The sequence below is a fragment of the Toxorhynchites rutilus genome, chromosome 2 (assembly GCF_029784135.1).
Source record: "Toxorhynchites rutilus septentrionalis strain SRP chromosome 2, ASM2978413v1, whole genome shotgun sequence".
Taxonomy (NCBI): domain Eukaryota; kingdom Metazoa; phylum Arthropoda; class Insecta; order Diptera; family Culicidae; genus Toxorhynchites; species Toxorhynchites rutilus.
Window position 1 is genome coordinate 165621738 of NC_073745.1, and position 60948 is coordinate 165682685.

Genomic DNA, 60948 nt, shown 5'->3' on the forward strand with positions numbered 1-60948 from the left:
GGTTGTTGCTGTTGGGCCAATGGAGAAGCGCCCTTCAAAATTTCCGCAAAAGTGCGCTTCGAGCGTTCCTTTAAAGAGCGCTTCTGTTTCTCCCAGCGACTCTTGTAAGTTTCACAAGCCGAGAGCACGTGCGGATTTCCTCCGCAATATGGACACTTTTGCTCAATCGCACTGCAGGATTTGTCCACATGTTGCTCTCCGCAAGTGGCACAGCGCTCCTTGTTGGCGCAGTAAGCTGCTGTGTGACCAACTGACTTGCATTTCAGGCAAGTCATGGGCTTTGGCACGAAGAGTCGCAGCGGTAGCCTCAATTTGTCCACCATAACGTAGTCAGGGAGGGCGGAACCAGCAAAAGTGACTCTAAACGAGTCGGACGGCGTAAATTTCGATTCTTTCCCTTCCTGGGAGACTTTGCCGAGTTGTCGGCATTCTAAGATTTTAACCTTAATCAAAGGCAGCTTTTTAAATCTGCCATCTCCTTCCATAATTGATTTGCACGTCAGACCCGTTTCGGTTATCACCCCCGAGATTTCTACGTCATGGGAAGGCACGTAGACACGATATTCCAGGGTAAACCTCTGGTCGACGACAATACCGTTTGCGTCTTTCCGATCAGCCACGACAACACGCAGTTTGGTCGGTCTAACCTTCGTAATTTCTGTCACGGAGGAGTATCTTGCCAGATCTTTCATGATCTGAATAACATTAAGTGCTTTTCCGTTTGGCTTAGGCCTGAAGAAAACAACCCACGGACCAGTTCCAGGTGCATCTTCAGGATAGACCTTGACACGTGGAGAGAAGACAACAGGAGGAGAAGGAGATGACGAGGATTGAAGGGGATCGGGGACAACAGGATGGGGAGGCGAAATCTGAGCTGGGGTAGGAGCGAGGGGGGTTGGAGAGGAGATATTTGCAGGTTTTTTAGAGGGGGGCTTGCTAGAGTTAGCAGACTCGTCCCCGGACGAAACATCCTCTGATGTAGGAACGCGTTTAAGTGTCTTCGCTGTTCCTTTATTTGTTTTTTCAACCAGAGGGGAGTCATCATCAGAGATCTCCATATCTGGAGATCCTCCCCCTCCTTCTGCCATTCTGTAATTGGTACTTATAATCTAATATTTTGTTTTAATAATAATAATAATTAAAAAAAAAAAATAATAAAAAAAAAATCTTATATCTTATTTATTTCTATTCACCACAATGCACCCAGTGCTGATGAACTGGCAACCGCTGCTTGCTTCTCAATCGGAGCGCTTGAGCGCTCGGCACTATCACACACCACTAAGAAGTGATGCTCTCCTTCACACTGCTGTAAGTGAACAGCGAATCGCGCTGGTATTGTGTGCGTGCAACTGAGCACCGATGTCCGACTTCGATTGCGATGGCGACAAATCGGCGAAAACTGAAAGCCGGCTGGCCTTGCCAGGCTTTGATGATTCTGCTTTTCTCACTAATTCCGAGTTCACACTGCGTTTTACGATATCTCGAACAGTTCGAAAACGCGCGAAAAAAGCACACCCGGGCGATAAAAAAAATAACAGCCAACGGTAACCGAAAACAATGCTTTAACGGAGACGCTCACAGCACATGACCGGTTACTCGAAGCTTATGCCGAAGAATGACATGCTAGGTTGCTTCCAACAGGTTGAGTCAACCTTGTCAACTGGCTGCCCCGTGTGCGGACTCCCATTTGATTTCACATGTTTTCAACTTTCGTCAAGTTGAAGTTGGTTTTCAGTTGATCCGTGTGCGGACGGCCTAACATTCTCTCAGACGGCTTCTCTGTTCAAGTTGTATTTTTGGCAATATCAATTCCAATGCGTTTCTCGAACGTAAGTTCCACTACAACGTGTTCTGTGAGCTGTACGAGCAATAGTTTCCCGGAATCTGTTTATTTCAGTGGATAGGCGGTTTCCGGTCTGTGATGGGTAGAATCAATTCGCACAACATTTTGAATTGGAGTTTTCCCGTTAGTTTCCCTTATGAGTAAGATTCAACTTACCAACTCATTAATTCGGGCTAACGACTGGCAATAATGTGGTTTTGTGGAAGGAAGCCGGACTTGTCAAACATGCACATATTTAATACGGGAGTGATGATCTACATTCCCATGGAACGACGGAAAAAGTGGATCCAAAATCAGAAGAAGGTATCTTCGTCGGGTATGGGGTCGTGATCGAAAGGTTGTCGAAATTACAACTCAATAATCGGAAGAGTATTTCTGAGTCATGGTATTATTTTCCTGAACGAAGGCAGTAATGAGAAGTAACCACCATTTTCAGAACCTGAAGCATTACAGTTTCAAATGACAACAGCAAACTTCAATCCGTAATTAGTACAAGGTGCAGATAAGCAGCACCAGCGAGTGCCTTCTGTAGTAAAGAGCAGCAAGATGCAGCAGAAGCAGCGCTTCCTACGCAAACAGAAAACCAACAATATGCTCGAGTATAGGAGGATAAATTAAAGGAAGATCATAAGTCATATCAATGAATATTCAATGAAAAATGAATGATGAATGTTAATTTATAAAATTTATTGGTTACAAAATAATTATAAGTTATACTTTACTTTCTGTAAAGACTAATCAATTGATATCGTGTTTTTTTTCAAGGAAATTGTTGAATTTTTCAATTGAAATTTATGCAATTTGCATTTGTAACATGCATTCATTTTTCATAAAAATACACCCAATATGATTATTATATTCCTGAATTACCAAGACAAACATTGTCGAAATATTGAACTCCCGGCCCCGTTAGGCTGACGCCATATGAGCCCTAATAAAAATATATATTTTGGATAAGAAAAAATACCAAGAGGTTTAAAAAATAGAGATGAAACGGATAATCTGTAACTATCCGGCCAATATTCGCTATCCGGCCGGATGCCGGATATTAGAAAAAAAAACTATGATTTTTCATTACCACAAGATGATTTTTGACGTAGGACTACGTCTAACCGGAAGATATAGGGTGTGAAATGGAAATCTAGGCACTGAACAAGTAGGAAAAAATGCAAGATTTGGAACGCTTATAACTCGAGCATTTCTCAATATATCGCAAAGGTTTTTGCATCAATTGATAGGAAATATATCTACGCATCTATCATAACGAATAACATTTCATTTTTCTTGAGATAAATAATTGAATAATTGTGAAATATCAAGCATTGTCCAAATGCACTATGTGCCCATTTTTGATTGGTCCATTTTGTGCTCCTCAAATCGTACCGACCAAAACGGGCAACCAGAACAGCAGCGAAATAGAGAGAAGCACGATTGGAAAGGAAAAAGAAAAAAATGAACGAAACATTGGTCGCAGTCTCACACATGCGTAATTCTCGAACCAGCCAGTCAGCTGAAAAATCCCCGCTCCGCTGCCGTAACGATCATTCTTATTCAAACCGTACACCACATCAGTTCGCATCACAACACATCAACAAACCAACCCAAGCAGCCATGTCTGGGCATGGCAAAGGAAGAAAAGTGAAGGGAAAGGCAAAATCCCGCTCGAACCGTGTTTAGTTTCGGCCGCCGAAGTGATCGAGTTAGCTGGCAAAGCTGCTCGCGACGATAAGAAAAACTGCATTCGGATCAGAACACATTCGGTGGACATCAAGACAACAGGCAATTGCAGCGAGTGGCGAGTGGCAAACGCAATCGCAAAACGGCAGCTGGTAGCAGAAGAAAAAAGTTTGTTCTTTATACAATCTGCTTTGGTGGCAAATCCAGAACAAGGCGGCATCGAGGGCGTTCGAAATGGTTTTTTTCAAAACCACGAGTACAAAGTTTTCTAAATTGGAACCATTCCATAAAACAAGGCGCTTATCAGGGTCATTAAACCTTTCAAAAAAAAGACGGGTGGGTAATGTCAAGGACATAACCGGAGTGACGTAGGACTATACAAAGGGGACAGCTTTTGCTAAATATATATTTCGAATATATTTTTTTTTATTTTCTTCTCCTACGTGAATTCCTACCTATCTACCTGAAAATGGATTAGTTTACTGTTTACTCTTCATGAACATGTTGGGGGTTCTGAAAAGAACCTTTGGTGTTGTGTTTTTGCGTTTTTTTTACAAACTTGATTCTTGTTTTTTTATGAAGGCTTTGTACTTATTAAATGTTCAACGCCGGGCATCTTTCGGCGTATGCACATATCGTACAATCAAAATGATGGCTGTGATAGGGAATGCATAGGTGGTTATCAGTTCATTCACTATCATATATTTCACTATTGAGCACATTACCGTACCTTAAACTGTGGTTTCGGAGACGAATGAATTGTAAGATTTGTAGTCTCCGCAAACAAAGTAAATAAAAATGAAAAAGAACTGAGGTTTTGGAGACGAACTCTACGATCTGTCGAGAAATAAACGAGCTAGAAGCGTTCTGAAAAACCAACAGTAAATACAGGGACGGATGACCTTCGGATTAAAGTCCTTTAAAATAAGAACAGAGCAGCAGGAAATACATAGCTCATCATGTTGCTCCTTAGTTATTTTTCTATACAATGCAGATGTAACGTCAGTCAATTTTCAACATCAGTTATCAACCAAAGAAAGCAGTCCTTGCTACCGCGAAAATTCGTTAATGCCATCCTGCATACAATGTGTTGTAATTTGAAGCCACTTTTAATTCGGAAACCAAGCATGGGTTTGTGAAAACTGAATGATCAATTTAAAAGACCCCAACCACCAATAAGTTCAAGAACAAGCATCAACAAAATAAATCAGTTTGTATTATATGTCATATTATGTCACTTTAGAATGCATTGGTATTGTGAATAACTTTTAATAACTCTTCTTTGAATGGTTTAATGGCCCTGAAAAGCGCGGTGTTTTACGGTGGCTGGTTTTGCCACCAAAGCAGTCTGTATAAACTTTTTCCTTCATCTACCTGCTGCCGTTTTGCGATTGCGTTTGCCACTCGCTGAAATTAGTTGTTGCCTCCGAACCGAATGTGCTCTGTTCTGTAGGCGGGTTTTCTTATTGTCGTGAGCAGCTTTGCAAGCCAACTCGAGCACTCCGGCGGCCGAAATTCTATAACCGCTATTAGGTATACTGGTGCTCCGGCACCAATCCGTTGATGCGATGTGATGTGAAATGATGCCATACAACCACACTGATTTACGGTTTGAAAGAGAATGATATATTTTTCAGTGGATCCGCGCGTTTTTTACTTTAGCGGTACACGCTCACAGGATAGAGCCAAATCGGCAGACTCAGCCAAAGGGGCGAGTCCAACGAGACGAACGAATGAGCGTTAAAAGGCAGCGATGGCAAAAAAATACATTAGGATTTGTTCGCTCGTTGGATTCACATGCAGGCTAAAAAGGGTCCTTTTCAGGATCACAAAATAATCTTCAATCTGAAGAGTTTATTGTTTTGTTATCACTCGATATCCCCATCTTGTTCGGCTAAACCTTTCTGTTTAGCGATTGCGTTTGCCACTCGCCACAGCTTTCACAGTTGGAAAATTTCTTCCCATCCAGCTTGTGACATATTTTACAGTAAATTACATTCAATGGCACGTCGCATTACCACCACTCAGTGTCGCCTTGGAGGTAATTTTAACCTGTAATTGAACATTTGCGATGACAGTGGTATAGTGTCGACTTTCAATGTGAGATCATAATTTGGACCCCGAACTCTATGTTTACAAAAATGTCCAACTAAATATGTCGCATTACAGGTCCGACCAATTAGCTAAATGTCGAGATAAGTGTAAATTACTGTACTTTCAATCTAGAAGCAATTTAAGAATTGGTGAAAATCAATAAGCTCAAAACAACTGTCAAATTCACATACTCATCATATCCTGGCAAACAAATTATGAAAAAATCAATTTGTGTTTTATTATTATTTTGGATATTGTTTTAGAAAGCATTGAACTATATTTCCTAAACTCTTTTTTGGAAGGTTTAATGGCCCTGAAAAGCGCGTTGTTTTATGGAATGGTTCCAATTTAGAAAACTTAGTACTCGTGGTTTTGAAAAAAGCCATTTCGAACGCCCTCGATGCCGCCTTGTTCTGGATTTGCCACCAAACTTTTTTCTTCTGCTACCTGCTGCTGTTTTGCGAATGCGTTTGCCACTCGCTACAACTACCTGTTGCTGTCTTGATGTCCACCGAACCGAATGTGTTCTGTTCTGATTGCGGGTTTTCTTATCGTCGCGAGCAGCTTTACCAGCCAACTCGATCACTTCGGCGGCCGAAACTATATAACGCCGGCTAGGTAGACTGGTGCACTGGTACTAACGCGCTCGGCCTAGCTACCCTTGCGGAGCAATTGGCGAATACACCTACGGGGACTTGACACACTTGCACGGTTCGAGTGGGACTTTGCCTTTCCCTTAACTTGTCCTCCTTTGTCACGTCCACACGTCTACGTTGCTGCTTGTGTTGCTTTGTCGATGTGATGCGATGCGATGTTAAACGATGCCGTACAACCACACGGGTTTAACGGTTTGAAAGAAAATAACATATTTTTTTGGGGTCCGCGTGTTTTATACTCTAGCGGTACACACTCACAGGATAGAGACAAATCGGCAGACTCAGCCAGAGGGGCGAGTCCAACGAGACGAACGAATGAGCGTTAAAAGGGAGCGATGGCAATAAAATACGTTCATTACGATTTGTTCGCTCGTTGGATTCACATGCAGGTTAAAAAGGGTCCTTTTCAGGATCACAAAATTATCTTCAATCTAAAGAGTTTATTATTTTGTTATCACTCGATATCCCCATCTTGTTCGGCTAAACCTTCCTGTTTAGCGATTTGTTGCCACTCGCCACAGCTTTCACAGTTGGAAAATTTCTTCCCATCCAGTATTGTGACATGTTGTACAGTAAATTACATTCAATGCAACGTGCCGAAGGACCACTCAGTGTCGCATTGGAGGCGATTTTAACCTGTAATTGAACATTTGCGATGACAGTGGTACAGTGTCGACTTTCAATGTGGGGTCATAATTTGGATCTCTATGTTTACAAAAATGTCCAGCTAAATATGTCGCATTACATGTCCGTCCAATTAGCTAAATGTCGAACTAATTGTAAATTACTGTACTTTCAATCTGGAAACAATTAAAGAATTGGTGAAAATTGAATAATCAGGAAAGTCCCCAACTATCAATAAGCTCAGAACAACTGCCAAATTCACATACTCATCATATCCTGGCAAACAAATTATGGAAAAATCAATTTGTGCTTTATTATTATTTTGGATATTATTTTAGAAAGCATTGAACTGTATTTCCTGAACTCTTTTGACGTAGGACTACGTCTAACCGGAAGATATTGGGTGTGAAATGGAAATCTAGGCACTGAACAAGTAGGAAAAACTAGCATTCTCGAGAATTACGCATGTGTGAGACTGCGACCAATGTTTCGTTAATTTTTTTTTCTTTTTCCTTCCCAATCGTGCTTCATTCTATTTCGCTGCTGCTCTGGTTGCCCGTTTTGGTCGGTACGATTTGAGGAGCACAAAATGGACCAATCAAAAATGGGCACATAGGGCATTTTGACAATGCTTGATATTTCACAATTATTCAATTATTTATCTCATGAAAAATGAAATGTTATTCGTTATGATAGATGCGTAGATATATTTCCTATCAATTGATGCAAAAACCTTTGCGATCTATTGAGAAATGCTCGAGTTATAAGCGTTCCAAATCTTGCATTTTTTCCTACTCGTTCAGTGCCTAGATTTCCATTTCACCCCCTATATCTTCCGGTTAGACGTAGTCCTACGTCAAAAGAGTTTAGGAAATACAGTTCAATGCTTTCTAAAACAATATCCAAAATAATAATAAAACACAAATAGATTTTTTCATAATTTGTTTGCCAGGATATGATGAGTATGTGAATTTGACAGTTGTTTTGAGCTTATTGATTTTCACCAATTCTTAAATTGCTTCTAGATTAAAGGTACAGTAATTTACACTTATCTCGACATTTAGCTAATTGGACGGACCTGTAATGCGACATATTTAGTTGGACATTTTTGTAAACATAGAGTTCGGGGTCCAAATTATGATCTCACATTGAAAGTCGACACTATACCACTGTCATCGCAAATGTTCAATTACAGGTTAAAATTACCTCCAAGGCGACACTGAGTGGTGGTAATGCGACGTGCCATTGAATGTAATTTACTGTACAATATGTCACAAGCTGGATGGGAAGAAATTTTCCAACCGTGAAAGCTGTGGCGAGTGGCAAACGCAATCGCTAAACAGAAAGGTTTAGCCGAACAAGATGGGGATATCGAGTGATAACAAAACAATAAACTCTTCAGATTGAAGATTATTTTGTGATCCTGAAAAGGACCCTTTTTAGCCTGCATGTGAATCCAACGAGCGAACAAATCCTAATGTATTTTTTTGCCATCGCTGCCTTTTAACGCTCATTCGTTCGTCTCGTTGGACTCGCCCCTTTGGCTGAGTCTGCCGATTTGTCTCTATCCTGTGAGCGTGTACCGCTAAAGTACAAAACGCGCGGATCCACTGAAAAATATATCATTCTCTTTCAAACCGTAAATCAGTGTGGTTGTATGGCATCATTTCACATCACATCGCATCAACGGATTGGTGCCGGAGCACCAGTATACCTAATAACGGTTGGAAGTGTACAAAATCAGAATAGGAAACGACCCTATAAATCAATGGCCTACGTAGGCATCTGCTGACGACTAAGAAATAATGTTCCCACGATGGAGACCTACATCAGCGATTATCGGCCTCCGCGGCGTAATAAAACGCACTACAATGTATGGAACAAAGCGAGTTCCAAGAAATCGTCCGTAATCTGAACACACAATGTTCGGCAGTGACAAAGTGGAGAATTCAATCACCATGCACGATGTCGCGTCCTATTCCGTGGACGGCGCATTTATCGTGGCGATAATAATCGCCATCATCATTTACCACTGGCAGAGGAACGCCAAGCGACTACAACAACTGGAAGGGGCGCAGCGGAGAAGCCGCCTGGACCATGCGAGCGCTGTTTGAGCAGACGGCGCAGGACACACATGCGGAGGAGCACATTTTGTGCTTACCAAGCACCAAGTATCAAATGCACACGAAGGCAAGAACATTCGAACCACATCAAACTCTGTAAAAGTAAGAAATAAAATAACCAGTCTAAATCTAACCGCCGAAGTGTCCGTACATTTATCCGAAATCCATGTTGGGCCTAGGCCCAACATTAGTGATTAGCATTATTCAAAAAACATTTGGTGACCCCGACGTGATCGCGCTCCGAGCGAATCCTCGCCCCTGCGCGAGACGTATTATGAGGCCGAAAAGTACGAAAAAATAATTCTCGCCCGTGTGCGAGATGTGTTGTAAGGCCAAAAAGAATCAAAAAGTGAATTATCTCCCGTGCGCGAGATGTTTTGAGACGGAAAATCATGAAAAGTGAATCCTCGCCCCTGCGTGAGACGTATTATGAAGTCGAAAAGTACGAAAAGACAATTCTCGCCCGTGTGCGAGATGTGATTGAATGAACTTCCCCGCGAGTGAAAATACACCGAAGCCATGAATTGCCATCACGCAAACGATCTTCTGTATTCCCGGTGTTATGCGTACATACGGGATACAGAAGAAGAATTAAAAAAAAAAATAGTCGACGATCCCGTGAGGAAGGCACTGCTATAAAGTGCATTATTTCGCACAAATTTAACATGGCAGCAGGTGCCGCAATATTAAATAAGATGGACACAAGGTTCCTTGCCGAGCTGAGGCGGTCAGTGGAAGCGGTGACAGATTACTTAGACTGGAACGTCATCTAAGTAATCTTCAGATAAGTATATGAAGAAACAAACCAGTAATCTAGTGAACACAATTCAAGACGAGACACAATGACAGAAGAAGATCCTACTGAGGGTTGGCGAAGACAGCTGACGGCATTGGAGCAAAGCATTGCTCCATTGGCCAATGCAGCTAAGAACAAAAGCGATGACGACGATATAGATGCATTGCTCGTGCAGCAAGAAATCCTAACAGGACTGTATGAGCAAGCATGCACTATAATTCTACGAATTGAGGGCCATACGGGACCCTCCAAACGAAGGGAAGCGTTGCTTCCAGTGTACCTACAAGCGAGGACAAGCTTCGCAAAAAGAATAAAATCATTGCAACAACCTGCGAATGACGAAGTTGGGCCCGGATGCTCTCGTTATCCTCTTGAGCAGACGTTTTTAGGAAATAATGCACGCACAGATCATCTCCCGAGGTTGGAATTGCCGAAATTCCACGGGACAGCCACCGAATGGCTATCATTCAAGGCTCGTTTCGAAAAACGAGTTGCAGCATTGAGCGACGATGCTGACAAGTATGCTTTCCTAATCAGATGTTTGGAGTACGAACCAGCTCGCAATACATGCGAGGCGCTGGAAAATTCGGGCCTGCCGTTTAATGAAGCATGGGCAAAGCTCGAGGAACGCTTTTATAAGAAGAGAGTAGCCTTTGAAGGTTATTTCTTTAATCTCCTCAAAATACGAAAGATAATGAAACCGAGCCAAAGGGCTATTCTTGGACTCATTGACGCTGTTGACACTCTGCTATCTGCAACGAAGCAAATAGCAAACGAACCGATTCGAGAATTGGATTCCACGGCCAGCGGGCTGTTGGTTTGCCTCGTCAAGGAGCGCCTGGACGAGTACACTCTGACTAAGGTCGAAGAAAAACTGGACCTGCAAAGAATTTACAAGTGGAACGAATTTAAGTCTGAATTGGAGAAGTTGGCGAATCAACTCTCCTGCAAAGCCGCAGCCGAAGCGGCACATCAGAGCCATAGACCAAACCAAAAGGTCGTGGCCACAACGGCTATTAAAGCTATTACTACCCAAGAAAAGAAGGGACCACAGCGGTGCTTCTTTTGTGCGTCAGAAGGACACACTGTATTCGATTGTCCTAAGCTGTCATCCCTCAGCCCACAAGAGAGATGGGAAGCTGTCAAAACCGGTGGACATTGCTTCAACTGTTTAGCAAAAGGCCACCAAACGAAAGCATGTAAATCCACAAAAACTTGCCAGACGTGCAAGTCAAGACATCACTCTCTGCTGCATCAAGAGCGTCAGAGAGCCATTCAGAGCACGACCCTGCCCATTAAAGTTGAAGAAGCAACGGCAGGGACTATTCAACCCAAATGACTAAACAAACACCATACCTACGTTTTCCTAGCTACCGCAATTGTCTGGGTAGGAGGGAGCAACGGGCGATGGCTGCAGATGAGATGCATTCTCGATTCTGGCAGCCAAGTCGAAACAATTACCGAAGAAGCTGCAAAGCGATTGCAGTTACCAGAAAGAAGAAGCGACGTGCAGCTGATTGGGATCGGCGGAACAATAACGACCAGTAAGAAAATTATAACAAGGATAGCTTCTATACATGCGAACGTGTTCATCGACATTGAGATGGTGATCGTGCCAAAAATAGTGGGCGATCAACCAAATACGACGATCAGCGAAAGGGAAATCGACATCCCAGAGGAGTTGCCTCTGGCCGATCCCGAGTTCTTTAGAACACAACCAGTAGACATTCTCTTAGGTGCAAGAGTGTTTTATACGATGTTGGGACCGAACCAACTAACGGTGGGCAGAGGACCCACATTTCAAGAATCCGGCCTAGGCTGGCTAGCGGTAGAGATTTTATCAGCACCCTGTGCAGCCACGGCAACGTCATACCCCATAACGGAGAAACATGAATCACCAGACTTGATAACGAACGAAGAATTAAAAGAATTATTCAAACTGTTTTGGAAAATCGAGGAACCGAATTGGGAACCTAAACAAGATGCACAACCTGACGCAGAAGCGCATTTCTGCAAAACGATAAAGACGGCTAATGACGGCAGATACGTTACGAGAATACCCCTACGGGGGGAGGTGTCTTGCTTGGGTGACTCTTACCAGCAAGCACGCAAACGATTTTTATCATTGGAACGGAGACTTGAGAAGAGCTCCGACACGTACAACGAATATAGATGTTTTATGCACGAGTACGAAGAGCTGGGGCACATGGTTCCAGTCACAGCTGAAGAATTCTGCAAAATAAAATATTTCATACCACACTCGTGTGTGGTAAAACCAGATTCGACTTCAACGAAACAACGAGTAGTTTTCGACGCTAGCGCAAAGACATTGAGCGGAATTTCTTCAAACGACATTCAGGTTGTAGGACCGACAATTCAGAGAGAGCTATTCGACTTGCTCATTGATTTCAAAACTCATGACAAAGTACTGATGGCAGACATCGCGAAGATGTACAGACAAATTTTGATTGCGCAACCTGACACGTGGTTGCAATGTATATTATGGCGTAAAACACTCAAATGAACCACTGCGCGCATACATATTGTTAACCGTTACGTACGGTGAAGCTTCATCATCATTTTTAGCGTGCAGAGCTTTGTACGAAGCTGCAGAAGATTATCGAACAATCAACTCGAAGATCACCGAAGCCATACAACAGTCATTCTATGTTGATAATTTAATGATTGGAGCAGCATCCACTGAAGAATTAATCGAATTGAAACATGGCGTGGAAGACGCTTTGCTACGCCACTGTTTCCCATTACGAAAATGGGCCTCAAATGACACCAAAGTACTAGAAGGTATCCCAGAGCGGGATCTGGAACCTCTGATCCATGTTGGAGATCAGGATATTATCAAGACGTTAGGTGTAGGCTGGAACCCCATGAGAGACGTGTTCCAGTTTATAGCCCCTAGTAACGAAGGCGAAGAATCGAAAACGCTTACGAAGAGACAGATGGTCTCAAAGATACTGAGATTATACGATCCGATTGGATTGATCCAGCCGGTGATCATCACGGCAAAAATAATTATGCAACAGTTGTGGACGCTCAATTTAAATTGGGATGATGACGTCCCCGAACAACCCTTATCCGCCTGGAGAAAGTTCGAAGCTTCGATAGCCGATCTAAGTAAGATAGAAATTCCACGAATGACAATGCCAAGCCGAACAATCGTCTTGGATATACATGGATTTTGTGACGCATCAGTGAAAGCGTATGGATGTGTCATTTATGTACACTCGATTGATATGAAGGGTGAGGAACGCACCAATTTATTGTGCTCTAAATCGAGAGTAGCACCAATCAAGAAAGTTACGTTACCCCTCTTAGAACTCTTAGCGGCAGTATTGCTGGCAGAGCTTGTTGCCAGAGTAAAAGACACTCTGAAAAAGCGAATTACATCGGAACACTATTACAGTGACTCACAAGTGGTTTTAAGTTGGATAAAGTCGACGAATCCCCGCTAGGGGATATTCATTCAAAACAGAGTTGATAGAATACATACATTCACGAATCCAGAAAACTGGAAATATGTCTCCACGAAGGAGAATCCTGCTGATATGGTCTCTAGAGGAGTCCCAGTCAGGATGCTAATAGAAACGAAGCTAGACTTCTGGTTATATGGACCAGACCACATTCAAGCCAGGGAAAAATACCCGCAATCAGGTTACAAATACGATTCAGCCGCGGATCAAGAAAAGGTGAAAAAACCAAAGGCCCTGCTCATAGCCACCATAGGAAAAGAGTGTAACGATTACATCTCTGAATATCCGTACCACAATTCTTACGAGAGAACGATAAGGCATTTTGTATGGATAAATCGAGCAATACGTAACATGAGAAAAACGGACGACATCTCTTACGAGAAGAAAACAGGTCCACTCACTACTGAGGAAGTGGAAGAAGGGCTGTTGCTAACAGTCAAAATTATGCAAGCCACCATCTACCCAAATGAGGTGGCACTAATAATGAAATCTGGAGAGGTACCGTCGAAAGGACCTTTTCAGCACTTGAATGCTTACGTAAAAGACGGCGTAATATACGTAAAGGGCAGACTTCAGAACGCTGAGACGTCTGCATTTCAGAACGATCCAATCTTGCTCCCGAAATCACATCCATTCACAAGAGTCATTATACGAAATATTCACGAGAAGAGATTTCACGCTGGAACAGATTTGGTGATGAGCGAATATCGACGGAAATTCTGGATGAGAGACCTCCGAAGAGCAATCCGAGGAGTGATTCAACGTTGTATGTTATGCGCCCGAGCGCGCCCCAAGCGATTGCAACAGCAAATGGGACAATTGCCAGCACCAAGGGTGAACGAATCACCGGCGTTCACTCACACCGGAGTGGATTTATGTGGTCCATTCGAAGTAATCATGAGTTCAAGATCAAAAAGTAAGATAACGGCATACGCATGCATATTCATTTGTTTCGCTACGAAAGCAGTTCACCTGGAAGTCGTCGAAGATCAATCGGCGGCTGCATTCATATCGGCATTGCTCCGATTCACATCAGTCAGAGGAGTTCCCGAAGTCATATACTCAGACAACGGGCGCAATTTCATAGGAGCTAGCAGAGAGCTCAATCACCTACGTAAGATTTACAACGAGGAAGTGTTTCAAAACAAACTTGTTAACGACGCAATGGATCACGGAATACGATTCTCATTCATCCCACCCCGAAGTCCGAACTTCGGCGGACTATGGGAATCAAACATAAAAGTAGCAAAACGATTATTCACCGCAGCGGCAAAAGGAGTCCAGCTGAATATATTGGAACTGCAAACATTGTTTTACCGAGTAGCCGCGATAATGAATTCGCGCCCGCTAACCACTGTTTACACTGCACCAGACTCACCAGTTCCTCTCACACCTGGCCATTTCTTGATAGGACGACCATTACTGGAGGTGCCTATACCTACGCAAGGTGAGGATCGTAGGAACCTCACTACCAGATGGAAACGAATTCAATCGCAGCTCGAGCAATTCTGGAAAAGATGGAGAGATGAGTATCTCCACCAATTACGAAATTATGCCAAGTGGACTAAGCAACAATCGAACGTTGAAGTGGGTCAAGTCGTTTTAATCGGAGACGATCACATCCCCGTAGCGAGATGGCCTATGGGAATTGTTACGCAAATTCATCCTGGAGAAGATGGAATAGTCCGAGTGGCGGTAGTGCGAACCTCCTCCGGAATTTACAAACGCAACGTGCGCACATTTGCTCCTCTACCAGTTGAGGAGCCCATCATTCAACCCATCATAGAAAAATACGATGGCGCGGCCAACAATGAACAGCAACCTCAAGACGAAATGATAGAAATTGAAGATGATCCCCCGCCGCAAGCACCAAGAGAAATTTGGGACGACAGACTACGCCCTCGTCCCAAAGGGGGGAGAAAATGGAAGTGTACAAAATCAGAATAGGAAACGACCCTATAAATCAATGGCCTACGTAGGCATCTGCTGACGACTAAGAAATAATGTTCACACGATGGAGACCTACATCAGCGATTATCGGCCTCCGCGGCGTAATAAAACGCACTACAATGTATGGAACAAAGCGAGTTCCAAGAAATCGTCCGTAATCTAAACACACAATGTTCGGCAGTGACAAAGTGGAGAATTCAATCACCATGCACGATGTCGCGTCCTATTCCGTGGACGGCGCATTTATCGTGGCGATAATAATCGCCATCATCATTTACCACTGGCGGAGGAACGCCAAGCGACTACAACAACTGGAAGGGGCGCAGCGGAGAAGCCGCCTGGACCATGCGAGCGCTGTTTGAGCAGACGGCGCAGGACACACATGCGGAGGAGCACATTTTGTGCTTACCAAGCACCAAGTATCAAATGCACACGAAGGCAAGAACATTCGAACCACATCAAACTCTGTAAAAGTAAGAAATAAAATAACCAGTCTAAATCTAACCGCCGAAGTGTCCGTACATTTATCCGAAATCCATGTTGGGCCTTGGCCCAACATTAGTGATTAGCATTATTCAAAAAACAGCGGTTACAGAATTTCGGCCGCCGGAGTGCTCGAGTTGGCTTGCAAAGCTGCTCACGACAATAAGAAAACCCGCCTACAGAACAGAGCACATTCGGTTCGGAGGCAACAACTAGTTTCAGCGAGTGGCAAACGCAATCGCAAAACGGCAGCAGGTAGATGAAGGTAAAAGTTTATACAGACTGCTTTGGTGGCAAAACCAGCCACCGTAAAACACCGCGCTTTTCAGGGCCATTAAACCATTCAAAGAAGAGTTATTAAAAGTTATTCACAATACCAATGCATTCTAAAGTGACATAATATGACATATAATGTAAACTGATTTATTTTGTTGATGCTTGTTCTTGAACTTATTGGTGGTTGGGGTCTTTTAAATTGATCATTCAGTTTTCACAAACCCATATATGGTTTCCGAATTAAAAGTGGCTTCAAATTACAACACATTGTATGCAGGATGGCATTAACGAATTTTCTCGGTAGCAAGGACTGCTTTCTTTGGTTGATAACTGATGTTGAAAATTGACTGACGTTACATCTGCATTGTATAGAAAAATAACTAAGGAGCAACATGATGAGCTATGTATTTCCTGCTGCTCTGTTCTTATTTTAAAGGACTTTAATCCGAAGGTCATCCGTCCCTGTATTTACTGTTGGTTTTTCAGAACGCTTCTAGCTCGTTTATTTCTCGACAGATCGTAGAGTTCGTCTCCAAAACCTCAGTTCTTTTTCATTTTTATTTACTTTGTTTGCGGAGACTACAAATCTTACAATTCATTCGTCTCCGAAACCACAGTTTAAGGTACGGTAATGTGCTCAATAGTGAAATATATGATAGTGAATGAACTGATAACCACCTATGCATTCCCTATCACAGCCATCATTTTGATTGTACGATATGTGCATACGCCGAAAGATGCCCGGCGTTGAACATTTAATAAGTACAAAGCCTTCATAAAAAAACAAGAATCAAGTTTGTAAAAAAAACGCAAAAACACAACACCAAAGGTTCTCTTCAGAACCCCCAACATGTTCATGAAGAGTAAACAGTAAACTAATCCATTTTCCAGGTAGATAGGTAGGTATTCACGTAGGAGAAGAAAATAAAAAAAAAATATTCGAAATATATATTTAGCAAAAGCTGTCCCCTTTGTATAGTCCTACGTCACTCCGGTTATGTCCTCGACATTACCCACCCGTCTTTTTTTTTTCAAAATTGGTTTAATATTAACTCATAACATTATTTCATTAACGCTTTAGATTTATTATAATGTTTTTTAAATGACCGGTTAGGCTTTGCTTTGTACGTTCAGAGAACAGTCTTTCATTTTAAACACTACTGCAAGGAGCTGAAAGATAAACTGTAGCGAACCTTGCGAATTAAGGGTATCATAAACCGGGGGCAAATTGATCACTATTTTCAGAAAAATGCCGAATTACTTTGTTAGATTTTGTAATTCCCCGCTCGAGATCAATCAGGATCGTTTCAAGCTACTCAGCCACCCTCCAACGGACCTCGCAACTCGCAATTTCTCAGGAGTAAATCTTTTCCATTTCCCCTAAATAGGGCCACTCATATCACTCGCAGGGAGCCCCTCTAGCTACCTTTCCCTAGGTTCCTAGTTACACTTTCTAATAGGGTCCTTTGTGAGCCCGAAATAAGACAGCTAATGTTCAGGGCCGTTTGTCAAAAGGGATAGTTATGTTGTAATTGGTAATGCGTATGTATTTCTCGAACTCTGATGGTTTTAACACGGTACTTGCTGTATCTCCACTGTGTTTCCGGTTTTCCGTCTGTCTTGGTGAAACACGAACACTAGCTAGCTGGCCAGCAGGTGGTGACAATGGTGGTGGTCTGTCCCTGCAGGGTCTTCTTCTTTAGTAATTTTCTTTCCTTTAGTAATCTCCTCTGGTTCTCGCAAATAGATAAGAAGAAAAGGCCCACTGGTTGAACCTAACCAGTCATGTTAAATTCCGTGGCATCCCCATCAGATACCAATTAAGTGCGATTCACATACAACATACACGTCACGTTCACGTCCCGTCACGTCACGATACGTCAATGATTCTACCATGCAATTCTCATGAAAACATTCACATACACCAGCAACGTAACGACCCGTCAGCATACGTTCAACGAAAACGACCGGCAGGGTTTGTAGAAAAGAATAATTGACGGAGACGGACGGCTCGTTTGGTTTTGTCTGGGCTTTGTGTCTCGGCTTTTGTTTTGATTTGGTTATACAGTAATTTACATCTACATTGACATTAAGCTAATTGAACAGATCTGTGATGCAACACGTTTAATTAGACATTTTTACCTCTAGTTGGACATTTTTGTAAACATTGAGTTCGGGGCCCAAATTATGGCCCCACATTGATAGTCGCCACCAGTCGCAAATGTCCAATTACTGGTCAAAACCGACTCCAATGCGACACTGAGTGGTACCTCAGCATATCGCTTTATAAGTAACTTACTGTACTTTTTATGCCAACATATCTCATAGCTCCAAATTTCGGAGTGAAAATCATTCGCGACTAGTTGAAAGAATTATTCTATTTATTATTATTATTGCATAAGGGTCGGACTACGGGGTTTAAGCATTTAAATAATTGAATTCAATGATTCTCATTGAATTTTTCAAAATTTAGAATTGATTCTAGGCATGCTGATTTGAAAGAGGACATTGCAATTTAAAATTGTTGTAGATGGCGACACCATGAATAAAATTAAATAAATCATTCGTTTGGCATTTGATGTGACGGTGCTGGTGGAAGCATTGACTGCATGTGTGAATTGGTGGAGACGTTGACGGAACGTAGACGTTCTTCTCCGTAACGTGCTATGTGAATCGCACATTACCTTTTCTTATTCAAATTTTTGAATCAACGATTCTCACAGTTATTATCTTTGTGAGCTATAATCTACCTAATGAACAAACAATACTTCACATCACTTAGAACAACATACTTAAATTAAGGACATTTACTTTTCACGACGCGCACTTCTACTCCCGGAGACGATCACTAACAGAAAGAAAGACCACACATAATGGACAAATGTGTACAACGCCGACAGGCCGAGCACAATCATGCCCTATCTTTTTGAGCGATAGTTCTGTTGCCCCATTCATGGACGCGACCTCTCATCTTCTCAAACCGGTCCATTGTTCTGAAAACGCGGTCCCTCAGATGAGATGGTGTGGAGCTTTCAACGACCCCGTCAATTGACAGATGGCTGGTTTTGCTGCCTTTATATGACAGTGATGGCAGAGTCATCGTTTCAGATACAGATGAACGAATGTTAAAATTAATACCTAATTATTTTTAAAATTAGTACTGTTGCTGAGGCCACAAAACGATATGGAAAGTTTTGTTCAATAAAATCCTTAAGCGTTAATTTTGGAAAATTTCATAATTGTAATATAAAATCCTTGACAGAAAAAAAAAACAGTTCAATATTCCATGCAGAAAACTTGATACTCTATTAGGGAATATTCATTCTATACGGAAAATTTAATAATAGTTCCTTATTTGTATGTGAAGATGCGTTTATTACTACTGTTCGGACCAGCCTGGGACACCAATTTCAACAGAAGCGTTTTGTTGTTAGCAGCTTTAAACTAAATTAAATTTATTATTTCCTTTTTCTTTTCAGGTTCCTTATTTCCAACTTACATTTATAGTTTTCTCCTAATCTTTTTTTCTTTTCTTTTCAGGACAGCTATGGCGCTCGTGATTCCGTACAGCTTTAAATTTTCTGATTTTTAATAAACGTTTAGAAACAAAACGAACCTTTTTTAACTTACGAAACAATCCTACAGTTGCATATGAAACAACCTTTTCGCAACTCTAAACTATTGCGACTCTCTACAAATCTATTGCAGTCAACCTTTAACGATTTCCAATTCACTTTGATTTTAAAAACAATCCAATAAACTTTCAGCCATTGCAATCTATATTACTTTTCATCGCTACACACATTCCCACTCATTCACTGACACTCAGTATCAACGTCTTACGGTGAGTTGTGACTAGGGATATATTCATGTGAAGAAATATGATGAGATATATAGAAATCGCATGAACCGTTCATACTAGTGCGAACATATATTAGGCTGTCAAAAAAGTCCTGCGGTATTTTTTTTTAATTTTCATTTGTTCATAAAATTAGTTACAATCATCTGTTTTAAGTCAAATATGCGCCGTTTTGTTCGATGACTTGTTCCCAACGAGATGCCAACTTCATAATAACACTTCGTTTACTGTTTTGTTGACAAAGTTGATTGCTCTTTCTGTTCGCTGTGTTTTGATTATTTTTTGTGTGCCAATAGCCTTTATTTAAGTTTTTTTGGTCTACTGCGGTCGCTTTTATGTTCATGCAAAGGCTTGTGCTGAATGAATAAGTTTATTTGGTGAAAATATTGAGAATTAGTGCAACGAAAAAGTGAAGTGTTTTTGTTGTTCTATTTACTGCGAGTACGTCATTGTCCCCCTTTTTCGCTCATTTCTCGCTTCTCAGCGCCATCTGTTTGCGAAGTAGTGCTAAGAAATCGCACGCAAGCTTGTTCAGAATAGAATAAACTGGTTCCCGATCGCAACGCAGTAATAATCGTTGTGCAAAAATAAACCAATAGGTGGAATTTGAACGCACAATGGTTTGCACTCACTGCAATAAAAAAGTTGTTGATTCTGAACGAATCGTCTGCCAAGGCTTTTGTGGGAGATTATTCCATATGATTTGTGCTAAGGTGGACCTGCCTCTAATGGATCAATTAGGGCTGTACGATGGGAACGTTTTCTGGATGTGCGACAGCTGTACTGGACTATTTTCAAATGGAAATTTCCGCACCATGCTTGCAAACAGCAAAACTGTTGAGGATTCCGAAGCCATCAAATCGCTGAAAGACGATATCAGTAAGCTGAGCGAGGCAGTCGTTGCTCTTTCTGCAAAAGTCGACACGAACGCTCAGGGCAATCCGTTTCAAAATGATATCAGCCCATGGATAAGACAAAAACGGCTTGAAGCGCCAACCTCGAACAAGCGACGACGCAGTGATACTGGAAGTCCGGTTAAGATTCCGTCAGCTCCGACCAGAACATGCGGGACAAAACCGATGACTGACAAAGTTAAAACGGTCCAGCCGAAGGAAGACCTGTTATGGATCTATCTTTCAGCCTTTAACCCATCGACGGAAGAAAGCGATATTGCGATGCTGGTTCGGGAATGCTTGGAGTTGAGTGGCGAGGCAGGAGTGAAGATCGTAAAACTTATTCCCAAGGGCAAAGAGCCAAGCAGTTTGAGCTTCGTGTCCTTCAAAGTCGGAGTCAGCAAGCAATTGGAAGAAATAGCCTTATGCAGCGATTCGTGGCCACAGAACGTAGTTTTTCGTGTATTCGAAGAGCGTTCAAAAAACAGTTTGAACATCGTTCGGATAAATCAACCAAGGTTGGACCCGACCCCTGAACCAATGATGTAGTGTTAGCACGGCTAATTGCCAACAAGACACTGGGACGCACTAGAGTTGGCATTATGGGAGCCCTTGATCCCCCCACCGTTGTCGAGCAATTTTCGCCAGTGACCCGCAGCCGTCCTAGTCCTACGTGTGGGTGTGGTGACGGGGTCTCCCTACTCGACACCTCCGGCAAGTATGATTCCGTATTGCCCTCGACGACTCTTGATCCGCCCTTCGGTTTCAGCCAACCTCCGCCAACGTTATTTGATCGACCTTCTCTAGACTGGACTCTGAGTATTAACCGGACACTGGGACGCACTGAAGTTGGTATTATGGGAGGCCCCGACCCCCCTACCGTAGTCGAGCCATTTCCGCCAACCCGTAGCCGTCCTAGTCCTACGTGTGGGTATGGCGAGAGGGTCTCCCAAATCGACACCTCCGGCAAGTATGATACCGTTTTGCCCTCGACGATTCTTGATCCGCCCTTCGGTTTCAGCCAACCTCCGCCAACGTTATTTGATCGACATTCGCTAGGCAGCTGGACTCTGAGTATCAACCGGACACTGGGATGCACTGAAGTTGGTATTATGGGAGGCCCTGACCCCCCTACCGTAGTCGAGCCATTTCCGCCAACCCGCAGCCGTCCTAGTCCTACGTGTGGGTGCGGTGACGGGGTCTCCCAACTCGACACCGCCGGCAAGTATGACTCCGTTTTGCCCTCAACGATTCCTGATCCGCCCATCGATTTCAGACTATCTCCACCTGATCGATCATCGCTTACTCGCCGGACTGAGCGGCGCACTGATATTCCAATACAGGAAACCAATTCGCAACCTTACGATCTTCTCGTCTACTATCAGAACGTGGATGGACTAAATACGTGTGCCAACGATTACATATTGGCAACATCGGATGGCGCGTATGACATTATTGCGTTCACCGAAACCAAGCTGGATGATAGAACCCTCTCAACTCAGATTCTCGGCCAGCACTACGAAGTTTTTCGATGTGATCGTTCTCTGTACAACAGCCGTAAAGCATCTGGGGGCGGCGTTTTATTGGCAGTTCGAAAAGATCTGAAGGCGCGGATTATCGAGGATATCACTTGGCGCACTGTAGAACAAGTCTGGGTGGAAATTGAACTCGTTGGTCAAAACCTCTTCTTCTGTGTGGTGTACTTTCCTCCTGATCGTATCAATGACTCTTCTTTGATTGGAGATCACATCAAATCCGTCGAAACTATATGTGGTTTTGCTGCTGCAGTCGATGAAATAATAATTATTGACGACTTCAATCTCCCAGGTCTCAGATGGCGTTCTTCAACACACGGTTTTCTATTTGCTGATCCAGCGCACTCACAGATTACCCGAATCGCCTCGGATCTTCTGGACAGCTACAGTACTGCCACTCTTCGACAGATAAATAGTGTACCAAATGAAAACATTCGCATTCTGGACTTGTGCTTTGTCAGTTCTACAAACCAAGCTCCTAGTTTGGTACTAGCTTCGACCCCTTTAGTCAAGGTTGTACGGCATCATCCTCCACTGCTGATATCGTACGAAAGGAGTAAAATATCTTTAAGAGACGACCCTGTATCTGTGAGCTACAATTTTTACAAAGCCGACTTTTCTAGCATCTCTGATGTCTTGAATGAAATCAACTGGGACGAAATTTTAGATAATGACGACGCTAACAGTGCAGTGCAGACGTTTTCTAATGTTTTGGCCTATGTCATTGATCGACACGTTCCCAAAAAGGTTCATACCATTGCTAAAGGACAACCCTGGCAAACATTGGAGCTTCGCAACCTTAAATCGCGAAAAAGAGCTGCCCTGAGGAGATTTTCAATACAACGAACTTCAATGTCAAAGATCTTTTATCGGCGTATAAACAGCGTTTACCACAAGCTCAGTCAAAGTTGTTTTAGACGATATCAACGTAATCTACAAAATAATTTTAGAAGAAATCCTAAGTCGTTCTGGAAATTTGTCAACAAACAACGCAAGGAAGATGGATTGCCTTCTACAATGTCATACGAGGGTACGGCAAGTTCAGATACAGAAGAGATATGTCGTTCATTCTCGAAAAAGTTCTCCACTGTGTTCTCTGATCGCTCACTATCTACAACGGAAGTTGCTTCCGCTGTCAGGAATGTTCCGTCAATGAGCTACTCTTTCAGCAGCTTCGATGTTGCGGAATCCCAGATTCTCACCGCCGCCGCTAAACTAAAATCTTCTGTTAGTCCAGGCCCAGATGGTATTCCATCCATGCTATTGAAAAGATGCATAAATAGTTTAGCGACGCCATTGTTGTATCTCTTCCGGCTTTCCTTGAGTTCGGGAACTTTTCTTGAGCTTTGGAAAACAATCGAAATGTTTCCGGTACACAAGAAAGGTGATAAGCGAAACGTCGATAACTATCGCGGTATTTCATCGCTTTGTGCTGCTTCTAAACTCTTTGAATCGATGAGAGCAACATTCCAAAGCCAGACATTCTTGTTACAATCTTTCCGAAGAGTGTAAAATACGATAACAACATAATTAAAGCGCTTATAGAGAGCCAAAATAACAACATCAACACTGACGCGTGGAGAATCCTAAAACGCTCAGTGATCAATAATTTGCACATCGAGTGGGCACTCACGGTCGACGGAGCATCAATGAAGACGCTAGTTAACCGAGGCATGACCATCAATTATAAATTTGGGCAAATTTCGTTCAGAAAATCAAATAGAAGTTCAGGCAAACCCAAAACAAAAGACCCAGAGGTCTCTGATGAAGGGAAGAATCCAAACTCTGGACAAACGGGCTCCACTTGTTCAGACCTAGAGGGCAAAACCAAAGGCGTCAAATGCGTCAGCGGTATACAGAACTCAGGGTCAAACAAGATCAGTGCCTGTTTGTTCCAGAGGGAGAGTTCAAGCACTTCATCAAGAAGACCTGAAATCACTGCTGGCTGTTCAAAAAGCTTCAATGATACCACTACGAATGTTCAGAAGCAGACCAGCACAAAGACAATTGGAAGCCACTCCAATCAGAGGGATAATCTCATGCCCCTGAAGAATGGTAACCAACAAAACCCACAAAATACAGAATAATGTAAAACTCATTCAGGTGAACCTTCACCACGCCAAGGGAGCAAGTAGTGTCCTATGCAGAAGGTTCATTCACGAGAATTTGGACGTGGCTCTTATTCAAGAGCCTTGGTTCAACAATCATAGAATCCGAGGAATTTCTACACCAAAAAGTAAGCTCATTTACGATAACACACAAACTGCACCAAGGGCAGCAATTCTTCTACGGGATAACATTGAACATGTACCCTTTACAGAATTCATCAATAGAGACATCGTGGCAATACAATTGGAGGTACCAACGACCCGAGGGAAAACCGCCATCATCATCGCATCAGCTTATTTTCCAGGAGACAACGTTGAAATTCCCCCATTAGAAGTTGCTGCGCTGGTTCAACACTGTAAATTGAAGAACAAACAATTCATAATAGGATGTGACGCTAATGCCCATCATACGGTCTGGGGTAGTAGCGACGTCAATACTAGAGGTGAGTGTTTGCTTGAATATTTAATGTCGCATAATATTAACATTTGTAACCAGGGAAACGATCCAACATTCGTTAACTCAGTTAGACAAGAAGTTCTTGATCTAACACTCTGTAGCTCTAAATTATCAGATACGTTAAAGAATTGGCATGTGTCAAGTGAAGAATCGCTATCTGATCACAAACATATAATGTTTAATTATAATTCAGGAGATCTTCTGATAGAACAATTCAGAGACCCTAGAAAAACAAACTGGGATATTTATCATTCCAAACTTCTCGACAATAATTCGATGTCATTGAAAACTATTTCTTCCACTGAACAGCTTGAGCTAGTTTCGTCGGAATATGGAACCAATATTTCATCAACATTTGAAGAAAGCTGTCCACTAACGCGGAAAACATCAAGTAAGGATGCATCTTGGTGGAACAAAAAACTCGAAAAGCTTAGGAAATTATCTAGAAAACTTTTCAACAAGGCAAAAATTACTTCTAATTGGACAGAGTACAAAAACTGTCTAACGGAATATAATAAAGAAATTCGCAAATCCAAAAGAAGGACTTGGAAGCTCACTTGTGAGCAAGTTGAAAACATACCTGCTGTAGCAAGACTCCATAAAGCCCTCTCAAAGGATCATACCAATGATCTTGGTAGTCTAAGAAAAGAAAATGGACAGTTCACAACCGATTCTCAGGAGACACTTAGTATCATGATGGAAACTCACTTCCCAGGATCAATTCAAATGACTTCGGGAAACGCACAGGTCCTCAATACAGCTCAATCTTGTCCAATCAGAGACGAGAATAGAGCTAATGAAATGGCTAGGGCGGTCTTCACGAAGTCAAGGGTTGAGTGGGCAGTGGATTCCTTGAAGCCCTTTAAATCTCCAGGACCAGACGGGATTTATCCGGTGCTGTTACAAAAATGCAAGGATATCACTGTCCCTCTTCTAACGGAGATGTTTAGAGCTAGTATGGTACTAAGCTACATTCCTAGTAAATGGCGAGAAGTCCGGGTTATATTTATTCCCAAAGCTGGCAATCGTGACAGGACAACTCCCAAAGCGTATAGACCAATTAGTCTAACATCTGTCATCTTAAAAATGATGGAAAAGATTATTGATCTCCATATCAAATCATCATATTTGAACAGGAGACCATTAAACAAATCTCAATTTGCCTATCAAGCGAATAAATCAACTGAAACAGCGCTTCACACGTTAATTTCAAAACTAGAGAAGTCTTTAGACGCAAGAGAAATCTCACTTACAGCTTTTCTTGATATTGAGGGAGCATTTGATAATGCTTCACACAATTCTATAAGTAGAGCTATGAAAAAATGTGGTTTTGACATGTGCATCTCCAAATGGATACATGCTATGTTAGCCAACCGAATGATAACAGCCAAATTAGGAGGATCAACTCTAACGACGAAACCAACAAGAGGCTGCCCTCAAGGAGGAGTTCTGTCTCCTTTGCTGTGGTCTCTTGTTGTTGATGAACTTCTCAACAATCTGACCAACCAGGGGTACGAAGTCATTGGATTTGCCGATGACATAACTATTTTAGTTAGGGGTATATGTGAGCATACTATTTCCAACAGAATGCAGACAGCCCTAAACTACACACTCAAATGGTGCAAACTGGAAGGACTCAGCGTCAATCCTTCTAAAACAGTTATAATTCCATTCACCAGGAAAAGAAAGTACAAGATTGCAAATCTTAGATTAGGAGGTGTACAATTGGAGCTTTCCAAACGAACAAAATATTTAGGTGTCATACTTGATCAAAAGCTAAACTGGAACGACCACCTAGAGTATGCTATTTCTAAAGCCCGAACTGCTCTTTGGGCATGTAGTAGTATATTCGGAAAAAAATGGGGTCTAAAACCGAGAATGATTCACTGGGTATACTCGGCAATTGTGAGACCCAGGTTAAGTTATGCTTCGTTAGTGTGGTGGCCTAAAACAACACAAATATCAGCTCAGAAAAAGCTTGATAAACTACAACGTCTGGCATGCCTATCAATAACTGGAGCAATGCCCAGTATTCCTTCCAAAGCCCTAGATGCTCTTTTATACCTTCTACCCCTGCACCAATATGTGCAACTTGAAGCGGAAAAAGGTGCTCTTAGGCTTAAACGTACGAAACAATTCCAACAAGGAGATCTTAAGGGGCACTTGCAAATCCTGAAAGATTTTCAACTGAATCCTATATTAATCATGAACGAAGACTGGATGGAAACAGAGACTAACTTCAGCGTTCCTTTCAAAGTGATTGAATTCAATCGCAGCGTATGGGAAGAAGGTGGTCCAATAACTCGTCCGGGATCACTCGTGTTTTACACAGATGGGTCAAAAATTGGAAAATCTACAGGAGCTGGGATTACTGGACCAGGGATAGATGTCTCAATTCCAATGGGACAGTGGCCTACAGTTTTTCAAGCAGAAATACATGCTATTCTAACATGTACAAACATTTGTTTGGCTAGGAAACACAGGTATGCCAGTATCTGTATTTTCTCAGATAGCCAAGCAGCTCTAAATGCATTGAAAGCATATACTTGTCAGTCAAAGCTAGTTTGGGAATGTATTCTTTCTTTAAAAAAACTAGCTGTAACTAATGACGTTAATCTATACTGGGTGCCTGGTCACTGCGGTATAGAAGGTAATGAAAAAGCTGATCTTCTAGCAAGATTAGGATCTTCAACTAAATTCGTCGGACCTGAGCCATTTTGCGGATTATCTACATCCTGTCTGAAATCCGAGCTCAAATCCTGGAAAATATCGATGATTGAAGCCAACTGGAGAGCTCTATCAACATCACGACAATCAAGATCATTCATTACACCTTGTAATAGAATAACACGCAGCCTACTCAGCTTGAATAAAGCCGATCTGAGTATGTTGACTGGGCTATTGACCGGACATTGTCCGAGCAGGTATCATCTCAAAAAAATTGGGAAAATAACGGATGATAAATGTCGTTTCTGCAATTTTGATGCTGAAACTTCGGAACATTTACTGTGTCAATGCAGTGTATTGATTCAGCAAAGACTGCGGATTCTTGGAAAGGGCATTCTTATGCCTAACGAGATATGGTCTGCTGAACCAAAAAAGGTAAGAAACTTCTTAAAAGAAGTCATACCTTCTTGGGGGGAGATGCAAAGTCCTAGTGCGACTATCACTTATTCCTTGAGTGATGGAACGAACTGACAGCGCATATATAGTAAACTGGAGTGCACCACAATAGATCAAACTAATGGTCGCAGTGGTTCAATGCTCCTACAGAAGAAGAAGAAACTCTTTGAATTAGTAGTGATGGAACCCGTCTTCTCGTTTTGCAAACAGTACATAACTGATGACTAGCATGGATTCATGCCGAAACGCTCAACATCGACGAACCTGTTAGTATTTTCAAATTATATAGTGGATAGTTTGTCACGGAATAGCCAAACTGATGCCATCTATACGGACTTGACTGCTGCGTTCGACAAGATTCATCACGACATCGCAATCGCAAAACTGGAAAAGCTCGGATTCACAGGAAGGATGTTAGATTGGTTCAATCCTATCTCAAAGAACGAAAACTTCGCGTTACCATCGGTGATAGCAGCTCCAACATTTTTTCTGCAGCTTCCGGTATTCCTCAAGGAAGCCACCTCGGACCCCTGATCTTTCTAATCTACTTCAACGACATTTGCTTGGTATTAGAAGGACCTCGCGTTTCGTTTGCGGATGATTTAAAAATCTATTGCCGTATTAGTTCTGTAGCCGACTGCTGGTTTCTTCAACGACAACTGGATATTGTAGCCGAATGGTGCGCCAAGACCGTTAAGGCAACGCTACAAGTGGTGACAGCGGTGGGATGCTGTCCAAGTGGGGACAGCAGCCCATCCATCGGCGTGTTTAAACTTTTTTCCCCACGGGCCAGTTTTAGTTGTGTTTCATCGCTGCGATAAGGGAAGGAATTTTGTGCTATATTGTGCGTGGATGGAAATGCATATCAAGAGTTACTGTTAGTGGCCCATGTTGGCACACGGTGGGAAATTTGCCACACAAGTATTTGGATATACGAAGATTTTTCCCAAATGTGATATGCGCTGCGGTTTATCAGAATCATGTCTGCTTCAGTATGCAGTGCGGTTGGAATAGTGTTTAAATGCAATTTTTTGTGATACTGTGTGGAGGCGGAATGAAAACAATAAAAGCAAGTTTGGGTGAAGGCGTATTCGCTATCAGTGAGATGAAAACCATGCCGCTGGAACAGCTGATACGTTACATTTATCCGGATTTTCATGGGCTCGACGAGTTGTTTCTCAGTGATTCCCGGAAGACAACCGATGGAGAAGCTCATTTGGTTGAGCCATCGTTGTCTGCTGAGAAGTTTGATTCATGATTCATGTTTTCGCTGGACTGTGGTCCCGAGATGTCATCTACATCGGATCAAATGTGGTAAACTATCCGTTGATCAAAGGAGGAAGACAGGAACAAACGTCAGTTCTCGGAGGAGCAAATGTGAGTCGGACAGACAGTAATCTCACTGCGATACGGATCTAACAAGGTGACAATCTAGAGGAGCACTAATTTCGGTAATACTAGACATAGGAGCTATATGATATTCCATCAACTTTCCCATAAAGCATTAAAGTTAAAAAAATTATCAAAATAAAATTAAAAGCCAATTAATTCATCAAGGGAAATAATCTTATTAGATGCGAGGCAGTTATTTTTGTGTCAATATTTAGACGATTGTCATATTTGGAAAATATTCAAAGTTAACATGAAGTATCTAAATCGGATTCCGCGTTCCATGATCTTTTATTATGTACTGAGAATCCAACACTAAAATAAATAGAATAGCAACCATGTGTGGAAACCAGATAAAGAATTCTAGTAAATTATGTAAAACAAATAATGTGAGACCGATTTAAACCATGCAAATCGTTGGTTCAAAGTGTAAAAAAACAGATGTAATATATGAAAAATTTATATAAAAGCTAGACTACTATAAACAAAAAAAAAGTTGTTGGCGACTGCAAACTCTATTTCATTGTAACAAATTAGGACAGCAGTGAGAAAATGAATATGACCATTTATTTTTTCTTCCTCTCAAAACAACCAAATTAAAAAAAAAAGTGAAGCCGAAAAGCCTTTTCCTAATCAATTCAAATTGACTGTTGGAAGGATAATCAATTTTTAAATAAATTAGGAGATTTTTAGAATAAGGGCGATAAAATGTGTATGAAAGGATTATGCACCTAGAAGAAAGTAGTACGATCTAATTCTTCTCATGCTTCAAGAATGTAATTCACAGACTGAATTAATTTAGCAGAGAAATTTAAACCCGGCATCAAAATATGAATCAAAGAAGGGATAATTATTATTTAACAATATTCCGTCAATTCTGGGAAGACTGCTTATTCTGTTTAGAAAGACACAATCATATCTCCCGTACTTTAATTGTATGGACAGGGAAAAATGGGGAAATGTACTTATCGATAATTTGAATAGGTGTGATTCTAAACTTTACATACACACTTTGAAGTGGGATTTTAACAAAATGTAAAATGTTGAGGCATATTTGTCTACAGCCAATTTATAACAAGAATGTGTCCATCAATCGCAATAATAGCTTTTGAATGTACCGAAGGGCTGGAAAATCAGGAATGAATTCCTGTAAGGACATGTATGCCCCAATACTTACTTAACAGTTCATGAGTAACTGAAATGTGGGATTATCGAGAATAAAAATGTAAACAAAGTGGTGCTATAAAAGCGAAGAAGAATCATGGGAGTTGAATTTACCTCCAACAATAAAGATTGAAATGAAGAAAACTAAATATTGAAGAAGATGAAAGATTAAAGATTAAAAGAATATGAAAGATTAAAGATTAAAGAATTAATGAGAGGGAGATATATTTAGCAAGAATGATGAAAATAAACATATTGCACCAAGAAATTTTTAAATGAAGATGTACAAGCTCATCAACAATGATCGATAAGACTTTCGGGGAAGCTTTAAGGAGATATGACCATTTTTGTTTCCATTTAGAATTGGGGAATTACAGAGTTGAGGGAGTATGTTTTATTTTAATTACAACCGAAAAAAAATCATTTAAGTTCCTATGACTGAAAAGTAAAAATCAAAAATCAAATACATTTATCTAATTATTACATTATTGTATAATATGCTTGCAATAATCTCTTCAAGATTATTTCAAGCTGTACAAGTAAGGGGGGATGAAGCGGCCCTAATCGCTTCAGACATCATTATAGAGACGCTTGGAGAATGCTTCGCTCCATTTTTCCATATTTCATTGAAGCACACTTGCGCTTTGTCGTCAAGATCCAAAAGTGCATCACCCTTGTCGAAAATCGAACACTTCTCTAATTACATTATGTTGTTACCGAGTCTACTTTTTTTTTACGTACATCAATTTTGTTATTTTTGTGCGAGTGAAACAAATCTCAAGTTTCCATTCGGTTCGTGGCAGTTCAACACACGCGGGACATTTTTTGATTACTCGGCGCATAATTATTTATCGGCAGATATAGCGGGGTAACTCCAAGCGCCTCCCCAGAAATTCGAAGGTAGAAGAATTAGTTTGTAGAATTAATTTCGGAAAAATAAAAGAGTCGAGAGTTGCACGCTAACACGATTGGTCGAGTTTTAGAAAGAAAGAAAGCCAAGACCGTTCAGGCAACGCTACATACGAAACCCGATGCTTGTTGATCCATCTGGATTCACTGCACTGCAGAAGAAAGCTAGCTAAGTCTTTGTTTGTAGCGGATACACTCACTGGTCGCGTCGATTCTCCAGAAATTTTAAGCCACCTAAATCTCAACGTACCACCTCGACGGTTGCGGAGAGTTCCTTTTCTGCGGACCATACTTCGGCGAACGAATTATGGCATGTACACAACAATAGCAAGCCTTCAGCGTGCATTCAACACAGTTTCTTCGGCGTTTGATTTTAACATTTCGCGTGTTACATTGAAACAACGGTTTTTAGAATTAATTAGAGTTAGATAATTGTATCATTTGGACCACTGTAGTCTGTTGATGCCTGAACAAATAAACAAATAAACAAATAAACCCCTGTTATAGAAGCTCGCTTCCTTATTGGCAAAAAACTCGGATAGCCAATTTTCACAGGCCTCTTTTGTGGCTAACTTCTGACTACCTAGCTCGTTCGCCATGGACAAAAACAAGTGGTAGTCAACAAACAAAAATAACAAAAATAAGTGGTGCAAGGTCCGGACTATACGGCGGATGCAAAAGAACCTCCCATCCGAGCTCCCGGAGCTTCTGGCGCGTCACCAAAGAAGTGTGTGGCCTGGCGTTGTCCTGATGGAAGACAATGAGGCCTCTGTTTATCAAAGATGGCCTCTTCTTCAGGAGTGCTACCTTCAAACGGTCCAGTAGTTGACAGTACAGGTCCTAATTGAGCGTTTGGCCATAGGGAAGCAGCTCATAACAGATTATTCCTTGACAATCCCTACAAACACACAGCAGAACCTTCCTGGTCGTTAATGAGGGCTTGGCCACCGTCTGAGCCGCTTCAGCGGGCTTCGACCACGACCGTTTGCGCTTCACGTTGTCGTAAGTGACCCACTTTTAATCGCCAGTCACCATCCGCTTCAGAAACGGGTCGATTTTGTTGCGATTCAGCAGCGATTCACATGCGTCGATACGGTCAAAGATGTTTTTTTTGCGTCAACGTGTGTGGCACCCATACATCGAGCTTCTTCGTGAATCCAAGCTTCTTCAAATGGTTAATAACGGTTTGATGACTTATCCCCAGCTCTTGGCCGATGCTACGGCTGCTACTATGCCGGTCTTTCTCGGCTAATTCAGCGATTTTGTCGCAATTTTCGACGACAGGCCTTCCGGAGCGTGCCGCATCTTCGACGACCTCTACACCAGAACGAAAACGTTGAAACCATCGTTGTGCGGTGGAAATGGAAACTGTATCGAGTCCATAAACTGCACAAATTTTATTGGCAGCTTGAGATGCATTTTTGCCTTTGTCATAGTAGTACTGTAAAATATGTCGGATTTTCTCTTTATTTTGCTCCATATTTGCGACACTATAACTCACAAACGACTTAACCAAACAAAACACAGTCAAGGACTATATTATAGCGCGCAAAAATACCTTTCCAACAAGCTATTGTATGACTCGATACAATGAATACAACTAGAACTACGCGCTTACAACGACACCTCGCGGAAATACCGCAGGACTTTTTTGACAGCCTAATATAATGAATTTATTCAGATTTTCGAAGAATTTATTCACCTGAAGTAGAATTGCATACAACTTTAGTGATTTCTCACCAGTGAGAAATTCACTAGCGTTTACATATGTCTGAATTTATTCTATTCATAGTGCCTATATATACCTAAAAGAAATGTACCATATATATATTTTCACCCGTTTACATCTATTTTCGCGTGAATAATATTCAGCTATAGATCTCCCTAATGTAAACCTGTCATTACATACGAGGTCAGAACCCGTTGCAAGATACTTATATGGTGCTCGGAGGTAGGCACAACTACCTAAAATATAAATCATTTTTTGCTTCATGCACACATGTTTCTTCAAGTTTCGTATATACAAATAAAGAGCCGAATATACGGCCACGAAGCTTGTCGGATATCCGGTATCCAGTCAAACGACTGTCCGTTTCATCACTAATAAGAACTATCTATCGGAAATATTGGCCCTCATTATGTAAATTGAATCAAACGGTCAATTCGATCTCTATAACTATCGCACCGAGCGAATTTTCGTATTTTGTAAATCGATAGAATCTTATCGAATCGAGTTCTTCCTCGAACGTCTTCTTTTTTTTCTCTATTATAGTGACTTTCAACACATTTCGGCTGGTTCGTCACTTTTACTTCCATTTTTGGAAGAATGTCGGGAGTGAGAATTTTGAACTCGTGATCTCTGCGTGAGAGGTATGGATGTTACCACCACGCCAGATCGCCTCCCAATCTACGCCAGATCGTCTTCTTCTTGGATGGCATTAACGTTCCCAGGGGAACATTTGCCTTCTCAAAGTAAGTATTACTTGCGTATTTTTTGTTAGTAGTACTTAGTTGAGATTTCTATGCCGAATAACATGCCTTGGATGTATTCTGGAGTGACAAGCTCTAGAATACGCGTGACCACAGTGCAAGTCGGAGGAAATTTCTTTGACGAAAAATTCCCCCGACCAGGACGGGAATAGTACCCCAACCCCCAGCATGATAGTGTGGGACGCTAACCACTCGGCCATGGGATATTTTCCCGGAGCAAAATATTAGGAATGCAACAAGCCAAATTATGCCGACAGCTTTCACCCGACTGTATCTATAACAGCAAAATAGAGCTAACGAGCAAAATTCTGTTCAATTAGACTATAATAGGATACAATATGTGCTTGTGCATCCGTGGCCGAGTGATTAGCGTCTCACATTATCATGCCAGGTGTTCGGGTTCGATTCCCGTTCAGGCCGGGGGATTTTTCGTCAGGGAAATTGAAGCGCCCTTATTAGCTCCGCTTATGTCGAACCAGCCCCACTTTAGTTTTTGTTTATTCGCTAAATTTCCGAGGGGCAAGTTCAACATAGCGGTTAATTATTTATATATATTTATTATTAGTAAGTAAATAAGAAATTGTAATTGTAAACATAAGATGAAATAAAAAGTACTAAGCCAGTCGGACCAGAGGGCAGTATGATTAGTATGCTGGATAAAATTATACCGCGTTGTCTTTTTACTGACTAGTGGCAAAACCAGCGCAAATTATCCTCCGACTTGCACTGTGGTCACGCGTATTCTAGAGCTTGCCCCTCGGAATACATTCAAGGCGTGTTATTTGACTTAAGAAATCTCAACTTAAGTATTAATAAATGACACTAGTTAATACATACGTTCAGACGGCAAAAGTTCCACAAGGAACGTTAACGCCAGAAATTGTTTCCTAGTGACATTTTTTTGTTTGATTACAAGTTATGGTCGAACAACCGGATGTGTCAATATAAAATAACTAACAATCTGTTGGGATAAAAAATAATTTTGGAGGTGACACTATCTTAGACCGGCACCTAAGAATACCTACGCGGGCGACCGGTAAACCGCGGACTACCGTTTGGACATCCCTGATATATATGCAATAGCAATATAAGAAGGGGGTCTTCGTACTAAGCGAACAACGAACTCATAACTCAGGGGCTTCAACTCAAAATCTTCTCGGTACAGTTTTATGGGCCTACCGAAAGGCTCCTGCCTGAGCCCCCTCTTGTACAGTTTTTACGTCAATGATATGGATGATTGTCTAACTAGAGACTGCACGCTGAGACAACTTGCAGACGATGGAGTTATTTCCATCACGGGTAATAATCCCGTCGTTCTGCAAAATTCGTTGCAAGATACCTTGGACATCTTGTTCACATGGGCTCTCAAGCTGGGTATCGAATTCTCTACGGAGTAAACCGAAATGGTCGTATTTTCTAGGAAGCACGAACCCGCCCAATTCCAGCCTCACCTATCCGCCAAAACGATCCAACACTCTATGTTTTTCAAATACCTAGGTGTATATTTTGATTCTAAATGTACCTGGGGAAGACACATTGCGTATCTGAAACAGAAATGCCAGCAAAGAATCAATTTTCTCCAAACAATTACCGCCATGGGGTGTTTGCATCCGACACATACGATGAGTCTCGAAGTCTTGGCAGGAGTATCTTCACTTACTCTTCGGTTCACAGAATTATCTCACAGATTTCTCATCCGTTGCAAGATCATAAATCCATTGGTGATTGATAACTTCGAAAATCTACTCCAACTGACTCCTCAGTCAAGTTTTATGTCTTTATACCATGAGTACCTTACCCACAACGTGCACCCTTCACCAGGCATCTCCAACCAAGTTTGCTTCCCATACTTTTGCAATTCCTCTGTCATTTTTTATCTGTCCATGGAATCCCAGATCACCTACGCTCCGATTTTATTCCGCCGATATTTTCGGCAGAATATGAGAAAATTAGATCTGCTAAAATGTTCTTTACTGATGGTTCACACATAAACGAGTCCATCTTCGGCATTCAATGAAAATTCCAGTACCTCTTTTAAACTCAGAAATGCTTGTTCCGTGTATGTCGCTAGCTGGGCAGCGCATGTGGAGTGAAGATGAGTTCGGTCGTTGGTTACACACGATTATCCCTAAGGTCTCAACGAGTGCATGGTTCAAGGGATTGAATGTAGGTCGTGATTTCATTCGCGTGATATCTCGGCTTATGTCCAATCACTACAACCTAAACGCGCATCTCTATCACATTGGGCTCGCAGCAAACAATCTTTGTGATTGTGGCGATGGCTACCACGACATCGAGCATGTTGTCTGGTCATGTATCCGGTTCCAGGCTGCCCGCTCTCAGCTCACCAGAGCATTGAGGGCACAAGGCAGACAATTGGATATCCCCGACCGGGATATATTAGGTATCCGTGATCCTGATCTCCTGCTCCATCTATACCTGTTCCTCAGAAACGCCGATGTCAACGTTTAATGATGTTTCCGTTGTATCCCTGTATCATATCCCTCCTATCCGATCGATAAACTTTTACTTAGTCGCGGCAATACGGCAATACATATACTCTTTAAAGATACACGGGCCGAAGGTTGTGCAGCCCACTGATCATTCACCAAGAGCTGAGGATTGTACCGCTCATGGCAACTCTACACGAGCTGATGATTCTACCGGCTAGTGACCATTCTATTCTGGATTCCTCGAGTCGAGAAAGACGTACCACGCTAGATATGGGGTACAGACTAGGGGGCGTCGCTGATTAATGTTCAGCTGCATCCCAATAGTAAGTATCCTGTGTCGGGCGAACGTAGAGAGCATTGCAGACTGCCAATTATGAGAACACTTGTAATACTAACCTCGAGCCAACCGCGAGTAATCGGTTACATATTACTAACATAGTTGTGAGGCAAACATTGTCGAAATATTGAACTCCCGGCCCTGTCAGGCTGACGCCATATGAGCCTTGATATAATATATATATTTTGGAAAAAAAACTGACCATCTTTGTGTGTTATTCTAGCTGCTACGTCCATGCATCAGTATGCTTTATCGTCGGCATGATCCCGATTGGCATCATCCTGGCGGAAGACAGCGAGTGTTACAGACGTAAGGGAACCAGCAGCTTCCTAAAAAATAGTGAGATCAGAATCACTATTGAAGTAGCAACAGGAATGGGACACGGCGGAGAAAGGCAGGTGGACATATGGGCTCATACCGAAACTATCGACCTGGCTGAACAGAAAAGCACGGAGAGGTAAATTTTCCCCTGATGCACTTCCTGTCTGGACATGACTGCTTCAGGCAATATCTTCATCGGTTCGGGCAAGCAAGGTCGCCACTCTTCCCGGAGTGCAGGGACGTGGAGGAATCACCGAAGCACATCGTATCATATGTCCCAGATTCGCAAGGCGCGAGGGGCTTCCTGTCCTTCATGCTGGGAATATTGTGGAGGAATTGTGTCATGACGAGGGCACCTGGAACGTTGTGAACAGTGCAATCGTACACATCATGTCTGCGCTGCAGCGAAAGTGGAGGACCGACCAGCGATCTGACAACGCCTGACTGTTCAAGGAGAACACCTGCGAGGACTGCTCAAACGGATGGTACCCCACGAGCGTAGTTGTGACGGAGTGCGCGTCATGTTGGAGGGCACTACCTAATCGGTGCTTTGTTGGGAAGAGAAATCCTGCGAAGGTGACTGTGACGTGGTGCGCGTTAGGTTGAAGAGCGCTTCCTCATCGGTTCAAGTTTTTTTCTGTATCTCTTGAGCCAAAAAAAGTAAGATACTCGGCTCGAACAGAACACATTGATTTGCGTCCTCACTTCATGTACCCTTTCGCTACGAGTGTCGTCTATAGACGACATCAGATCACACCAGCGCGATATGCATACTTTTCGGCGCGGTACGCAGTTCAGCGGTAGCACTTCGACGGAGCATACTGTGAAAGGGTTAAGGAACAGCTGAGAATGAACATGCATGTTCTTCAACATGTTTCTTCCGGCCAACAGAATAGTATATACCGAGTTTGATTCTGACGCTTTTTTCTACACGTTCTCCGATAAGTTACAATTTTACTGTGAAATCATAATCGTTTCGCTAAAAAAATTGTGCAGATATTAGATCGTGATTCCCATGAGCGCATTTGCGATAGCAGTAAGCGAAATCCGTCCGTGAAAATATCACTAATTACGGTTTCTAAACACCGTTTAAGTGTCACACAGTACCATTGTTTCTCGCTTAAGCGAAGCCAAGCTAGTGCTTACGAAAGAAGTAAAAAAATCGTCTCTGTGGTACTCCATCTCACTTCGTTAGTGTGCGAGAATGGCAAAGAGATGCGAAGCTAACCCTTGCTTTACAGCATCTGCTCGGAGCAGCAGAATCGCCTGTTGGAAATGCGACAAGCCGTACCATCTCAAGTGCGCCGGAGTCTCAGGCAACCAGCAGAAGATAATTCGCGATTGCTCCGGTGCAGAATGGCTGTGCGTACACTGTCGCAACTCCAAAGACAGCATCGATCAGCAATCTACAGTGTTAACCCAAATAAACGAACGCCTCTCGTCCATCACTCGGCTTATTTAGGCACAAGTTGATGTGACTCGCTCCCTCTGTCGTGCATACGGCCAAAATCTGCCACGCTCGAGCTGCTGTAACCACATCGGGCCTCGGTCAAATGATGTACAACATGACTCGCGCAACTTTGAGGAAGAAATTAATAACATGCAGCTTGAATTCAGCAAAGTGTTTGATTCATTCCTCGTCGATACTGATCGCCCTGCTGATGTCATCGCAAGCAAGCGTAATAGAACGAGCAGCAGCTCTCCTGCTCATTTTGCACCTCCCAGGATAAGTAAAAGGATCTGAACTGATGCCTCTGTCAACACATCGGATCAGACCATCGTAAATCGAGCTTCTGCGAACTTTCCATCTAGTAGATCCGAGTCTGGCAAACATCAACCTACCGGTTCTTCAATACACAAGAGGCTCTCCAATTCAGCTCCTGTTCTATTTTCATCACGTACAAAAACCACCACGCCTGGAACTCGGAATAACAACTCAGTTCAGCCGATTTTGTCCACTGTCAATGGTAAGACTCCTGCTAGTATATGTCCGGCCGTAGCCAGGCAAGATACTACACCACTGATTTGTGATTCCATTATGCAGACATCACCTGTACCAGCTCCCCCGCCAATTGTTACCAACCATGTGAAAGAAAAGAGACCTGCCAAAGACGATCGACGTGAATGGATTGGTGCTATTTCGTCAGCGTCATCACAGTCTCGCAATATGTATAGCCAACGCCCAGTGGCCTCAACGAGTTCAACTGTTCCAGCATCCACCACACAACTACCCAAATCAAGACGTCAGCAGATCATATTGAGTGATCACCACCCTACACCTCAATCGACGAGAACTCAAGGGTTAGTAGTTAGCTCTGGAAATTCATCTTGTATCACGAATATTGCGAAAACCGTACCCACGACAACCCCTCCTCCGCTTTTCGTTGCTCCTCCAGCGAAACGCGCGAACTGGTTTTATATCTCTCGTTTCCTGCCTCACGAAACATGTGAGAACATAATATTATATGTTTCTAAAAAATGCAATTGTGAACCAAACCTGGTTAGGTGCCACAAACTACTACGTCAGAATAGAGAGGATAGTAGACCGATAACCTTCCTGTCATTCAAATTGAACGTGCCTGAATCGTTGGAAGGCTTTGTCTGTTCCAAGAACTTTTGGCCTGCTGGTATTTCGATCAATCCTTTTTTAGAACGATCAGCAACTCGGGCTCGTCGCAACCCCACCACTCCTCTAACACAAAACCAACACAAATTCCAAGAAGAATATCAACAACTTCCAATCGGATCTCCTGCTCGATTGCTACCACCAACCATCCTAGAAATGCAGCATGCAGCAGCTCTCCCTCGAAGAGCCCCTCGTCCAACACCGCAATACGTAAATCCACCGAGAACCTCGCTCGTGTAGATAATCAACTCTTGCTTTACTATCAGAACGTCGGCGGCATGAACAGTACTATTGCAGACTATTACCTAGCCTGTTCCGATGCCTGTTATGATGTGTTCGCATTCACAGAAACGTGGCTCAACAATAATACATTGTCACAACAAATTTTTGGTTCTGCGTATACGATGTATCGCTTAGATCGATCCATTGAAAATAGTAGTAAACTTATTGGCGGTGGAGTTTTGTTGGCAGTAAACTCAAAATTCGTATCACGAGAAATTTTCCATCCAGCCGGGCGTTCTGTTGAGCAAATATGGGCAGCTATTTCGTTGTATAATCGAACGATGTACCTTGGTGTCGTTTACATTCCTCCTGATCGTACCAATGACTCGGTGGTTATTAATCAGCATATTTCGACTATTCACTGGATCACAGAACAAATGGAGATGAATGACAGTATCCTCTTGCTGGGTGATTTCAACATGCCTGGCATCGCTTGGTCTTTAAATGCATCGAAATATCTATATCCAGATTATTCCAATTCATCTGTAAATTCATTTACAGAGTGTCTGCTAGATTGCCTTAGCACCGCCGGTTTATGTCAAATGAATAGCATCCTCAACGACAACAACCGTATTCTTGACCTATGTTTTAGTAGTGCAGAGATCGTTTTCAAGACGGAAGTGATTGAAGCTCCTGCCCCTTTGGTGAAACAATGCCGTCATCATCCACCACTACTGATCTCTGTATCCATTAGTCCGCCGCTTGTTTTCGATCACACTACGGAGTTAATTCTTTACAACTATCGCAAGGCCGACTTTTCGTCAATGAACCGTTTCTTTCTAAGCATAGATTGGAATGAAATTTTGAACGATAATGACATAGACAAAGCGTCATCATCCATGTCAAATGTGTTGGTTTAGGCAATTGAGCAGTTCGTTCCCAAAAGGATGACTAGTAAAACGCCCTTTCCACCGTGGACAAATCGTAATTTGAAACGACTAAAGTCAATTAAAAAATCCAACCTGCAATTTTTTTCTCAATATCGCTGTGACTATTGGAAAAACCGGTATTCAGTTTCGAACAAAAATTACAAACGATTGAACAATGCGTTGTATGATGCTTATCAAAATCGTACACAAATGAATTTGCGTGTCAACCCAAGAGGTTTCTGGAGTTATGTTGACAGCCAGAGGAAAGAGATTGGTTTGCCTACTACGATGATGCGCGATAATGATGTGGCTACCACCAGAGAAGGTATCTGCGAGTTGTTCCGGAAACAATTTAGCGGAGTCTTTGTCGACGAAAAACTTACTTGCGATCAAGTATCTGCAGCTATGAACAACGTACCCAGCCTGTCATCTGTCAGATATTATCCCGTGATCAATGCAGCTATTGTACACGATGCCTGTAAAAAATTGAAAAAATCTTCAAATTACGGACCCGATAGTATCCCGTCTGTCGTCTTGAAGATGTGTTCTAGCAGCCTCTCGATACCGTTGAGTAACTTATTCCGCCGCTCCATTCTCTGCGGAAGATTTCCGAATCTATGGAAAAAATCATTTGTCTTCCCAGTATTTAAAAAGGGTTGCAAAAAAGACGTCAGAAACTACAGAGGAATTGCTTCCCTATGCGCTATCTCCAAGCTATTCGAGATAATAATTCTGGACTTCATATCGCATGCGTGCAACAACTACATCACAAAAGAACAACATGGTTTCATGCCCAAAAGATCAACTGTCACTAATCTCGTTCTATATACATCGTACATTATCCGCTCTTTGGAATCGAGAAAACAAATTGATGCGGTATATACAGATTTCTCTGCTGCGTTTGATATTATCAACCACGACATCGCAGTAGCCAAGCTTCATCGTCTTGGTTTCAACGGTCCACTTTTGAAATGGCTCCACTCCTACCTCACTGACCGCGTTATGTCTGTGAAAATAGGCGACACAATATCCACTCCTTTTCGGGTAACATCTGGTGTTCCTCAGGGCAGTCACCTTGGTCCTTACCTGTTTTTACTGTATCTCAACGATATAAATTTCAGTTTGAAGCGTCTCAAACTCTCGTATGCAGATGACTTCAAATTGTTCCTCCCAGTAAACTGCATCGGAGATGCTGAGATTTTACAACAGCAACTCAACATCTTCGCCGAATGGTGTGCAAACAACAGGATGCTTTTGAATCCATCAAAGTGTTCGGTAATATCGTTCTCACGCAAGCGTTCGTCGATAATCTTCGAATATAAGCTGCATGGTGTTAAATTGGATCGTGTCAGTACCATTAAGGACCTCGGCGTTATGCTGGATGCGAAACTCACCTTTCGCGACCACGTATCCTATATCATCGCTAAAGCATCCAGAACACTTGGATTTATCTTCCGCGTCACAAAGCGATTCAAGGACGTGCACTGTATCAAGACTCTCTATTGCTCGTTGGTTCGCTCGATTCTAGAGTATGCTTGTGTGGTGTGGTCGCCGTACTACCAGAATAGTGTTCATCGAATTGAGTCGATCCAGCGGAAATTCATCCGATTCGCACTACGCAATTTACCATGGAATGACCCAATAAATCTTCCTAGCTACGAGGATCGATGCAAACTAATAGGGATTAACTCATTAGTTTCACGGAGAAACGTTGCCAAGGCCCTATTTACTTCGGACTTAATTACCGCTAGAATCGACTGTCCTGAGCTTCTCCGGTTAATCAACTTTAATGTTAATCGTCGTAACTTGCGTTCTCGTCATTTTCTCTACATCTCCTCAACACGAACAAATTACGGATACCATGAACCTGTGACTAGTATGTGCCGTTTGTTTAACCGTTGTAGCTCCTGTTTTGACTGTCATCTTTCACGTTCGTCCCTCAAAAAATTGTATGTTATTGCTCTTACATAATTTGAAATTTCTTATGTATTAGTTTTAGTAGGCTTAGTGAAAAATAGTTTTAGTTTTAGTTTTTTATATCATACATTAGGGCATGTGTAGCCTGTTGTATTTGTGAATTAAATAAATAAAATAAATTGGCAGCTATCCTGACAAAATCAGTTCCATCTCCGAAACCTCAATATGTAAGGCAATCACTTGGAGTTTACTAAATTCAGGATTAAGGGAGAATGTTGAACGAAGTATCCCTTGCTAATGAATCATTCTTGTGTAATCATCCATTGCAATCAGACGTGTTTTTCTAATAAAAATAATTCAAACTTAATACTCACGGTGCACGTAAAAGGTTTTGTTCCCGAATGTAATTTCATGTGTACATAATAACTGCTAGGAGAAGATAAAGTCTTTCCGCATGTTTTGCAGGTTTGCCGTTTGTTCCGGCCTTGTGTGATGGAATGACTCTTGAAAAGAATATAACAGACATAGTTGAACTATTAATATCAATAAACTTACCAAACTATTTGTATTCACAATAAAATACTTACAGTTGCTGTTTGTGTAGATACTACTGAAGTATTGTTATTTTCAGTTGACTTGCATTCATTTACAGCTATTATTGTTTGCTGATTTTGCTCGATGCGATTGGATGCAGTAATTGGTGCTTGGGTGTCCTGGGGTGGTGGATATGCGGTATAGAATCCCATCGGTTCGGTTTTTATTTGTTCAAACATACTAATCGTAGCTAAAATATCATTAGTGGGGGGTACAGGCAAACGCCCGACCCCCCAATGACTAGGAAAGCTAATCTTGATCAGTTAATCCTCTATAAATGAATCATAATGCGGGTAACAGAGATATCTGTTCATCTGAAATGAGACACATGAGTAATGGTTACATACATATAAGCAACATAACTGCGTTGTATTCATTTATTATATTTTGTCAATTATACTGTGAATTTAAGAACTGACATCATGGTATAATCACAACTATGATGTTAGTTTACCTGCCAAAATCCAAACAGAGGATCTACTCTAATAAAATCGTGGTCAAAACGGAGAAGCAGGTGTTTGCCAAGGCCACGAAAGAGTTGAAGAACATACTGAAATTCAGGTTCCCGTACCAACGCGAAGCCGCTTCGCAGGTAGCAACGAAAATATCCCAGCTGCAAGTGAATCCATCCGAAATTACTCAAATCAAAATTGCACGGTGTTCTCAAAAATTGGGCATCTACCAAACCTCATTGTGGCGTATTTTGCGAAAATATCTTGAACTACATCCTTACAAGATTGAATTGACTCAAGAACTAAAACCATTCGACCATATGAAGCATCGAAATTTCTCCGATTGGGCTCTGGCAAATGATGACTACTGCTTGGTGTGGTTTTCGTTCCGAATGAGTGATTGGGCCGTATTTCTTCGCCGATGAGAACCACCGTCATGTTATCGTCAATGGAGAGCACTATCGCAACATTTTGGAAAACTATTTTTGGTCAGAATTGGATGATCATAACATCAATGATATGTGACGGAGGAGTAATATGAGGAAAGAGTAAAGTTTTCTAATGATCTTTTTGAAGGCTAAAGACGAATGAACTAAAGAAGTTTAAAGTCTCTTTAATTCAACAAGAAAAGGAAAGGCAAACGTTCAGTATCGTTCTAGATACAAAGCAATGAACATTGCGACCAAGTTACTGTTACTGAGCTGTGAACGCGACCAAATTACTTACTCGCTGATTTCTCTGGCATTGCAATCATTTCATCAAAATGACGCCATTCCATCAAGGTTCTGAACTACACAATTGTGTGGGGAATCATCAAACTAGGCTATCATCGGCTCGTCAAGAAAATAATTCTTCAGGAATATTGTGTGTGATTTGGTTTCGTATGACAGTAGCAAAACTATCTCCATCATGGATGACAGCTAAGCTAATCGAGACCGGAAATATTAACAGAAAGGGCTTCTGTTGAGAAGAGCGCAAAGCGGAGGACTCGAACAAAATAACAGCGCAGTTCTACGCCAACAATGTGGTAAGAAAAGTAGATAATTAGTGGACCATTTTGCCATTTCAGTATCGTTGATTTATTTTTTAGAAAAACAAAAAATTACTTTTGTTTCTAAATGGATACTTTTAGGGTATGACATAAAAATCCCATTTCGTAAATTTGTTCTACCGTGTTTTCTTCATCGATGTACCCCTCGTTTTTGACAGCTGGTTATTTACACATGACACAAACATAATTTTCGTAACTGTTTAGTTAACTTTTCGTGCGAATTGACGTGGTTTTGACGCTTCTGGAAAATGGGTGGAAAGCAAATTTCAACATAGGTCCGAAATTTGATTGTGCGTGACTTCCAGCATAAGAAGTCTCAACGAAACATTACTGGAAAGCATGGGTAAGCAGTGGTGCGGTCCAGCTGGTCATTCGGAAGACCAGATGCTCGGCAGTGTGGCAGATAGACCGGGAAGAGGACCGAAACGTAAGAACGGACACGCCATTCATCCGGGAAGTGAAGAAAATCCCACGAACAACCATTCGGGCGATAAATAAAAGTTTGGATCCGGACCTTTCCAAGCGCATCGTTCGACGACGCTTGGTGGAACGGGACCTAAAGAGCTACTTCGTCAAAAAACGACCGATGATCAGCAACACCAACAAAAAGACGGGTGGGTAATGTCGGGGACATAACCGGAGTGACGTAGGACTATACAAAGGGGACAGCTTTTTCTAAATATATATTTTAAATATATTGTTTTTTTCTGAAGGCTTTGTCCCTATTAAATGTTCAACGCCGGGCATCTTTTGGCGTATACACATATCGTACAATCAAAATGATGGCTGTGATAGGGAATGCATAGGTAGTCATCAGCTCATTCACTATCATATATTTCACTATTGAGCACATTACCGTACCTTAAACTGTGGTTTCGAAGACGAATGAATTGTAAGATTTGTAGTCTCTGCAAACAAAGTAAATAGAAATGAAAAAGAACTGAGGTTTTGGAGACGAACTCTACGATCTGTCGAGAAATAAACGAGCTATAAGCGTTCTGAAAAACCAACAGTAAATACAGGGACGGATGACCTTCTGATTAAAGTCCTTTAAAATAAGAACAGAGTAGCAGGAAATACATAGCTCATCATGTTGCTCCTTAGTTATTTTTCTATACAATTCAGATGTAACGTCAGTCAATTTTCAACATCAGTTATCAACCAAAGAAAGCAGTTCTTGCTATTGAGAAAATTCGTTAATGCAATCCTGCATACAATGTGTTGTAATTTGAAGCCACTTTTAATTCGGAAACCATATATGGGTTTGTGAAAACTGAATGATCAATTTAAAAGACCCTAACCACCAATAATCTCAAAAACAAGCATAAACAAAATAATTCAGTTCATATTATATGTCATATTATGTCACTTTAGAATGCATTGGTATTGTGAATAACTTTTAATAACTCTTCTTTGAAAGGGTCAATGGCCCTGAAAAGCGCCGTGTTTTACGGTGGCTGGTTTTGCCACCAAAGCAGTCTGTATAAACAAACTTTTTCCTTCTTCTACCTGCTGCCGTTTTGCGATTGGGTTTGTCACTCGCTGGAACTAGCCACCGAACCGAATGTGGTATGTTCTGTAGGCGGGTTTTCTTATTGTCGTGAGCAGCTTTGCAAGCCAACTCGACCACTCCGGCGGCCGAAACTCTATAACCGCTGTTAGGTATACTGGTGCTCCGGCACCAATCCGTTCGGCCTAGTTACCCTTGCGGAGCAGTCAGTGAATGCGACTAACAGGGAACTGCAAACCTGCACGATTCAAGTGGGACTTTGCCTTTCCCTTAACTTGTCCTCCTTTGTCACGTCCACTTTAAATTGATCAATCAGCAGACTCAGCCAAAGGGGCGAGTCCAACGAGACGAACGAATGAGCGTTAAAAGGCATCGATGGCAAAAAAATATATTCATTACGATTTGTTCGCTCACATGCAGTATTTCTAACAAACACGAAGGCACCGAAGACTAGTGGAATAGTGGAAAAGCCGCCAAAAAGTTCGGCACGGCGCAGAAGAATATCTCGGAAACCGACAAGAAGAAGGAGAAGGAATCATATGCTATCTACATCATAAGGTGCTGAATTAGGATCATTCCGACATCGGTTTCTCATCGAAGGCGATGAGCGTCATAAGCTTCGTCAATGCATCTTTGAGCGTATCGTGGCGGAAGCCTCGCGTCTGACCCATTACAATAAGCGGTTAACCATTACGGCGTGGGAAGATCGCAATCAGTCTGTTGCTGCCCGGTGCACTTGCATGCGGTTTCCGAAGGTACCAAAGCGGTGAAGAAGTATACTTGCACCAAATAAAGATTCGTAAGCAAACCCAAAAAATGGTCCTTTACAGGGCCACAAAATCATCTTTAATCTAAAGAGTTTATTGTTTTGTTACCACTCGATATCCTCATCTTGTCCGGATAAACCTGTTTAGCGATTTCGTTTGCCACTCACAACAGAATTCACAGTTGGAAAATTTCTTCCCATCCAGCTTGGGACATGTTGTACTGTAAATTATATTTAATGCGACATGCCGAAGCATCACTCAGTGTCGCATTGGAGGCGATTTTAACCTGTAATTGAACATTTGCGATGACAGTGGTACAGCTTTCACAGTTGCAGAATTTCTTTCCATTCAGCTTGGAACATGTAGGGTCATAATTTGGCCCCCAACTCTATGTTTACAAAAATGTCCAACTAAATATGTCACATTACAGGTCCGTCCAATTAGCTAAATGTCGAACTAAATGTAAATTACTGTACTTTCAATCTGGAAGCAATTTAATTGGTGAAAATTGAATAATCGAGAAAGTCCCCAACCATCAATAAGCTCAGCACAACTGCCAAATTCTCATACTCATCATATCCTGGCAACAAATTATGAAAAAATCAATTTGTGTTTAATTATTATTTTGGATAATATTTTAGAATGCATTAAACTGTATTTCGTAAACTCTTTTTTGAAAGGTTTAATAGCCCTTATAAGCGCCGTGTTTTATGGAATGGTTCCAATTTAGAAAACTTTGTACTCGTGGTTTTGAAAAAAACCATTTCGAACGCCCTCGATGTCGCCTTGTTCTGGATTTGCCACCAAAGCAGTTTGTATAAAGAACAAACTTTTTTTCTTCTGCTGCCTGCTGCTGTTTTGCGATTGCGTTTGCCACTCGCTACTCGCTGCAACTGCCCGTTGTTTTCTTGATGTCCACCGAACCGAATGTGGTCTGTTCTGAATGCGGGTTTTCTTATCGTCGCGAGCAGCTTTACCAGCCAACTCGATCACTTCGGCGGCCGAAACTATATAACGGCGGCTAGGTGGACTGGTGCACTGGTACTAACGAGCTCGACCTAGCTACCCTTGCGGAGCAATTGGCGGATACACCTACGGGGAACTGTAGACCAACACTGTTCGAGCGGGATTTTGCCTTTCCCTTCACTTTTCCTCCTTTGTCATGTCCAGACATGGCTGCTTGTGTTGGTTTGTTGGTGTGATGTGATGCGAAACAATGTGGTGTACGGTTTGGATGAGAATGATCGTTACGGCAGCGGAGCGGGGATTTTTAAGCTGAATGGTTGGCTCGAGAATTACGCATGTGTGAGATTGCGACCAATGTTTCGTTCATATTTTTTCTTTTTCCTTTCCAATCGTGCTTCATTCTATTTCGCTGCTGCTCTGGTTGCCCGTTTTGGTCGGTACGATTTGAGGAGCACAAAATGGACCAATCAAAAATGGGCACATAGTGCATTTGGACAATGCTTGATATTTCACAATTATTCAATTATTTATCTCAAGAAAAATGAAATGTTATTCGTTATGATAGATGCGTAGATATATTTCCTATCAATTGATGCAAAAACCTTTGCGATCTATTGAGAAATGCTCGAGTTATAAGCGTTTCAAATCTTGCATTTTTGACGTAGGACTACGTCTAACCGGAAGATATAGGGGGTGAAATGGAAATCTAGGCACTGAACAAGTAGGAAAAAATGCAAGATTTGGAACGCTTATAACTCGAGCATTTCTCAATAGATCGCAAAGGTTTTTGCATCAATTGATAGGAAATATATCTACGCATCTATCATAACGAATAACATTTCATTTTTTTTGAGATAAATAATTGAATAATTGTGAAATATCAAGCATTGTCAAAATGCACTATGTGCCCATTTTTGATTGGTCCATTTTGTGCTCCTCAAATCGTACCGACCAAAACGGGCAACCAGAGCAGCAGCGAAATAGAATGAAGCACGATTGGAAAGGAAAAAGAAAAAATGAACGAAACATTGGTCGCAGTCTCACACATGCGTAATTCTCGAGCCAGCCAGTCAGCTTAAAAATCCCCGCTCCGCTGCCGTAACGATCATTCTCATTCAAACCGTACACCACATCGGTTCGCATCACAACACATCAACAAACCAACCCAAGCAGCCATGTCTGGACATGGTAAAGGAGGAAAAGTGAAGGGAAAGGCAAAATCCCGCTCGAACCGTGTTGATCTGGAGTTCCCCGCAAGGGTAGCTAGGCCGAGCGTGTTAGTACCAGTGCACCAGTCCACCTAGCTGGCGTTATATAGTTTCGGCCGCCGAAGTGATCGAGTTAGCTGGCAAAGCTGCTCGCGACGATAAGAAAACCCGCATTCGGAACAGAACACATTCGGTTCGGTGGACATCAAGACAACAGGCAGTTGCAGCGAGTGGCGAGTGGCAAACGCAATCGCAAAACGGCATCATGTAGCAGAAGGAAGGAAGGAAGGTATTGAATTAGAGAGACTTTAAACTCTGAGAGTTCATTCGTCTCTATGTAGCAGAAGAAAAAAGTTTGTTCTTTATACAAACTGCTTTGGTGGCAAATCCAGAACAAGGCGGCATCGAGGGCGTTCGAAATGGTTTTTTTCAAAACCACGAGTACTAAGTTTTCTAAATTGGAACCATTCCATAAAACACGGCGCTTTTCAGGGCCATTAAACCTTCCAGAAAAGAGTTTAGGAAATACAGTTCAATACTTTCTAAAACATTATCCAAAATAATAATAAAACACAAATTGATTTTTTCATAATTTGTTTGCCAGGAGCTGATGAGTATGTGAATTTGGCAGTTGTTCTGAGCTTATTGATAGTTGGGGACTTTCCTGATTATTAAATTTTCACCAATTCTTAAATCGTTTCCAGATTGAAAGTACAGTAATTTACAATTAGTTCGACATTTAGCTAATTGGACGGACATGTAATGCGACTTATTTAGTTGGACATTTTTGTAAACATAGAGATCCAAATTATGACCCCACATTGAAAGTCGACACTGTACCACTGTCATCGCAAATGTTCAATTACAGGTTAAAATCACCTCCAATGCGACACTGAGTGGCGCTTCGGCACGTCGCATTGAATGTAATTTACTTTACAACATGTCACAAAGCTGGATGGGAAGAAATTTTCCAACTGTGAAAGCTGTGGCGAGTGGCAACAAATCGCTAAACAGGAAGGTTTAGCCGAACAAGATGGGGATATCGAGTGATAACAAAACAATAAACTCTTTAGAGTCAGATAATGTTGTGATCCTGAAAAGGACCCTTTTTAGCCTGCATGTGAATCCAACGAGCGAACAAATTGTAATGAATGTATTTTTGTTTGTTTCTTTGTTTTTAAGAGGCTTTAAACTTTGCAGTTCATTCGCCTCTAGCCCAGTGAAGAGCCACAATAAAACCAGCCCAGAGGGGACTGGCGAAAGGGAAACCAAACAAAATCACTCATCAGACCTGTCCGCTCGACTCTCGGTTAAAGAAGAAGGTAGGAAGGGATCCTATGCTTCATAAGATATTTAATATATGCTGTAAAGAAAAGTAAAAATTTACTGATCCGAGGACCAAAGCAGTAACGAAGCACAAGTGACCTAGCGAAAGGCGTGTTCCAAAGCCAAAAAACAAAACGGCCCCTCTCAGGAGGATAGGAAGGAAAGGAGTGGAAAGGATTTGGGTGGGATTAGTGGATTGGGAGGGGGTGGGAGTGGTATGGGAAGGAAAGAGGGGAGGAGTAGGTGTGGGGTGGGGTGAAATGAAATGAAATACAGTTTGAATAGATAATAAAATATAGTGGTTTTGAATTTAATGGTATATAGTATAGCTGAAAAATGGAGAGGTTTATTTAATGAATTTATTCTCCTTGGTGAGTGTGGCTGTAGGAATAGGAAGTTGATTAAAGTATAATGTAATGGATAGAAGATAGATGTGGGTATGAAAGTATATATTATATTATTTGTTATTTAATATTATTGAATGCGTGTATATACATGTATGAATACCTTCCTTCCGACCCGTACATACATGTGTATACACACATAAACACGCATACATGACTGTGAAGTGGCGAACTTTAATAAGCACTTTCCAAGGTATTTAGTATTTCGGTTTAGATTTTACCAAAGAAGTCGGTTTCTTTCAGAAACGCAATTAAATTGGTTTCTTGGGTCTCGTCTCTACTGAGGATATCTCGGAGACTCTGACCTATGTTGTGTCGGACTCGAGCATCTTTGGTATGTTGACATTCAAGTAAAAGATGGCTAACGGAAACCGGAGCTTCGTTGCAAGCACATTGGGGTTTTTCGGCTCTGCAGAACAAGTGTGAGTGGGTGAAGTTAGTGTGCCCAATTCGAAGACGGGTAAGGACTTGCCTTTCCCTACTATTGAGGCGGTCATCCCAAGGGAGAGTGGAATTTTTAATTTTATGAAGATGAGTGGGACGGCTGTTTATCCAGCCTATGTCCCAGCTTTCACGGACTTGCTGTTTTACCCAGCGGACAATGTCAGATGGAGGACAGGGCATGTCTGGGGGATCTATTTTGCTGCCCTTGCCGGCCAGTATGTCGGCGGCTGTGTTTCCACGGATTCCTGAGTGACCAGGAACCCAGCAGAAGGAGATGTTTTTATTTGAAGCAGCCTCTTCTGTTTGCTTAATCCATGGGTGTTTGCTGTTTCCACTCAGAAGATCGTGGAGACAGCTAGCTGAGTCTGAGAATATTGTGGTAGGAAGAAACTCATGGGTGCATTCTTGGGTAGCTATTAAAAGGGCGAAAGCTTCCGCACTGAAGATGGAGCATTGCGGTGGAAGAGAAAAGCTACCAGTGTATCTACTCTCAAAGACTCCACATCCAACTCCATCGGCACTGACTGAACCATCTGTGTATACCTGGTGGTTGATTTGAAAATTGGATGCAACGAGGTTATTGAAGCAGGCTTTGACTTTTGGAGAAGGGTCTCCCGCTCGAACTGTCTTGAGAAGTTCAAGGTTAATGTTCGGCGGTTTGACGTTCCAATTTCTTCCCGTCGCAGATGAACGTTCACATATATCGGGAAGATCTTTGTTCGTGAGATTTTTGAACCATGTTTTAGCTCTATGTATTAATGGGACATTGTGGTCGCTTTCGGGGAGTGACAAGTGACGGATGGCTTTATTGGTGATGGCTTTTGTTACCAGGTGGGTGAAGGGAAGTTGCCCACTTTCTGCCATTACAGCAAGAGTGGGACTGGTGGGAAAAGCGCCAATTGCGAGCCTAATTGCTTTATTGTAAATTGGTTGAATGGTGTTTAACACCCTGTCCCCTCCACGGCTGAAGGTGCCTATTCCGTAAAGGATTTGTGGGACCAACCAAACATTTACAACATTTAGCAACGTCTTTCTATGACCAGAGGCTAGGTTGCCTGCGATAGACTTGATGATGTTCAATTTCTTTCTGGTGGCTATTTTGGTCTTTTGGGAATGTGATAGGAAGTTGAGTTTCTTGTCGAAAGTAACCCCTAGTATTTTCAATGTCCTCATTGTAGGGATCGGGATTTTGTTGAGCTGAAGATAGGTTCTCCTTCTGAGAGCTTTTCCGATATGTATGTGTTTGGATTTCTCCGGGGAAATTTTAAAACCTGTTTTTAGAGCCCAGTTTTGGATGGAGTCTAAGGTTTTTTGAAGCCTCTTTCTCTGAATTAAGCCGAAGCAGCTCGTAGAGATAAGAGTGATGTCATCTGCATAGACTATGACCTTTATATGGTCCGGGATTATCTCGAATAGAGATTGCATGGCAATGTTGAAGAGGGTTGGTGAAAGTGCTGAGCCTTGTGGGAAGCCGTTTTCTGGGATTTTTAGAGAAGATTGGTGGTTGTTAATAACGGTTTTGAAAGACCGGTTTTCTAGAAAACTTTTAACGAAGAGACCTAATCTCCCACGAATCCCCCAGTCGAAAAGGCTTTTCAGCACTGGGTACCTCCATGCCCGATCGAAGGCCTTGGATAAATCCAGGGAAACAATATCAATGTGGTGTAATTTTTCAGTTGCGTCGTCTAGGATTTTTTCGATTGCTACAAGGCAATCTTCTGTACCTTTTCCCGCACGGAAGGCGAATTGTCTGGGATCAATCAGCTTATTTGACTCTAGAAAAGTCGTTAAGCGTCGATTGACCATTTTTTCCAAGACTTTCCCAACACAACTTAGGAGAGTGATGGGGCGGAAATTGTCAAGAAGATGGTTGTTCATGTCTGGTTTCGGGATACAGATCATTAAACCCTCTTTCCAGCAACTGGGGAGGGTTCCACTGTCCCAGACTTTGTTGAGGAGCTTCAGAAGTGCTTTTTTCCCGAGATGGGGTAGATTCTTAAGCATAGGGTAGCTAATGTCATCAGGTCCTGTGGATCCTTGTTTGACTTTGTTCAGTACCCAATCGAGCTCTTTGAAGGAGAGGTTTTTGTTGAAGTCAAATTCCACATCGGTATGAAAATCGATGGGAATTCTTTCGCATTCCGTTTTGTGGGTTAGAAAGGTTTGGTCGTAGTTTTGATTGGAGGAGGCGGAAGCAAAGAAATCTCCAAACGCCTCGGCGATGATTTTCCGGTCATTGGTGTATTGACCGTTAATTAGAAGATTATATTCTTTGCTTCTTTTCTTTCCATGAAGCCTGCCAATCTTACTCCATAAATCCTTTGTTGACGCGTTGGGATTAATTTCGCTGACGAATTTAACCCAACTGTTGTGCTTGGCTGTGTTGATAGCAGTCTTAGCTTCTTTGCGAGCCCTTTGGAACTCTGCAAGCAGAGTGGGTCTCAGTGGGCTGTCCGGATGGGCCTTTCTTAATTTGCGTAGGGCCTTACGTCGACCTTTGATCGCTGCCTTCAGCTCAGGCGACCACCATGGGACACATTTCCTGCCAGGGATGCCACTGGTTCTGGGGATGTGCACCATTGCAACTTCTAGGACAACTTTGGAGAATTCCTTGGCTGTCCAATCTCGTTTAGCGGAGAGGCGGTTTTCAATGTCAAACTGATAGCCAGCCCAGTCAGCGTATTCAAATTTCCATCTTGGCCTTGTTGAAAACTCTGGAGAAGTTTGGCCGAAGGAAGTGAAGATTGGAAAATGATCGCTTCCGCAAGTATCATCGTGGATGTTCCAAGAAAGTTTTGAAGATAGTTTGTCTGATACTATAGTGAGATCGATGGCTGAAGTAGTACCAGAATAATGGATTCTGGTGTGTTGGCCGTTGTTAAGAAGGAGAAGAGAATGGTCGGATATGAAATCCTCAATGATGGATCCTTTTCGATCGAGGTATGCACCTCCCCAGGCGTATGAGTGGGCGTTGAAATCACCCATAAGCATGATTGGGGCGGGAAGTTGGGCGAACAGATGGTCCAGTTGGCCGCGTAGAGTGTTCGGATCGGAATCATTAGTGATGTAGATGCTAACGACGGTGATTGGAAAGGGGTGTTTAATGCGCACTACCACTGCCTGAAGATCAGTGGTAATGGGAAGAAGATCATGTGGAGTGCCATCTTTGATTGCGATTGCAACTCCGTTTTTTGAGGGGTTGGGACCCTCTTTGAAATATGTGATATATTTTGAGATGAAGTGTTTATCGAAGTTGTTTGGAGTCATAGTTTCTTGAAGGGCTATGACTGTGGGATTAGAGTTTGAAATAAGCATTTTCAGTTCTAGAATATTTCGTCGGATACTTCTGATGTTCCATTGTATCCCGAATTTCTGTGTTGGAGTGAATGTGTTGGTGTTTTTAACTCTAATTCCTAAGTCTTAATTGTGTGTATGTTTGAACTATTCAAAGAGAATTAGTTCGATGGTCCTTTACCCTTGGAAAGAGAAGCTTTCTTTGAGGTATTGGTGTTGTTTTTGTTTGGTGTAGAAGTCTTTGGAGTGTTTGTTGTGTTTGTGTTGTTTTTTGTTGAATGTGCGTTGCTGTTGTTGTTATTGTTGTTTTTTGTTTGATGTGTGTTGTTGTTGTTTTCTGTTGGTGTTGTGTTGTTATTTGTTGGTGGTGTAGTTCTTTGTTCATTCTTAGTTCTTTTCTTGTCCTTGTTTGTTTGGATTTCATCTTCGGATTTTTGATCTGAATCTGAAGATGATCCTTTCGCCATTTTTCTTTTATTTTTATTTTTGTTTGGAACATCAGAAGTGTCCATTGAAATGACTGATTCGTTTTCAGATTCCGTTGTTGAGCTGTCGGTTGTCGACTCTGTCATGGAAGTATCGATTGTAGTGTCAATTGGGGGAGTGCTTTCGCGGCTAGAAGAGGCCGAAGCGGCCGAGGCGCAGTTACATTTGCAGTTGCAGCTGGGTGTTGGCTTTTGCAAGTTGGAGAGTCTGTCTTGCAGAACACTTGCAAAAGTTGGTCCATTATTTTGACCGTTGTGTTTTTCTTTCGCCTCTTTGTAGGAGATACCATAATCGATTCTGATTTTTGTGATGTTGTTCTCGGTTTGCCATACGGGGCATTTCCTATTCGAAGAGGAATGGTCCCCTTGGCAATTCAAGCAAAATGCTGAAGCGTTGCAGGTTTTAATTCCATCCTTTTGTTCTGGATGTTCCTGTCCACAATTTCGGCAAAGCGGGTTCTCGCGTTTGCATCGTTTGCTAGTATGTCCAAATTTGTAACACTTAAAGCATTGCATTGGGTTGGGGTAGAAATTTCTAGTCCCAGCCCGAATAAATCCAAAATTAATGAAATCGGGAACAACAGTTCCACGAATCGTCAAAATAAGAGTGGCAGTTGGTACAACAATATTGTTCTCCTTTCTGGTGATGCGCTTGACATCGATCACACCTTGATCGGAAAGCTCTGTCACCAGTTCGGATTCTTTGATGTCCATGACATCACGACAAGTAACAACACATTTGCGTTGGTTAAGGGTTGGGTGGTAAATCACTTCAATAGGGGTTTCATCAATTAATTTGTTGATTAAGAGGAGCTTACCAATGATATCTTCGTCCTTGGCCGTAAGGATATATTGCGTCCTCTTCTTGTCGTCTCGTTGCGGTCGCGCTGTGTAGTACTTCTTTCCTACAGCGTTGGCGATCGTCTTACTCACGACGAACGGGTTAGTCGGAATCACGTTCTCTCCTGTGGCACGTAGTAACAGGATCTGTAGGTTGCCGTTCAGTGGATCGGCCCATCTTGGAGCAGTACGTTGGGTAGGTTTACCCTCGTACAAATTTGTAGCCCGGCCTCCCGGAGGCCCGGAGCTACTTGAAGCCATGCTTCTGCTTGACTATACCTAGGTTATAGTCAGCAGGTACGGATATAAAACCACTAAAATTCCTTATGGGGGATATTCACTAAGGGGTATTTTCCCAGAAAATCACACTTTGTTCCGATAAAGCACTTTGAAAAGCCACCAACAGGTGCAGAAAATTTCAAATTACACTTAATCTAATAATTGCTTCAGTCACTTCACTGTTTGTATGCGTGGTTTTTTTTTCTTTTTAGATTTTATTTAATAATTAAGATTCACTATTAGCACTACAGAAAAAAACTGGCAACACTGCCCGAAAGAAAAAAGGGGGCGTGGCGTCAGTGACGCCGAAAAAGCGCGCGCTTTTTCCGGCGAACCGGTGAGCACCGCCACCGCAGTGAACGTTTGTTGATATCCTTTTCTGCTATCCTCGGGTTGCGATGCTGAAAATCAATTTGTATTTAGGACTAATCAAGCCTTCAGAAAGGCTGCTCTAAGCATTTGATTAGTTGTGCGAGAAAACTCCTATTTTTCCGTACTCTTTTACAAGGGCGCTAAAAACACGACCGAATCGGTTGAATGTCAGTAGCACCTTGATGTATTTTTTTTTTGCCATCGCTCCCTTTTAACGCTCATTCGTTCGTATCGTTGGACTCGCCCCTCTGGCTGAGTCTGCCAATTTGTCTCTATCCTGTGAGTGTGTACCGCTAGAGTATAAAACACGCGGACCCCAAAAAAATATCTTATTTTCTTTCAAACCGTAAACCCGTGTGGTTGTACGGCATCGGCATCAAGAACAGAGCAGCTTCGGTTCGGCGCTCATCAAGGCAAAAATTAGTTTCAGTGAGTGGCAAAGTGTTTCTCCGGCACGTCGCATTAAATGTAATTTACTGAACAACATGTCACAAGCTGGATGGGAAGAAATTTTCCAACTGTGAAAGCTGTGGCGAGTGGCAAACGCAATAGCTAAACAAAAAGGTTTAGCCGAACATGATGGGGATATCGAGTGATAACAAAACAATAAACTCTTTAGATTGAAGATAATTTTGTGATCCTGAAAAAGCCCCTTTTTAGCCTGCATATGAATCCAACGAGCGAACAAATCGTAATGAATGTATTTTTTTGCCATCGCTCCCTTTTAACGCTCATTCGTTCGTCTCGTTGGACTCGCCCCTCTGGCTGAGTCTGCCGATTTGTCTCTATCCTGTGAGTGTGTACCGCAAGAGTATAAAACACGCGGATCCCAAAAAAATATCTTATTTTCTTTCAAACCGTAAACCCGTGTGGTTGTACGGCATCGGCATCGTGGACGTAACAAAGGAGAACAAGTTAAGGGAAAGGCAAAGTCTCACTCGAACCGTGCAGGTCTCCAGTTCCCTGTTGGTCGCATTCACTGATTGCTCCGCAAGGGTAACTAGGCCGAACGGATTGGTGCCGGAGCACCAGTATACCTAACAGCGATTATAGAGTTTCGGCCGTCGGAGTGCTCGAGTTGGCTTGCAAAACTGCTCACGACAATCAGAAAACTCGCATCAAGAACAGAGCAGCTTCGGTTCGGCGCTTATCAAGGCAACAATTAGTTTCAGTGAGTGGCAAAGTGTTTCTCCGGCACGTCGCATTATATGTAATTTACTGAACAACATGTCACAAGCTGGATGGGAAGAAATTTTCCAACTGTGAAAGCTGTGGCGAGTGGCAAACGCAATAGCTAAACAGGAAGGTTTAACCGAACAAGATGGGAATATCGAGTGATAACAAAAACACAACACCAAAGGTTCTTTTCAGAACCATCAACATATTCATAAAGAGAAAACAGTAAACTAATCCATTTTTCAGGTAGATAGGTAGGTATTCACGTAGGAGAAGAAAATAAAACAATATATTTAAAATATATATTTAACAAAAGCTGTCCCTTTTTGTATAGTCCAACGTCACTCCGGTTATGTCCCCGACATTACCCACCCGTCTTTTTCCTACTTGTTCAGTGCCTAGATTTTCATTTCACCCCCTGTATCTTCCGGTTAGACGTAGTCCTACGTCAAAAAAAACACTTCAGTTTGCGAGAGACAATGTCAACAAACCACTAGATATTTGGTCGGACGAGTCCAAGATTAAGCTGTTCAACAAGAGTGTAGCGGAAGAGCGACGAGGATCTCCAGGACCGGCATCTACAACTGACCATGGTGGAAGCATCATGGTGTGGGGTTGTTTCTCGTGGGCTGAGGTGGGGAACTTAGCGAAGGTCAACGGTATTATGACTGCCGATGGTTACATCGGCATTTTGTGCGAGTACATGAAAGAAGCTATGCTGAAAATGGGGTTGGAGGATAACTTTATCTTCCAGCTAGATAATGATCCAAAACATACTGCGAAGAAAACAGCAGCATTCTTCCGATCGGCAGGGAACAAAACAATAATGTGGCTACCCCAAAGCCCCGACTTGAATCCTATTGAGAATTTATAGGCGACAAGGTGGATAAAACTGACGATGCGAACAAGCAAAACTGTTTTGTTGCGTTGAAGAAGGCTTGGAACAAGCTGGACCTTCAACACTTACAGAACCTCGTGGAGAGTATGCCAAAGCCTTGTCAGTTGGTTATATAGGCCAAAGGGAGTCATATTGACTATTAATTATTTGTTTTTATTCTTGAATGACGTTAACGTTCCCTGTGGAACTTTTGCAGTCTCAACGTATGCATTAACTAGCGTCATTTATTACTACTTATTTGAGATTTCTTAAGCCAAATAACACGCCTTGAATGTGTTCTGAGGGGCAAGCTCTAGAATACGCGTGACCACAGTGCAAGTCGAAGGAAATTTCTAAAAGTACCCATTTAGGAACAAAAGTCATTTTTTGTTTTTCTAAAAAAAAAAAATCAACGATACTGAAATGGCAAAATGGTTTCCTAACTACCTACTTTCACGCAGTATTGACTTGAAAGCGAATAGTTTGAAAAAACTTTTAATATTGAAACACTTTGATTTCAAATAGGGGCGGATTTTTTTTTGCGCCCATCAGTGTATCTGCCTCTTTCAATTTTGATTTAAAATTTGACAATACATCTTATGAATTAGGTAGAGATTCTCTGTGAACAAACAAACATTGTCAGATTTCATTGTTTCATTGCCAGAAACAAACAAAAATGAACATATTCGTTTTCTCTCTATCTCCGATTAATGAACAGCACAAGATTCTAGAATGATCCACGTGTTGTGTTGATGAAAAGTGCTTAATTTTTTCCAGGACTTGAGGTTTTTGAATAATTTCCGGAATGTTTCCATGGAGAAGATAAACTTTTTTTTCTACAGAAACACGAAAATCAATAATTTAGAGATCGTTGGATTATCGATAAAGAAACCTGGAAATATAAAGAGAACCAGTTCCAGTCATTTTAAGAAAAATAACTGTGAAAAAGAAGCAAACAGGCGATTGAAGAGAATAGAACTGTTCCTTTATGTAACATTTAACAATTTCATGCAAATCTTGAGCTCATAATTCGCGTACAGTTTTATCATATTGAGAACATCAACTTACCTTTCATTGATATCGAATTTAGTAGTCCAATTTTATCAATATGGCGGTATTTTTTATTCTCATTTCATTCTGAAGAATTGTAATTCTCGATAACGCCTGAGAAAATGCAATTAAAAACCTAAAACCAATAATTGAAATTACAACACCTTACACACCTCGAGTTACAAACCCAATATTACACTTCAGTGACAAATATGGATAATCAAATTTTTATGATGTCGTCTCCTATGTTCAATTATGCAGTTGCTTTGCAAATCGAACGACTGAATCGTTATTATTGTTTCCAAATATAAGACACGAGTAGGTTGAACAAACGTGTTTTGTTTAATCGTTTTACAGTAATTTTTTAAAGAATGTTTTTATCTCAAGGATCGGAAGAAAAGGTTACATAATTATCATTCTTGAAAACATACAGCGCTAGTTTATAATACACACCGCTGAGCTACGTATGTATTATACGCATAATGAGTATAGGTAGATTGGAAACATTTGCAGGTAAATCTGCTGTCGTTAGAAAACAGCGTAACAGCGTATCACAGATAAGCATTCACCGAAAAATTTGTATAATTGAGACAGAAAACGCTTTCATCAAGTAGTGAATAATACTAGTAGATAAATAACTGTCACAGGAAAAATGCAAACAAATAACATTTAGGTTTGTCGGTGGCTTAATTTGCCATGCGCACTGGTTCGCAAATCATCAGAAATAGACGAGAGATTGATTATGGAACGTAGCTCCTGTCAAACCGGTGGAAATTTTTGAATTATTTTAAAGTTTTTTTTGTGATTGTATAACTGGTGTTAACATTTTCTACAATCTCTATAGGGTGTTAGATAGCTGGCCCGAAATTTTTCAGCAGGTTATAGAGGATTATGATGAAAAACCCCTTAGTCGCTTTATTGGGCTCTATTAGCCTTTAATAGTGATCCCCGATAATCGTTCGATTAATCGATTAATCGAATACTTCCTACAGAAATCGATTATTAATCGAACGAATACTGCACAACCAATAATCGAAGCGAACGAATAATTTACGTCGATTAATCGATCCAAACGTTGAGAGAAAAAAACGTACGGCCGTTGCAGTTTCAT

The 60948-nt window shown here is 41.9% G+C and overlaps 2 protein-coding genes and 1 long non-coding RNA gene across 6 annotated transcripts; 2 read left to right on the forward strand and 1 right to left on the reverse strand.

The window, feature by feature from the left end:
* Nucleotides 1–9859: 9859 nt before the first annotated feature.
* On the forward strand, nucleotides 9860–13283 carry LOC129766325 (uncharacterized). Its single transcript, XM_055766848.1, has 3 exons — nucleotides 9860–11012; nucleotides 11184–12308; nucleotides 12400–13283. Exons 1-3 carry the CDS (start codon nucleotides 9860–9862, stop codon nucleotides 13281–13283), a joined length of 3162 nt encoding a protein of 1053 aa, XP_055622823.1.
* Nucleotides 13284–13403: 120 nt separating this feature from the next.
* Nucleotides 13404–15248, forward strand: LOC129766326 (uncharacterized). The gene has a single exon (XM_055766849.1). It carries the CDS (start codon nucleotides 13404–13406, stop codon nucleotides 15246–15248), a length of 1845 nt encoding a protein of 614 aa, XP_055622824.1.
* A 26719-nt stretch (nucleotides 15249–41967) lies between these two features.
* LOC129770813 (uncharacterized) lies at nucleotides 41968–60540 on the reverse strand. Of its 4 annotated transcripts, XR_008742200.1 has the most exons (7): nucleotides 60035–60540; nucleotides 59856–59973; nucleotides 43330–43650; nucleotides 43117–43245; nucleotides 42556–42763; nucleotides 42220–42499; nucleotides 41972–42148 (listed from the first exon to the last, which is right to left on the reverse strand). It is a non-coding gene; the product is annotated as an uncharacterized LOC129770813 (long non-coding RNA). The 4 variants fall into 4 exon arrangements; XR_008742202.1 differs by having other exon boundaries at nucleotides 41968–42148; nucleotides 42220–42763; nucleotides 59856–59951; nucleotides 60011–60540; XR_008742201.1 differs by having other exon boundaries at nucleotides 41970–42148; nucleotides 42220–42763; nucleotides 60025–60540.
* Between the last annotated feature and the right edge of the window lie 408 nt (nucleotides 60541–60948).

What these genes read in the sequence shown, in the direction of transcription:
- LOC129766325 (XM_055766848.1), top strand. Translation starts at nt 9,860, where the DNA reads ATGACAGAAGAAGATCCTACTGAGGGTTGGCGAAGACAGCTGACGGCA. An exon ending in AGGCCACCAAACGAAAGCAT is followed by an intron (nt 11,013 to 11,183) that starts GTAAATCCACAA and finishes ACGTTTTCCTAG; the next exon opens with CTACCGCAATTGTCTGGGTA. An exon ending in ACCTGACACGTGGTTGCAAT is followed by an intron (nt 12,309 to 12,399) that starts GTATATTATGGC and finishes CATCATTTTTAG; the next exon opens with CGTGCAGAGCTTTGTACGAA.
- LOC129766326 (XM_055766849.1), top strand. Translation starts at nt 13,404, where the DNA reads ATGCTAATAGAAACGAAGCTAGACTTCTGGTTATATGGACCAGACCAC.